The following is a 71,139-nucleotide window of genomic DNA, read 5'->3' on the forward strand; positions in this document are numbered from 1 at the left end:
TCTTAGTTCTGGTTTAGTTCTGGTTTAGTCCTGGTTTTAGTCTTGGTTTTAGTTCTGGTTTAAAATATATTCCCCTACAGATTACAGATTACATACCCCAAAATGTAGTTTGTAACGAAATCCATTAAGTTACTTTAGGTGAGTAATGTAATCTGAATACTTTGGATTACTTGATCTTGTCATGCTTTTTAAAACTACATGAACGTAGCAACCACACCCTGAAAATTCATGTTTGTTCTCTTCAAACTGGTTGAGCCCAAGTCTCCATGAACAGGATTTTTTTACTGTAGAGAAGCAAAGACTAGGATCTTATCATGAGATCTTTTGTTTGCTAAAAGACAATTAAAAGCCCAGTCTTTCCTTAACCGTATTAAAAATATTATTGATAGAGAAATGCTTTCTATATGAGATCACTGCTGCTTTAAATTATGTCCACCCTACTAGGTGCCATATTGTTTTTTTTTATAAAAAAAAAAAAAAATTACTTTCAGTACAAGTAAAAATCAGTCATGTTTGAGGTTTTTTACTCAAAATGATGCAGAATCAGATTAATAGCAAAGACGATTATTAATGACCTCGTTCATTGTGTGACTGACGCCACCAACATTAACAAGACATAGTATGATTTTTTAATAATAAATAGTAAAATAATGTAATAATACTGTTTTGTGATATATACAGTGGATGATTATGAAGACATCACAAGTTGTTTGAAAAAAATCAGTGATATGTATTACAAGTAAAAATTTTTTGAATGTGTCGAATATCCAATATCAAACCAATTCAACTGCTGTCAGGAATGAGAGGCATAAATTGACATCTGTTTAGGTAAAATATACAAAAGATGCTTAAAAATGACCAAAACACAGAGAAAATATGACCAGGGATGAGCAATCATTTTTTTCCATGATGCCACATGAGGGGGGGGGGGGGGGGGTATTTGTGCAAGCCTCCAGCTGATTGGTGGAAGCCGTAACACCTGGCCAATCCTGGGCCTACACCTGGAGCACCAGCCCCTGCCACTAATGGCAGCTGTTCTGACTGTGGACTGCCTGTCACCTTTGTAGTGTCTCTTGTGGTGTACTGTTAACTTGTTTGAGACACTATTAGTCCTTGTGACTAAGACTGGTTTTGTTTTTCTGTTATCATTTTGTATATTTTGTTTTTATTAGCCTTTCCTACTCTGTTTAGAGCCTCCTTTTGTTAATTATTGTAAATATTCCCCTTTTTCTTAGCTTTACCTTAGCAATTCTTTTAAATAAATCACAATTTTATTTTTACCACTTTACCATCTTGGTTCTTCTGCATAATATGAATTGTATTTCTTTTAAAAAAAAAAAAAAAAGCAGTAAATGGCATTGTTTTTGACAAGCTGGTATGACTAAGCAATGAAAAAGTGAGGTTGGCTTTTAAAAAAAAATTAAAAGCAATGCAGTTTTAGTCCATGCATGCGAAAAAATTATAAAATATGTTTAGTTTGTACATTCCAAATGAGCTTACATGGGCTGGTCAGAGTTAACCAAAAGGACTTAAGTGGCTTGGGAGCTGTACAATGCCCAGGTCTGGACTATAAGTAAGTAAATAAGTTCTTTATTTATATAGCGCTTTTCACAAACATACGTCACAAAGGCGCTTTACAGAGCATTATTCATTCACGCTGTACTCTGTGGTGGTAAGCAAATATTGTTGCCACAGCTGAGGCAGACTGATAAAGGCGCGGCCGCCAATCAGCACCATTGGTCTCTCTGACCACCACCATCACTCACACTCACACCACTTTCATACGCAGCAATGAGGGTGAAGTGCCTTGCCTAAAGACATAACAGTTTTTGCAACTGGCACCCTACTCAACTGACTCACATGTTAGTCATGAATGGACCGAGTGCAAATCAGTTTTTCTAAATTACGCACCCATTTCACAATTTTCTTATTTCCAGCTGCCCCAAACCAGAGTGAAGCTGTTGTTTCCTCATCAAAAATATACCTGGGGTTGTGTTTTGTTATTAAAAGGCTTATATTACACAAAATTGACTCTTGTGAGCTTTAAGACATGTTATAATGTCGTTTCCTCATCAAAAACATACCTGGAGTTGTGTTTTCTTTCATTCACACATATTAAACCTGCATATTTGGGCAGAGTTTTCCACTCAAACTGAAAACACTTGTGAGGCATCTTGTGATGTCATGAGGTATCATGTGGTGTTCTAAAAAGTGTTTTAAACTCCATACACATTCACTAGAATAATTTGGATAATTTCAGCCCTGGAATTTAATCTATACTGCATAAAAGGTAAAATGTAGGTATTAACTTGAAAACTACGGCTTCATGACATCACAAGGTGGAATAGAGCATTTTGAGCTTTGAACAATGTATTAACACCACTTTTTTTATTATTATTATTCAGGACAATAGAATATAACGTTAAAAAATACAACAATCAACATTTAACAATTACAATAATCAGCATAATCAGCATAACACCCACAACAAATACAAAACAACAACAACAACAACAAAAAGCCCCCATTTTCCCCCCGACCACACACACTAACACAAATCTGGCCTAATTAAACAAAAGTAATATGGTAGTGCAACATAAACACACCTGCTAGGCCACCCTACATTGACACACTGGGGCCTCTCTTCTTTTTTTTTTCCTTTTCCTTTTTCCCTCTCCCATTTTTAAATAAAAAAAAAGAAAGAATTTTTTTTCCCCCTATTTAAACTAATAGTATTTTCACCATAATCATTTTCTCTCATCATTTTTGTAATTTATTACAAACTCAAATCATGATGTTAAAGGCATTTTTTTCATCTTTCTTCTTAACACCACTTTTTAAACAAACATTGTAAATTGTAATCTGTTTTTACTGACATATTAAATGCATGTATGTTGAAATATTTCGGAGTAAAATTAGAGAAGTTTAGACCTAGATAGTTAATTAATATTTGTATATATGGGATTGTATTTGACCTTTTGTAGAAAAAGGGTTAGTTAGTGAGCTATTTGTTTCTTTGTCCTACTTCTACACCTTATTTACCGCAGCTGAGCTTTCAGTACCATTGTCATTCTTGAAGCGATACTACAACAACAGAGCACTGGTCACAAGCTGTATTGGTCAGACAGGTGAGACAGGTGCAATGGTCAGACAGGTGCACTTATCATACAGCCTCATGTATCACGTCTCCTTGAACACAGCCCTGCATTATTTTATCAACACTTAGTTCAGGAATACGGTAAACATTTTGTCCATGAGAGTAAAAATTCCCCAAATAAAACAAGGACTCATTTTTTATTTATTTTTTTTAAATATATATAGTCTTGTTTAGATTATATTATAAGATATTGTACTCATATTTAATTACACATTACAATTCCCCCATTTGTCCTCATCTAAAACAAGAATTCATATAGATTTTATTCAGATCTTACATTAGAAAGCCAACATTCATGTTTAATTCCACTGTCTCACTTTTTAATAAACTGTTTTAATTCACCTTTATCTTGACTTAAATTTGTAGAGAGGCATCACACTTTAATTCTTAATATTTAGTCTATGTGACAACGAGGATATGATTAACTTTTCTTTTGTATTTTGAGTTCTGGCCAATAGAAAATGTGCAGCACAACTCAAGACAAGACAAGAAAGTACAAGATGGAATAACTGAGCTAGCCATATTTAGAAACAGTGCCATTATATTTCCAGAGATTGCATGTCAAAATTTTAAGTTTTATTGTCTTAGATTCCATTCCATTTTTAATCAGAATGATTTCATGATGTTTCAGTGTACACAAATTAATGAGGAGTATACTTGTATTATTTTTACTAGCACCCACTGCACCTTTCACTTGCTTTCTGCATAACTCAGTAAGGTTTTTGTAGGTCTTGGTCTTCCCTTTGCAGCCAGAATGTAGACATACGTTACCCTTATGTCTCCAAGCTGCAACATAATATATGCAGGCATTCTTCTTAAACCAGACCACCAAAGTAAGTGAGAGGTTGACCAGGTGTTCATGGAGCTGTTCCCAGGGAGACTGTGATAACCTCAGCTGTAATTCAGTAGTCCCGTGGGAGTGGGACAGAAGAATAGATAAGACCTTAAAAAGAGAACACTCATTATATGCAATTTAGAAGTGTGGTCTGTTTAAAAAGCTTTCTGTGCTTTCTATTTCAGGGTAATTTGAAGAAAACTGTGATGTAGCTCCGGTAAAATGTGCTTGCACTGGCCAAAAAATAACCAAATTAAGTTGTAAACGTGGGAGAAGCAGGCTGCGTCCTCTCTTCCTTATATGGGCATGCTGCGTGCTCCAGGGGGCGGGGTTAACACGTGTACGTCAACACGCTGCCTCCGAACCCGGAAGTGTATCAAAAAATGTAATGTGTTTTTGGTTTAGCTGAAGTTTATCGTGTTTTCGCGTCGTAACATACTATTCATATTTATTGCAACATTATAAAAAATATCTATAACAAAAAAGAAAATGAGCGAAGAGGAAAAGGTAAGCTATAAAGTTTACGTTTTGTCCAGATTAGTGTGTGATCTGTGTTTTTTCTCTTCATCATAGGATCCTGCAGCCTTGAAGGAAACAGGGAACGCACATTTCAAGTCAGGAAACTTAGATGCAGCACTTTCTTGTTACACCAAAGCCTTAAAACTGAGTAAAAACGATGCAGACTGTGCTGTTTTGTATCGTAATCGCTGTGCCTGTTATCTGAAGCTAGAGGAGTACAGCAAGGCAGAGGCGGATGCTACTAAAGGTGAGTTATAACAGTGAACTAAAGCTCTACAACACCATCACTGCAACATTTATCCAACTTATGCATATGTTTTACTTATTATTTTACTTTTCCAGCGCTTGATACTGACCCAGCTGATGTAAAAGCCAGGTTTAGGAGAGCTCAGGCTTATCAGAAACTTGGTCGACTGGATCAAGCCTTTGTGGACACGCAGAGATGTGCACAGCTGGAACCCAAAAACAAAGCTTTCCAGGATCTACTCCGACAATTAGGGGCACAGATCCAGCAAAAGGTAATACCAAAAATAACCAATTTGTTTATTAAAGGTGCACTAAGTAACTTTTCTAGTGTTTTTTTTTTTTTTTTTCTTTTTTTTTGTCTGCTCAGTCTGGAATGTTTCACTGTAAGGCATTTAACTTATTTTTTACGTGTATATATATATATATATATATATATATATATATATATATACACACACACACATATATATAAAACTTTATTTACAGACTCAGGGTCCATAGTATACACAGAAGGACACACACCTACAATCATATATAAACCTACCAGCACACACACACACTCACATACACACAGACACAAAAAAAAAAAAAAAAAAACTACAGTTACGTAAGATCCGGTACAATTAAAATATATATAGTTGGCTCTTCCAACATTTCCAGATTTCAGAGTAATATTGGGTGTCACTTTCCTTAATATCAGTCAAGCATGTTATAATTTCATTTTTTGATTCATTTAACGTACACATAAATGTATACATGAGGTTCCTCATTAGAGCCTGGAATGTGGGAATATTTGCATTAACAAACAAAGCACTAGTACTTTCTCACCTTGGAGTCTTTAGCAGTATTCTGAGAGCATCATTATATGCAACCTTCATTATTATGCTCCCATGGGACTATTATAACTTATATTATTTAACTTATCTGGCTTGCCTTTATTACATTCGCATTGCTTAAAAATAATTTGAAAAACCTGTATTCTTACTTAAGGGTGCATGGATGATTACGAATATGATTATAAAAACAGGGGAAGCTCTTTACATTTTCATTCATCATATTCTATTATTTAAGAAACTGTGAACTGCCTTCAGTTACATTTGTATAGATATGTAAGTGTAATTACACAATAATCCTGCTTTGGAAGTCAGAAGGAGTAAAGAGTAAACTTATTTTCAGTAATCCTTAATTTCACAATTTAGCAGTTTTTCTAAATCTCAGTTATTAGACTAGAGTTAGACAAACTTTATTGATCTACAAGGGAAATTATTTGGACACAGTAGCTCCCACATCACAATATAATATAATAACAAAGAGTAAAAAAATTAATTATAATAATGCATTCATTCATTCAAGTAAATAGGTAGGAAGAGACAGGGGTCAAATAAGGAAACATTTATCTTAAAATTATATAAAAAATCCAAATTAATAGAATTCATTTGATTAACTGCTCAGCCCTAGGGCAAAGCAATAACATCTCCATGGACACAAGTTGGTTGCCCCTTCACTATTAAGGTTGCATAGTGTACCTTTATATTTGGACAACAATATAACCCCAGTCTTTTGTTCTGTACCAGTCTGCACAGCTGAACTCCACAGATGCCCGAGTACAGCAGATGTTCACTCTTCTGATGGATGACTCTGCAAAAGAGTCTGATCGGCAGAAGGTACTATTTATGCAAAAGCCTCTTTGATATTTTAACATTTACACAATGACCACTAAATATTTTCTTTTCCTCTCTAAACTCCAGGCTGCTCAGAATCTCGTGGTGCTGTCCAGAGAAGATGCAGGAGCTGAGCAAATCTTTCGTAACGATGGGGTGAAATTAATTGAAAAACTTCTAAAGGCAAAACAAGAAGATATTGTTCTGTCAGCTCTGAGGACACTTGTTGGACTGTGCACTGGTCACCAATCTAGAGTAAGCAGCTCAGAGCATTTTTTTAATATCTACAAATGGTTGTTTATGGCTTCGTTGTTCCATTTCTACAGTGATACTTTAGTCATTTGGTGTCATTTCACTTTTGTTTGATACTTAAACCTTACCGAATGCATTTAAAGAAGAAGTTTCAGTTGGATTGCCAAAAACATCTTCTGATTATTATTGTCAGGAATAGAGACATTTTATCATCTATCAACCTTAAATCTCCAGCAAAGCCCAATGTTTAGGTTGCGCCAACTAGCTGCCTCAAAAATATGCCTGAAGATTTATTTGAACACTTTAGTGCCAAGAGAATACTGCACAAAGCGTGACTACACAGTTTTGTTCATCACTTTGCAGTAAAACAAGGTTGTGGATGACTTTGTAGTAAATTTAAATGTCAGAATTTGGAAAAAAATAATCAAAACCGACCCTATATATCGGCCTAAAAATATCTGAAGAGTTGATATACCATAAGTTTCTCTGGAGTCTAAACCCGTATCAGTCGATCTCTAATCAGGATACTTAAAAACAAAAATCAAGATATAATTTTTTTCCTGTCTGAACTTCATTTGGATTTGTTTTAATGTTTACAGACGATGGCGATAGTGAATGAGCTAGGCATGCAGCAGCTCTGTGCAGTAATGGGATCTGGAACCTCCACTGTTTCTCTCGCTGCCTGCCATCTGCTGCAGGTCATGTTTGAGGCTCTGACTGAGGGAATGAAGAGAGACATCAGAGGCAAAGAAGAGGCCATACTGCCTGGTGGGTGCATACAACAGTTTTATTAATAGTGCAGACTGTGGTGGCTGAATAATAAAAGTGGTATTAAAATGATACTGTTTGCTTTTTGTTTTGTCATAAATAGATGGCAATAACTTAATTTAATTTTTAAACGGCCCATTACACTGTTTTCTGCTCTATGTTATAATACTAATACATCAGATTTACTGTATATAGCGCTTTTTGGACACTCAAAGACGCTTTAAAAAACATATAGGAAGCAAATAATGTTGTTTCTGCTCCAAAAACATACCTGTTGTTTCATTCACACTTTCTTAACACATAAATCTTGCATATTTAGGCTTTTTAGATTTTAGGTTTTTCTCTGAAACAGAAAATATTCCACTTTGCGATGTTGTGTGGTAATAAAGGAAGTGCTCCACTCCATACACCTTCACTAGAATCATTTGGATCATTTAAGCCTTGGAATTTTCCATTTCTACTAAACGAAAGCTACAAGTTAGCTGTTAACACGCTTCATTACTCGTAACAGAGTGAATAAAGCAAAACACAACTCCAGGTTTTTGATGAGGTAGCAGCATTATGACATGGCTAAAATCTCCCAAGAGTCAATTTTGCGTAATATAAAACCTTTAATCAGTCAGGTTTTATTAGTAGACTCAGAGTGGGGAGTATTTATTCCAAAGATTTATCCAGTACAATTATTTAAAATAAGGATTGTTTGTGCCACCATAGTCTATAGTCCAGTATTCACACAGATTTCTTCCTTTGAATTGTTTGAATACTTTACCAAATATTTTATCCTGTATCTTTCCTCCAGAACCTTCTAAAGAGCTTCGTTCAATGCTGCGTCATCTGTTGGACATGATGCCAGCTGTAAATGTGTCTGGGCCTGGCAGAGACAACGCCATCAACCTCCTGGTGAAGCAGGTGCCACGGAAGTCTTTAAAAAACCCAGACAACTCACTCACATTATGGGTGATAGATCAAGGTAAATGAAAAACTTTAGTAATTGCACCTCACTATATATAGATTTTTTTTCTGATTTTGTTACACTTAAAGGTGCACTTTGTAATTTTTTGATGGGAGTCGGCCACCTGCTTGTCTCCTTGGGGATGTTAGTGCTTTGCCTGGAATGTTCCACGGTACAGCAGTAAACTGATATATTTCCAATCCAATTAACTTTATTTATAGAGCACATTTTATAAACATGACAGTTTCGAAAGTGCAGCACAGACAAATTAATACAATAAAATACAGTAAATCATAAAAAAAAAACAATAACTAAAAAGTGTTAAAATGCTTATTTCCATGGAGACACGCAAGTGACACCATGAGGCTAGGTTACTCAGTTTAGATCTATGGAGAGGGGACCCCACTCACAATTAATTTAAGCAGTTTAAACACCTGTAATTGAATAAATTTAATGCCATATTCCAGGCAAAGCAATAACATCTCAATGTACACAAACAGGTCGCAGCCCCTACATCCAAAAAACTTACACAGGGCACCTTTTAAAGAGTAACTGAAATGTTTTGGAACATGTTTTTTCAGGACTGAAAAAGATTTTGGAAGTTGCTGGAACTGTTGCAGAGCTTTCGAAAGGGCCCCCTCTGACGGATAACTCCCACATGAGCTGCTCTGTCCTGCTTTCCAAACTGTATGACGACCTGAAGAGTGACAAAGAACGGGAGAACTTCAACAAACTATGTGAAGAATATGTCCAGTGAGTAAAATATAGAAGCACCTGTAACCAGTGGTGGAAGGAAACACAGAGAAAGTAATAAAGTACTGTACTTAACAAAATTTTAGGTATCTGTACTTTACTTGAGTAGATTTTAAAGTGGATATTTTTTACTTTTACTTCACTACATTTGAGAGCAGGTATCTGTACTTTCTACTCCACTACATTTTTAACTGGATTGAAAAGTAAAAGTGTTTTTTATCATAGTTTGAGACCTGCTGGAAAGGCAGGCAAGGTTTGAACAAACAAAAATATACAAATAAAAACAGAAAAATTGATTGATTGATTGATTGACAAAATTCTGCCCAAATCTTGATCCAAATCACAAAATTTAAAGCTTTATTAAATCTCAAAATATGTGTAAAATACTTTTAGTTTTTACTCTTTAGGAACAAGAGGTACTTTTACTTTGGTAGATGTTTTCATGTGATACTTTTACTTTTACTTAAGTGTCTGTTTGCTCCGGTATCAGTACTTACTTATCTGTACCAAAATTTAGTGCGGTATTTTTTCCACGACTGATTGTTACAAAAGTTCACTGCACTCATTCGTCTTAACATCTGAAATTGTTCTTTCTAATAGGCAACACTTTAATCTGTCTGTGCTGGATGCCAAGCTGCGTGCCATCCAGACAGTCTCAGTCCTGCTTCAAGGGCCAAGTGAGGTCGGCAACAGAACCCTGGAGATGTCAGGGATGATGGATGCTGTTATAGCTCTGTGTGCGTCCCAAGATGTGATTCACCAGCAGGTGGCAGTAGAAGCTCTCATCCACGCTGCAGGTAAAGCCAAAAGAGCCTCATTCATCACTGCCAATGGTGTGGCGCTGCTAAAGGACCTCTACAAGAAAAGTGAGAATGACAGGATACGTGTGCGAGCTCTGGTGGTGAGTGGTTCAGAAACTTTCAAAATTTCAAACTTTAAAAATGGTGAAATCTTTTAATCTCTGTCAAACTTTCAATTGTTCTCATAAAGGGTTTGTGCAAGCTTGGATCAGCTGGAGGGACAGATTTCAGCATGAAGCAGTTTGCAGAGGGATCCACGCTGAAGCTGGCAAAGCAGTGCAGAAAGTAAATATGATGAAAAAGAGTGTTGTTTCACTCCAGCTTGGTGTCTATTGATACTTTGCAGTGAATTTACGCTGGGGGTGTTCTACATGTGTCTCTATTAGCGGATTGTTCAACAGTTTCCATGGTAACACAATGCACACATTAGCAAAAACTGTTGCCAAAAGGGCGCTTTCACATTTCTAGTTTGATTATTTGGTCTGCACCAGGAAATAAAATTATGATGTAGCATAGACTTCAGTGTTGTTCACTTTCACCAAACCAAAATGCGCTCAATTCAGGAGTCCAAGCCGGCCCTTCCATGATGCATTTTCTTATTTCGTTTGGACCTGCTGTCTATGGTTTGGATCCAAGTTCTCGTTCACACCAGAGGGACTGCTCCCGAGGTTGGCATTTGGTGCAGAGTCAAGACCTTTTTTTTGAGGTCTCAGTCTGCTTGATATAGAGCGGAACCAAGTGCGATTGATGCTTACATACCAATGAAAATGAACCGAACTAAGAGCTTCTGGTTCGAATGGAACGTTTGGTGTGCACTGCTATCAGCGAGAAAGCACCCATAATATAGCCTAAAACCTTAAGAAAAAATCTCAAATTGATTAAACAACACATTTTCAGGAGCCTGTGGTCAAAACATATGTTTATGAGTTTGATTTCCAACAAAAAAGATGAGAGTGACTAATTGAAAATCTGCTAATCATCTTGTGACAGTAATTTTACGTGTGAAAGACTTGTTTAAGATTATCTCACCTATTGTAGTTCCAACCAAGTCAGCTCTTTCTGGTCAGATTGTGTTCAAACAAAACTCAGATTAAGTCTAATTTGAGTAACAGAGCTGTGTAGTGCTTGCAGTTGGCATCACACCCCCAGGGGAATGTTGATGACATCGGCTGCAAATATCAATTGAAAACTCTAATAAAATAAAACTATTCTCTGCAGGTGGCTGTGTAATGAAACTTTACCTCCTACATCCCGACGCTGGTCTGTCGAAGGCCTGGCTTATCTCACTTTTGATGCAGATGTGAAGGAAGAATTAGTTGAGGACAAGAGTGCCCTCCAGGCCATGTTTGAACTAGCAAAGGTAAGAATTTTAGCTACAGGCAATGATCAGTCTGACTAGTGGTATGCATGAAATTATCAACCCATGAATAGAGCTGGGAAGAAAACCTTGAGAATGTATTTAGTTACAGAAAATTGAATACCTGTTCTGAATACTTTGAATTAAGGCTGTGCAATTAATAGAATTTTGATCACAATTTTGATTTGTGTGTCAAACGATCTTCAAACTCATATAATCAAGTTTATTTTGGAATATTTATTATTAAAGTATATTTATTTTATTTTTTAAATATCGAGATTGTAGAATAGCTGGATATATAGTTTATTTTGGATATTGGATATTTATGTTTTTCTATGCCTTATTTCATGTTGAAAGTATATTTTATTCATTTTATGTTTTATACATCGCAAAACTGCTCTAAGGTACATATTTGTAGCCTATATTTATTTTCAATTTGAAAGTTTTCCGTAAATTATCAATAACAAAGTGCTTTTTGAGAGGGTGAAATTCTAAATAAATGCATCTTGTAGCTAAAATATAATTGTTTGAATAATCGTGATTTCAATATTGACCAAAATCATCAGATAAAGATTTTTTTTCCATAATCGAGCACCCCTACTTTGAATACTTTTACACTAAGCTGCATTATATTATAGTGAAACGAAACATGACATATAATTAGAAAATACATTTATTTATGTTGTACTGTTTGTTATAAATTCATTTATGTCGAATTAAAAACAGAAAAATCACACACATGCACTGTAAGAGCTATGTTTTCTTTTTATCTGAGTAATTATGTGCGGTCCAAAGCCAAACTTTCGTGATCAAGTACAACCAAATATTCCTTTGATTAAAAAAAAAGTAATTGCATCTTTACACCACCAAAAGAAAAAATAACTGTCTCAGAATTAATTTTCTCAGAATCAATATTCAGAATATGTATTTTCAGCACGTTACTGATGTTAAATGCCTCAGTAATAAGTTTTGTAGCTTTATTGCTTGTTTTAAAGGTGCATTGAGCAACTTTTCTGGTGGAGGGGCCATCAAATGCTTTTCTATATGGAGATGTTAGTGATATGTCTGGATATTCCACAGTATGGCATTAAACCTTTGTATGTTCACGGAGACCAAACTAGGTCAAGTTGCAGGTCAGATCTGTGGAGAGGCGACCCCACACAAAGTTCGAATGTCTGTTTTTCAAGGAATTTTTGAGCTATAAAACCACCTGTAATTGCATAAATGTTCCACCAGAAAAGTTACGCAATGCACCTTTAAGTTTTAAATAATTTTGCCAAAAGGAAATTTCTATTGCCGTAAGATATATTGTGTATGATTGCAGCATGCTCTGTTCTACTGCATTTGTAAACATTAAGGGTGCGTTCACACTTGAACTTGTTTGGACCTGATTTGAGCCGATTTAATTCTGATGTGGACTTGGCTTGGTCCTGGTTTAGTTCTGATCTAGTCCAGGTGTAGTTCTAGGTTTAGTCCAATTTTGGTCCCAGATTTAATGCTGTGTTTGTGTAGTGTGAAGTCATTATTAAGTCTATCCAGTCCAAATACACACATACATATTAAAACCCCAGTGTTTCCCATAGATTTTGAAAGGACCGTGGTGGCACTAATTATTTTTATTTTAATAATTTGGTCTCGATTTTAGGTATAAATGTCACTTATTGCCTATATTTAAACTTTTAACCATTCATTTTGACCAGTTTAGTCTCTTTTATTAGTTTATAATAATTCAGTGAGCAACAAAGTCTAATTTTGTTATGCCCATATTCTGTCTAGTCCAGTTTATTTATACTATGCAGGACTATTTTAAACTATAGGGGGCCACTATAGTCTCTTGTATCATTGTGAAACACTGAAAACCCTATCCAATTTATATAAATTATAACTTGCAACTACATGTAAACTAGCATGTTAATCACTCATGTTATCTGTTATCTCTCCAGTCTGAAGATAAGACGGTCCTGTTTGCAATTGGCTCCACTTTGGTTAACTGCACGAACAGCTACGACGTGGAGAAACCCGACCCTCAAATGGTGGAGCTGGCCAAGTACGCAAAGCAGCACGTACCTGAAGAACATCCTAAAGTAAAAAGAAAACATAATAATATTTAGAATCACAAAATATTAACCAAAAGTAGCAGTAATTTCACATTGTGCTGTTTTATTTATATACAAGGATGCGCCGTCTTTTGTGGAGAAGAGGCTGGTGCAGCTGCTTGACGCCGGGGTAATATCTGCATTGGTGTGTATGGTCAAAAATGAGAGTCCAGCGCTTACGGAGGCTTGCAGAGAATCCATTGCCAGGTATAAGCTGTTATTTAGGCCTGTCATTATAACAAATTTGGAAAAAGATACTGTATATTGCTACAGAGAAATACATAAATGTTCTATTGAATATTGAAACTAATTCATAATAATGCAAGATAATCCCAGTAAGCCATTTTTAATTAGGCAGGATCATTGAGTGGCTGAGCTGCAACAAATAAATAGCTAAATGAAGCAATAATTAGTCAAATAAGTTACTTTTTCAATCTTCTACAGCTCAGATCTTTTCATATTACAACAAGAATACCACAAAATCTCCCCACATTTACAAAGAAATGGTACACACGATAAATACTGAGCCCTAAAATGTACTGTTTAGGCCATAGATTGTATAAAGAAGTGGATTAAATTACTGTGACGTCACACCATAGACTCACAGCAGCAGTTGGAGAGAGAGGAATGATAATTTCTCAGTGTAAATTCAACTGGAAATAGATAACAAATAACATTTATACACAGTCTATTGTTTCGGTGATAAGTTGATGTAGTAATTATTGTGACAGGCCAACTATTATTACTTATATTTTCAGTATAATTTTATTTTAATCAGGTAATTAACTACGTATAACATTTCTTTTCACAGAGCGTTTTTGGCTTTGGTAGAACGTCAGGAGGACAGAGGCACCGTGGTGGCACAGGGTGGAGGAAAGGTAGAGACGTTGCTTTCACTTATTTGTCTACACTTTTATTATTTTATTATTATTTCACATTTGCTGTTTTTCAGGCTCTAATCCCTCTCGCCACTGACAACACAGACATGGGCAAAATAAAAGCAGCTCAAGCCTTGGCAAAAATAACTATTACGTCAAATCCAGAAATTGCCTTCCCCGGAGAAAGGGTAAGGACAACAAATGCGTAACTAATTCACAAAATTAATCTCCTAAAAGGGCCCATATTACTCTGTTTTCTATTTTACAATTTTGTTTTCTCATCAGTTAAAACACAAATCCTGCATATTTAGGCTGAGTTTGTGAGTTTGGGCTCTGTTCCACCTTGTGATGCCATTTGGCAATACAGGAAATGCTCCGCTGTGTTTTTAAACCCCATGCACATTCACTAGAATCATTTGCATAATTTCTTTTCTGGAATTGCCAATCCCCACTAAACAAAAGGTAAAAGGTAACTGTTGTCTTGAAAACTACCGCTTCATGACTTCAGAAGGTGGAACAGAGCATTTTGAGCTTTGGAGATGTAGACAGACTAATAATAAAGGGTTAGTCAAACATGTGTGAATGAAACAAAACACAACTACAGGTTTTTGTTGAGATAACAACATTCTAAAACATGGCTTAACGCTCAGAAGAGTCAATTTTGCGTAATATAGGACCTTTAACCCATTTAGTTGTGTTGTGATAGTTAAATTGTGATCTGTGTTTGCAGGTTTATGAAGTGGTGCGTCCTCTTGTCAGCCTTTTGAGCCTTGAATGCACCATGCTGCAAAACTTTGAGGCACTAATGGGACTAACCAACCTGGCCGGCATCAGTGAAAGACTAAGGTTGGCCACAAGGGGGAGATATGAGCCCACTTATTTCTACACTAAGTTTATGTAGCTGGCCCCATGCATATTTTATTGCCAAGTACAAAGTTATATGTGATTTAGCCTGTAATTTTATGCTTTTAAAACATGTGTAATTAAATAACTGTTAAGTACTTGTTACTGTTTTAATAAATAATAAAATGTGGTCTTTAGGCAAAAGATTATTAAAGAAAAGGCAATACCAAAAATTGAAGGCTACATGTTTGAGGAGCATGATCTTGTCAGAGCAGCTGCCACTGAATGTATGTGTAATCTTGTACTGAGTGAAGAGGTAAGAAATATAATGACAATCTAATGTAAATTTTGTATATTGTGTGTATGCGTGTATGTATTAATTGTATATTTGTCTTTTATTTCTCTTTTAGGTACAGAAGTTATACCTGGCAACAGGAAATGATCGTCTGAAGCTGCTGGTGTTGTACAGTGGAGAGGAGGATGAGAGACTTCGAAGAGCAGCTTCAGGGACACTGGCCATGCTGACCGCTGAGCAGCCCGAGCTCTGTGCACGCATCCCAGAAACTGTAAGAACTGCACCTCATCTTATTAAAGTTATTTATTTAAGCAACAGCAATAAAATATCTGAACTGGGGTGCATTGCCTTTTTAGAGAGAAACAAAAATGTATTGAGCTTTGCCCCTCTGCGCCTTCTGAAGATAATTGGCTAAAATTAGTTTAGTGCTTCTTATTTATTTTGTCCTGCAAACCCAATTTATGACTGAATCATAGAGGATATTCTTCTTTTATTAATACTTCGCAGTGACACCATGTTGAGGGTGTCCCAGAGGTGGGGGCTTGCAAGTCGTGACTTGGACTCGAGTCAGACTTGAGTGACTATTTTTTAGGATTTTAGACTTAACTTGATAAAATTGAGTAAGACTTGAGATTTGACTTGGACTTGAAGGTCAATGGCTCGGGACTTGACTCGGACTTGAGGCCTGTGACTTGAGAAGACTTATGAAGCACTTTTAAATCTGAATTCTTTTTGTTCTGACCATAATGAATGAAAACTAACATCTTGTCAAGACATTTAAAAAGGAAAAATTAACTAAATCATTTCTGCAACTCTTGTACACTCCATAGACTCGTATATAAATATACTATGACTTTTTAAGTACAATTTAGTTTAAAATTCATATAAATTGAAAAAAATCTAAGCACTTTGGTTTAAAGACTTGAAAAGACTTGAAGCTTAATGCAGATAACTTGGACTTGACTTGGACTTGTCTGTATTTGACTTGGGACTTGACTCAGACTTGAAGTGAAAGACTTGAGGCTTACTTGAGACTTGCAAAACAACGACTTGGTCCCACCTCTGGGGTGTCCTACTTGCATCTCTACGGTGTTCAGCATTCCACTATAGAGACAATGCACATATTAGCAACAATACCAAATTACGTTTTTAGATTGTGTGAAAACTCAAGAAAAAATATGTACAATACAAGAATTCATTGTCCTGTTTAGCCTCAGACAGAGCAGTGCTTCCAGTTAGCGTCACACCCTGAGGGACTGTTAATTTCAGTATCAGATTCCATGACCAGTTATTGTCGTAACAACACAAAAGTAAAAATTGGTGTTAGGTGATAAATTGTTATTTTAGTTCTCAGATGTTACCTGATAATAATGAAATTAAATGTTCTCTCTTCCTGTTTCTTTTCCTTTCCAGACGACTCACTGGCTGGAGATCCTCCAGGCTTTGCTCCTCTGTGAAATTGTAGATCTGCGACATCGAGCTGTGGTTGTTGTTCAGAATATGATGCTCGCGGACAAGAGTTTGGCTGAAAAACTGATGGAGAGTGAGGCTTTAGAAATCCTCACAGTCTTAGCCAAGGGAGAAGAAGGTGGAAACAGCCAAGTCTCTAAAATTGCCCAAAACTGTCTGGACAAAGCTATAGAGTACGGTATAATCAAGAACAGAGAGAAAGAATAAGTACGGTATATTTCAGCACTGTATAAATGGTGACCAAATGTATGAAAGGTGCACTATGTAACTTTTTTGTTGGGAGGTCCATTACCTGCTTGTTTGTATGGACATGTCATTGCTCTGCTTGAAATGTTCCACAGTATGACATTAAACAGCTCTGCCTTATATTTATTCAATTACAGGTGGTTTTATAGCTCAAAAATACCTAGAAAAACACATTCTGACTGGCTTGGTTTGGTCTCCATGAAGATAGAAAGGTTTAATGCCACACTTTGAAACATTCCAAACAAAGCAATAACATCTTCATGGAGAAAAACATTTGACGAACCCTCCACCAGAAAAGTTACCCAATGCATCTTTAAGTATTATCCTTGACCAATAAGCATTTCACTAATCCACCAACATTTTTAGTATCTGTCATCCAAGCTAAAATCTTTGGACATTTTATGACTCCAACAAATGCATAGCGTAGAGACTGATTTATCTCGGTTTGTCACTGTTTCTTATGCACTACAACTGTACCTCAAAGTGTGTATTATTTTTCATGTTTTAAATACAGCTTTGTTTTACACTGTCATCATTCCTTTATATATATTTCCACATAAAGTATTTTAATAAAATACAAAATGAGTGAATTGCATTAGGCTACCTTTTTACTCTTAATAGTACGTGTTCAGTAATTCATTTTCTGCAAAGCCAAATTCTTAAAAATGATTAATGGTCCTATATTACACAAAATTGACTCTTGTGAGCGTTGAGACGTGTTATAATTCTGTTACCTGATCCAAAACCTTCCTACTTGGAGTTGTGTTTTGTTTCATTCATCACATGCTTGAGTAATGTGGTATTATAAGCCTATCAACATCCCCAAATGTCAAAACGCTCTATTCCACCTTGTGATGTCATGTAGTGGTAGTTTTCAACTTAACATGATGGTACCTTTTAACTTTTATTCAATAGAAATGGGCAATTCCAGAGCTGAAATCATCCAAATGATTCTAATAAAGGTGTATGGAGTTTAAAAACACAGTGGAGCTCAGCCTAAATATGCAAGATTTGAGTGATAAAGGTGTGAATGAAACAAAGCATAACTCCAGATATAATTTTGATGAAGAAACAACAATATGACAAAGATTAAAAACAACAACAACAATAACAGTGTAATATAGATAAAGATCAAACTGATGAATGTCAAAATTCTACACTGGGACACACCGGGGTTGGTATAAATTAAATTGTGAAAAGAGCACGTAAGATTGTGCATTCTCGTGTCAGTCATAATCTGAGGGTCTTCTGTTGTTGCATTTTTATTTATTTATTTTTCTTTATGGTCATTGCAGGCTGTATTTTTGGCAAAACAAATGACAATTTATGCTCCTATTTACTGGTGACAGGTATCAGATTAGTCAAAAATTCATTGTGATTGTCTTGTTTTAGTCCTGGTTTAGACCTGATGTAGTCTTTCTTGGTTTAATCTTAGTTTAGTTCTGGTTTAGATTAAAAAATATATATATATAAATTTAAAAAAATAGGGACACCTGGGACATTTGTATAATTGTATAAAATTGGGACTGGTTTTGTATAAATCTGCTGGGACAGGGGACACAAAACAGACTGTCCCGGGTAAATAGGGACGTCTGGTCACCCTAAACATAAATATAGCAAGCTGCCAGTTGCATAGATTTAAAAAAAAAAAAAAAAACTGAAAACCGTGAATATCGTCCAATCTGGCAACCTCCGTAGACGATTTTTGGATCACGTGACAGAGCAAAACAGCGCGAGAGGTAGAAGGTGCAAACTCGTGCAAGAAGCCAGATAGTTTGGGGTCACAACAGGACCTCATTTAACCTTTACAGCATTTAATTATTCTTTTTATTATTATTATTTTCAATGCGTTGGTTCGGCTTTGGCTTCAACGGATTTGCACAGATCGTTGCGCATGAACAGAGTGCTATAGACAAAACTGATGCTGTAAACGAGCTGAAAATCATCTGCCCCACGTTAATAAATACAAGTGTGAAGAAATGCGTTTGTGGACGTAATGCATCATCGGAATTACAGCAAATCCGAGCAAGCTGGAGTCGAAGATTGTCTCTACTAGAGGGTAAAACTTCCTTGGGTTGTTACTAAGTTATGTCTGAGTTATTGCCTTTCATGTAGTAATGGGACTTTCGGCTCTTTCATGGGATCCGAATCTTTTGCATTCATTCATTTCAAAGAGCCGCTCAAAAGATTGGTTCTTTTTTACTATACTATACGGCTGTACTCTTTTACTGTACTATAATCAGAAAGAGAAATGACCAAGGCTAAGAAAGTGAGAGTGGGAGTGTTTTTACCTATTGAAATTATGCATAATCAAAATAATTGTGGTTACAAAAATACTAAAAATGTAAAAACTAACTGTTGTTATGAAGCTAGATCTGTTTTTGGGCAACATGAGTGACCGCTTTTTGCACTACTCTGCTTCTGTTCTGATTTTTGTGTTGGTTCAGGGTTAATATGTAAAAAAATAAAAAGAAAGAAAGAAAATATAATGCATAAAAACTAGAAAGAAAGGGATTTGGTGTTTTAAAAAATGAGATCTGATTTCAAAAATTCATGTTAAAGATGCAATGTATAACTTTTCTTATAGAGCAGACATGTCAAACTCAGGCCCGGGGACCAAATTTGGCCCACATTATAATTATATTTGGCCCGCGAGATCATATCAAATATGTATTAGAGCTGGCCCGCCAGCTACAAATAGGTTATAGAGACATTATGTATTTACAGTTTGGTTATTATTCAATAATTCAATGTTTACGCACAACCATTATTAAACATTTATTTTAATATGTAAAGGTTTAACATTACATATCTCGAAAGAAGAGAAAACATGCAGATGCTGATGAATTTTTTCAATAAATATTTGTGATAAGTATATGTTTGGCCCACGGTCCCAGTTTTTAATTTTGGCCCTCTGTGAATCTGAGTTTGACACCCCTGCTGTAGAGGATCCCTCAAATCCTTTTCTCCATGGTGATGTTATTGCTTTGTCTGTAATGTTTCACAGTACGTGATTAAAAATTTCTGTCTTCATGGAGACCAAATCGGACCAAGTTACAGGTCAGATCTGTGGAAAGGTGACCAGAATGCCTGTTTTTCTAGGTATTTTTTGAGCTATAACCCCTCTGTAATTGAATAAATGTAAAGTAGAGCTGTCTAATGTCATACTGTGGAACATTCCAGGCAGAGCAATGACATATCCGTAGAAACAAGCAGGTGACAAACTCAAAACCAAAAAGTCTTTCACATCACTCTTTTCATTGTTGTTTTCCAGATGATAGTGGTGTCTTTCTGGATGGGTTCAGAGGACTCGGCAGCTCCAATAAGTGCTGTGGTTTTGTTGAGCAGAGCCGTGGATGCAAAGATGCTACAAACAACGAGTCCCAGTTTACGCTCGCTTTCCAGGACAGAGTTGAGGTGTGGGATTTTGAGAAGAACGAGAATGGTCCAGTGTGGAGCATGGATGTGAGACCTTCTTTAGAAACACCTGGTAAGTGGCTATTCACAGGTATACTCAATGAATGTACTGTGTATTTGGCATATTTGTAGCTGGTGCAGAAGGTAGGAATAGTAGTAATAGGTTTATTTGGTTTGTTAGAATCAGAAACATATCCAGAGTTCAAATTAAACACAAAATGATTACGCACAATCGACTGTTGTGAGCTGTAAGCCATGTTTAAGCCATGTTATAATGTTGTTACCTCCTCAAAAACAGAACTCGAGTTGTGTTATGTTTCATTTATACATGTTTGAGTAACTTTTTATTAATAGTCCTTCTACATCTCCAACGCTCCAAATGCTTTGTTCTACTTTGTCTAAGGTGACCATATTTACCCAGGACAGTCCCAGTTTTGAGCCCTGTGTCCCCTGTCCCAGCAGATATATCCGAAACTCATGATTTGTCCCAGTTTTATACAAGAAATGTCCCAGGTATCCCTATTTTTAACCAATCTAATCCCTGTCAACAGTAAAGAGAGGCATAAATTGTCATTTGCTTAGGTAAAATACAAAAAAGCTGCTGAAAAATGACCAAAACTCAAAGAAAATGTGACTATACTGACTCACATTAGTGCTGAGTGCATAACAATTGTCCTTAATTATGCACTCATTTCACAATTTTATTCAAACCAGGGATGTCCCAGTTTTTTATTTTGAAAATCTGGTCACCCTAACTTTGTAATAGCTTTTTTAATTTTCATGTTAACAGCAAGCCTTTAAAGCCTTTAAAGTCAAAACGAACCTGTACTCTTAACAAATACGCAGTATGCAAAACAAGGGCCTCAGATTGTTTCATTTACACATCCAGATTTTATTTTTGATTATGTTAACTTGTGTAATTACATTTCCAGACTCTTGTACGAAGCTCCCTTTAGTCCCAGGAGGTTACATCGCCCTAAAGCCACCGTTCTATCGCCCCATATCTCCACATCTTCAAGCCAAGAGCCTCGCCGTGGGCCCAGAGCACGTGATTCTTCTGAGTGCCACTGGAGCTGTGTACACATGGGGACAGGGCAGGTACATTCCCTCTGTCATTCTATTGATACTTTGCAGTGACATCAAGCTGGGGGTGTATTTCTGTGTATTTCTATGGCATAAAGTTCATCAGTTACCATGGCGACACAATGCACACATTAGCAATAACTACCAAAAACGTTTTTAGTTTGTCTGAAAACTCAAGAAAAAATACATAATGAATCTAAACAGCCTGTAATCAATGCAAATGTTCATGGTCTTGTTTAGGTGATTTTCAACAAAAATGTGAGAGTACGGTGACCAGACGTCTGTATTTACCCAGTGTTAGAGAATTTAAGTAATTTATCTTCCACGTACGGTTAACATTGACTCACAAAAGCTATATTTACAACATGATCTTCCCTTGGCATATCATCTGCATACCATTATCTAATTTGTGGCATAGCTGTCTAACCGGTGTCTACTGGCATTTATAGTCTCACCACACTTGCTTTATAAACCTCCTCCTTTGGAAGCAGAGTCCAGGGACTTGAACACTCAAATAGCATACCATGTTCACTTTTGAAATCATACTATGTTGAATTTTCAAGTCCCCCGCTGGCCGTATTATTGATGGTAAATAAACTTCTCCTGCTTAAGACATCCAGTTGGTCTCCAGCCTTTTACTTCCACCCTTTCTTGCACAAGCTGAAAACTCTGACAACACCCGGGACGGTCCCAGTTTTGAGTCCTGTTTCCACTGTCCCAGTTGATTTATCCAAAACCAGTGATTTGTCCCAGTTTTATACAAGAAATCTCCCAGGTGTCCCTTTTTTAAATCAATTTGGTACATGCCAACAGAAAAGAGTGGCATAAATTATCATTTCTTTAGGTAAAATACAAAAAAGCTGCTTAAAAATGACCAAAACACAAAGAAAATATATCTATACTGACTTATATCTTAGTCATCAATGGGCTGAATGCAGAACAATTCTCCTTAATTACACACTCGTTTCACAGTTTTATTATTACCAACCACCAAAAAACCAGGAATGTCCCAGTATTTTATTTTAAATTCTGGTCATCCTGTGTTAGAGGGACTTATTTAACAGCACAAAACAGCTGACTTGTTGTAGTTCCAGCAAAAGGTAGTTCTTTATGGTCAGGTTGTGTTAAATTAAAGCTCAGATTAAAGTCTAACTTGAGTAACAGAGCCTCAAACAGGGCATCACACCACCAGTGAATGTTGATGACATGAGCTGCAAAGTATCAATAGGTTATCCGAGTAGCAGGATGATATGTGATAGTGTCTTTGTGTTTGTGCGTGTGTGTTTGTGTGTGCTTGTGTGTTACAGTCATGGTCAGCTGGGCCATGGCAGTCTTACTTCAGAGGAGGAGCCCAGAGCAGTGGAGGCTCTCTGGGGAGTGCCTATGAAAAGTGTAGCTGCTGGAGGGTGGCACTGTTGTTGTATCAGCGGTAAGTTGTTGACATGGAGTTTATATGGAGTTATATTTTATGTCAGCTATTCATCAATCTGTTTTATGTCTATCTTTTATTTAGCTACTCACGATCTTTATGTGTGGGGCTGGAATGAGATTGGACAACTTGGACTTCCTTCGCGGGGTGTGAGAAAAGTTCAGCAGCAAAACAGCCATGAAAAAGGTAGACAATTTTAAACAAAGCACACACTATACTGTAAATATCTTGAATAGAGAAAGGCAGATTTATACATCGGTTGGCCAATATATTGAGCCAATATTTGCCCTTTTTTGCATATCACAGGGTTCCCATGGTCATGGAAATCCTGGGAAAGTCATGAAAATTAAAAATGTCATTTTTCAGGCTTGGAAAAGTCATGGAATTTTGTAAATTCACCAAAAGTTTTGGAAAAGTCATGAAATTTTAATATCTCTTTCACGCAACAATAGCGTTCTGTTAAGTTCTCATTAGGCTATTATGATTATTTCTGAAAGTATGCGCCTTTTGTTTAAAAGAGACGTCAATAAATGCACTGACAGTATTTTCAATGTTAAAAAACTATAATCCCAAATCATAAGGTGAATGGAAAGGGTTAACATTTTATATTTAGCCCTAAAAATAATTCTACACATGAAGGTGCCGTAAAGTCATGGAAAATTCACTTTAGGTCATGAAAAAATCATGAATATGTTTTGAAATTTTGTCAGTGAAAAAGAGTCTTATCAGCTATTGACCATAAATCTCCAGCAGCGGCCGCTATTTTGTTTGGTCCAACCAGCTGCCTAAATAAGCATGAAAAATATCTGCATAAATCTTTGTCTAAACACTTTAGTCCAAAGAAAGTACTGTGAAAATATGAATACACTGGACTCTGAACATTTTGTAGTAAAAGAAGGCTGTGAATGAGTTGAGTACTAAATTTTTATTCGATAATAATGACTTACATTGCAGATTCTCTTTCCTTTTTCGTTTTCATGAGTACATTCACTTCTGATTTATTTATAATACATTACACAACTTCTGCATTTTTAAAATGCCATTGATTCTCGGTGAATTTTAACATGATTATAATAAAGGCTGTAGCAATATTCTTATTCTTAAATAATCTTATTTTTGAAGCACTGTTAAAGGTGCACTGTGTAACTTTCAGGCAGAGGTTCCATTACCTGTTGGCATTCAAAGAAATTGCATAGTTTTGCTTTGGGACATTGTGGCATTTAACGTATCCATCTTGCTTTTATTCATTTGCAGGTGATTTTATTTGTCCAAAATAATAATAATTTAAAAAAAACTTCTCAGATTTGACCTGTAATTTGGCTCCATGAAGACAGATAATCTTAATGCTATACTGTGGAACATTCCAGGCAAATAATAACAGTCCATGGAGACAAGCAAGTGACTGGCCCTTTACCAGGAAAGTTACACAGTGCACCTTTAAGATCAAGATTTTGAGTTAATGTGATTAAGTTAAACCTGTCATTTTGAATAGAAATACTGCGTTCTGTCAAAGAAAACAATCATTTAATCATTCAGTGACAGACAAGATTTGAATAACCACCACAATTTGCAATTTACAGCTTTACAATCTCCAGATACTAACATAAAACCAGGAGATGAACCAACGCAGACAGAGGACGACAAAGAGGTGTTCATATCTATCCAGGCTTTCCCCGCTCTGCTCGACCTGAACCCTCAGTGTGACGTGGAGGCTGTGAGCTGCGGCTCCAGACACACGGCTGCAGTTACAGGTGAGATCTCTTTACGTAATAACAAGGAAAATAATTAATAGTACCAAAAATAAATAAGAGTACTAACAATTTGTCTCATTCTAGCTGAGGGGGACCTTTATACTTGGGGTTGGGGTAAGTTTCTAATACTGCAAGGAAAATTGGTGACACTTTAGTTTAGTGACCACATATTAATAGTTAAATGTGTAATAAGTGCTTAATTAATAATCTTTGTTAGTATTTATAAAATATGTATTTTTGTGTAAGGTGGTATTTTGCAATTACTAAGCCATTAAAGAACCTATGTTATGCAAAATTCTCTTTGAGCTTTTAGTAGTGTTGTAGTCAAGACCGCACTAATCAAGGCCAAGACCAGACCGAGACCACAGCATCCCGAGATCGACACAAAATCAAGACTTTTAAAGATTAAGACCGAGACAAGACCAAGACTACAGCCCATTGAGACCAAATCAGGACCATCTTTGTCATTTTCTACATTTATTTGTATTTCACAGGTTTTTTTTGGCACATATATATCAATGCTTTTATAAATCTATCTCCATTTGATCTGATTAATGTTCATTCAAGCTTAAAATAAGCCAAGCAAACTGTACTGCACTGAAACGCTCTGTGCCCCTTTTTTGTACTCTCACCCACAGTTTGCGAACCCCTTCTTTAATCCCACTTCCACGGGCACTTTACAGAAAACAACTTCAAAGTGAATCAAGTGGGTTTTTTCAAGTTCATAACATTTAAAGTTACATAATCTTACAGGTTTTGCAGTGATATTTAGCAGCCTCTGCACATTTACCGGCCCTAATGAAATATGATCGCACTCGAGACAAGACCGCGACCAAGTGCCTTCGAGACTGAGACAAGCCCGAGTCCAAATGCACTCGAGTCAAAGACGAGACCAAGACCATAAAAAAGCGGACTCCAGGTTGGTCTCAAGACCAAGACCAGTCTCGAGTGCTACAATGCTACCTTTTAGTCATATTAGTTATAATGCTGTTACTTCATCAAAAATATATCTGGAGTTGTGTTTTCTTTCATTCACACGTTTGAGTAATCCTGTATTATTAGTTCTCTGCTCCACCTTGTGATGTCATGAAGTGGCAGTTTTCAAGTTAACAACTAACTTTACCTTTGCAGTTTCCGAGCTGAAATTATCCAAATTAATTCCAGTGAAGGTGCATGGAATTTAAAAACACAGTGGAACACTTCCTGTATTACCACATGACATCATAAGGTGGAACAGAGTGTTTTCTTCTTTGGAGATAAGTTAAGTTTGAGATAAGCTTTTGTGTGTTAAACGTGTGAAACAAAACACACCTCCAGACATGTTTTTGATGAGAAAACATTATAACGTAGATCAGAAAATAGCGTGGGTCTATGGGTGTATTTTTTACACTAAAATCTTCATTATCATTAATAAGTGTTTGATAAATACCAACTACAAGTTAAGTAACAGATAATTAGCATATCAGTTAACACTTACTTAGCGAATATGTGGTTCCTAAACTAAAAGTGTCACCGCAATTTTTTATATTTACAAAAAGTAATGTTTCTTCTTCATGTATTTTCACAGGAGAGTACGGACAACTCGGACACAAGAACCTTTTAAGTTCAGATGAGCCTCAGTGTATAGAGTTTTTTAAAGATCACCACCTGCGTGTTATTGATGTAGTCTGTGGAGCGTGGAACACATTTGCAGCTGTGGTTAAGCAGGAAGAACCACAGAAGTGCCCCTTATGATAATAAACCAGGACTTTGCACGGCATACAAGGAAGTAGCAGTTTGTACGTGTCATGTACTTTGTGTTTTTATAAGGTTCTCTTTAAATCATTCATGATACATAGATTTAAAAGACATGTTTATTTTTTTAATAGAAATATCATAAAATACAAAAGTTTTAAAATGTGTATTGCAGCATTAAGGGTAAAAGATCCACAGTATTTAGTATATAATTTAAGACACATTATATGAAATCACTAATATATAATTTTTCTAACATTTTTGTTGAAGTTCAGGAGATGCTTTCACAGGACAATCTTGAAAGAACTGTGGAGAAGAATATTTGTCTTAAATTAACTGGGTGTGTACTAAATGATTACCATCCAATTCCCATGTTTATATTACCTGACAAAATCTGGCGATCTTGAAATGACATGCTGAAATTCTGAGAGGTTCACTGTTCCATCTTTGTCGATGTCAGACTCTTCAAGAATCTGAAACGTACAAGGAAAATTATGATTCACGATAACGTAAAAGGGCTTTAATAGTGTAGAATGTGTGTCACTAAACTTACATTGGTGATTAGCTGTTTCATTTCTTCTGGTGTTAGTCTCGTATCATCGGTTTCTCCGGTCAGGCAGTTTACCAGCTTCTGTAGGTCATCAGAGTCTAGGGTCCCATCATCGTCAAAGTCTGGAAAAATAGCAGATGTTTCTCATGTGTTTACTCAGACTCTATGGTACCAGAATCGAATCACATTAGAGATATTACAGATATGATTAGATTGGACTTGATTATCTAGAAGGAAATATGTTTTTTTCATGGCCAATTGTTTAGAACACAGAGCAACTAATGGCCAATAAGCTCTGCCGATATTTTTGGGCTGATTTAGATCATTTCCCCTAAATTATGTTATTTAAATTTACTGCAAACTCCTCCCAAGCCATTCGGTACCACAAACCTAAAAGAGAAGTCACATTTTCTGCAGCTATCTCTTCATATTAGAGTTTTAATATTAAGCTTTGTGTGTATTAATAGGACAGCCGATTGACCAAAACTAAATATTGACCTATGCTGGAGATTTAAGGCTGATACGGTAAAAAAATCCCAAAATATTTGTATAATATTTAATACAAGTACATGTATGTCACATATGCCTCTAGTAATGACAAAAGCACCGATTACAGATAAATATAGCAAATTTTGTACATGTTTACAGTCAGTAAAATTATAATTTGGGTTACCATTTTGTTTTTAGACTATGGGGGCAATAATACACCATATTCTACAGTATCAAAGAGTAACACTGGTTGAGTTTCTTGTGTTTTTAAGGGCTTTCATAGGATATAGTTCAATAATTAACTCACCAAAAATACGGAATGCATAGTGGGATTTGATTTCCATTGTGGCTGAATCACTGAAGGCACTCAGAAGATCCAAAAAGTCTTCAAATGTAAGGCTTCCATCTTTGTGTTCAGAGGTGGAAAAGACATGACAAATTCGTTTCCTGAAAGGGTTGGACTGTGACAAGAACAAAGGTCACATATTAGGACTAGTGTGAAATTACAAGCATTAAGACAGTGACAAGACAATGTTGTTACTTCCTCAGAAATATACCTGGAGTTGCGTATTTTGAGTTTGTGTTTATTATTAGTCTGTTTACGTCTCCAAACTTCAAAATGCTTAAAATTCCACCTTGTGATGCCATGAAGCTGTAGTTTTTGAGTTAACAGCCACATTTTACTTGTTAGTTCAGTAGAAATGGGCAATTCCAGGGCTGAAATTATCCAAATGATTCTATTGAAGGTGTATGGAGTTTAAAACCACTGTATTTTCTGTTTGAGAGGAAAAACTCAGACTAAATATGCAGATTTTGTGTGTTAAACATGTGAATGAAACAAAATACAACTCCAGGTATGTTTGTGATGAGGAAACAACATTATAAAAGATCAGAAAATAGTGTAATATGGGCACTTTAATAGCATATAACATTACCTTGAGTTCTGGGAGAGTCAGAATCCTGTCCATGGGTATTCTGATGTTGGGAACGTCTTTCTCATCTCTGTTTAGCAGCTCTGTGAATCGTTTGTGAGCACTAAACAAAACAAAAACTGAGGGTTAGACCGAATTTATTCACACAAATCCAAAAATTACGTGTATGAAAACGTACAGTAGGATTTCTTGCTTTGTGAGAAACGTCAGCTCCTGAAGAAGAGAAAAACAACGCATTATCGTCATTAATATTTCATTGTTTCCATCGTATACACAAATTGAAGGTAACCGAACGAGTTGGAAAGTTTATCGTATAGACATACACTTTAAATAGGTAATAGTTTCTTCATGTTCATGTTAGTTAATGTTATTTCACACTAGCTAAGGTGTCATAACTTGTGCAACTACGCCAGCTACTTCATACGGCTCCAAAGCTCAAAAACACGGCGTTTCGGACACTTACCTGGTATTCTGACAAAAGATCCTTCCCGAGCTGACTTGCCGTTGTGCCCATTGTGAAATAATGACTTTTAAAGGTAGTTTACTTTGTTGGTTGTCGTCCTGAACTTCTCGGGAGGACAAATCTATATGAGCCCAACTCAACGAAGTGAAGCTTTTCTTACTTCCGGTGTCAGATACTCGGTTATTGGCCAGGTGCCCCCCCTCCCGCGCGGTCACGTGGTTTACTGGTGTTAAGTCTTTTGTTGGCATGACAAATTTGACAGTTAACAATGACAAAAAAAAACAACAATACATAAAATATATTTAATAGACCAAAAAAACTAAAACTGGTGTTTAAATGTAGCGTAAAAGCTCATACCATACAAGAGGCAGTAGTTGTGGCCATATCAGCTTGTCAAAGCCTGATCCTGTCAGATGGGACACAGCTGGGAAAATCCGGTGCCACAGTGGGGTGCCAGTCACAAAAACTGTCGTTGTGTCCTTAGGCAAGGCACTTCACCCACATTGCCTAATATGAAAGTGTTGTGTGTGTGACAGACAGTGGTGGTGTGAGGCACAGATTGTGGTGATGGCACAGATTGGCAGTTTCACTTTCAACAGCTTGCCCCAGGGAAAATGTGGCTGCAGTAGTAGTTTACCACCACTGAGTGTGGAGTGAATGAATAATGCTCTGTAAAGTGTCTTAGAGTGTCTGGAAAAGCACTATTGCAAACGGATGCATTATTATTATTAGTTAATGGCTGTTTTCTTAATGATTGCACCTATATAAAGATTCCATTAGAACTACTTATGTTATTGTGCTTCATGTAGGTCATGTCAGGTGAGAAAAGAATACACTGGCATTAAACAAAGTTTAATAAAACCAGCAAATCAAATTTGTTTACAAAATGACATTATTGGTGTTATTAATTCTATAATATATTATCTTATTATGCCTATAAAAGTTTGCAAAGGAAACATAAGATTATTCTTAAACATTAAAACCATTATTATCATCATCAGCACATTGTTTCTTTTGAACATTTATGCTCCTGCATTTGTCTCCCAGTCTGTAGGATCTGCAACAGAGAGGAACAAAACATAAGCATGCATTTAAATGAAAGGTAAATGTCAGGTAGGATGAGGCTACACATAATGCATTTCTACTAGAGCTTAGCTACCTGTTAATTTGACTCCCTCCTTTGTCTCCGCTGGTACTCCAATCCCAAACTCATTTTCTGCAGTGATTCTGAAGAAGTAGATTCCGCCCTCTTCCAGGTCTGACACTCGGTACGACAGCCTGTGGCATTTGTCCGTGAGCCTGGTCCATCCCATTCTGCTGATGTCCCTTATGTCCACAAAATAATTCTTTACTGGTGCCCCTCCTTCATTCTCTGGTATGTCCCATGCGACAGTACAGGAATTCTTGGTCACATCCTTCACTGCTATGCGAGTTGGAGGCCCTGGTGAATCTAAAACTCTCACACTCAAAGTCAATGAGGCACTTCCAGCGAGATTTTGGAGTTTGACTGTGTACTTGCCCGAATCATCTCGTGTGGCTCGATCGACTGTTAATGATGTGACTGTACTTGTAGTGTTAATCAATCCACGCACTCTTAAGTCTACGTCTGCTTTTTCCCAAGTTACAGTCGGAAAAGGTTTACCAGAATACGGCACAGTCAAAGTGAAGGATGCACCATCTTTAACCAGCAGAGTTTTGCGCATTTCAGGTCCTACGTCAAACTTGGGTTCCTCCACTCTCTCCATTGCTACTTGAGGGTCTGATTCTTGACTGGGCTCACTGACGCCAATCCTGTTTATGGACCTTACGACAAAAACATATTCTGCACCACTGCTGAGTCCTGTTACAGTCAGTTCTGTTTTATCAGTGTTGTAAATCCCAGTGGACCATTCTTCTTCAGATGTTTTCCTGAATTCAACTCTGTACCCAGTGACTGCTGCACCTCCATCAAAGAGAGGTTTATTCCATGAGAGAGAAATAGAGGACTTTGTGGAATCAACAATAACAGGTTTTGCAGGTGGGGAAGGTAGAAACATAGGATCTTCTGCCATAGTTAAAGGGCACGGGTCGCTTGGTTCACTTAGCCCAGCGGTGTTTTCTGCAAAAACTCTGAATTCATACTCACATCCTTCATGCAGGCAAGTAGCTTTGACTCGAAGATCATAAACAGGCTTTTTATTCACACGCACCCATCGCACGCCTAGTTTCTCTCTCTTTTCAATGATATAGCCACTAATACGGCTCCCACCGTCCGTCTCGGGTCTCTTCCAGCACACAGTCATAGTATCTGCACTTGCGCTTGTGACTTCAACATCAGTAGGAGCAGAGGGGACTGTGTAAGGATCAAGGGCTTTTACAGGGTCGCTCTCCAATGTCTCACCTTCTCCATATTTATTCACAGCTTTAACTCTAAACAAGTACTCATTGCCTTTAACTAGCTTTGTTATTTTGCAGGTAGTCGCCATCATGTCATCATAAACAAGGGTCCAAGATACACGACTAGTTTCACACTTCTCAACGATGTAGTGCATTATTTCAGCGCCTCCATCTTCCATAGGGGGTTCCCAGGACAATGTGCATTTCTCGGCTGAAATACCAGAAACTTTCAGAGGTCCCGCAGGTGGGCCTGGCCGATCTAGAACTTTACATGTGATTGTCCTTGTTGTGGTACTACCGACATTTTGTAAGTTAAGAGTATACTGTCCAGAGTCTTTGCGTACGCATTCTCTGATAACTAAAGATGTATGTGTCTTGGATATATGTATCTCAACTCTTCCTTTAGAACCAATAATTCTGCCATTTTTTAACCAAGATACTGTGGGGTTGGGGCGACCAGAGATATCCGCGTCTATTTTTAAGAGATCCCCGGATTTGACGACCACCACCTGTCTAAATTTATCATCCATGACAATTTTAGGTGGCTCCACATCATGCTGTATGGTAATAGGCCCAGTGTTTTCAGAGGGAGCACTGAGGAGATCTGCGGCGTTTCTTGCAATGACCCTAAAATCATATTGTTCCCCTTCCGTAAGGCCAGTGACATCCAGGAAAGTGTCCAGGAGGTTGGTAAAATTACACTTCAGCCAGCAACCATCAGGCAACTCTTTTCGCTCTACAATGTATCCGGTAATTTTAGCTCCTCCGTCATATTCTGGTTTGTCCCAAGAGAGAGAGACTGAATCATTAGTTATATTAGTAACAGTGAAGTTTCGTGGGGGTTCGCACTGGTCTCGGGCTGTAACAGGATCAGATGGTTTACTGTATGGGCCTATGCCAGCCATATTCTCAGCACAGACTCGGAACTCATATACAAGACCTTCTTCGACATTTGTCACTTTAAACTGGGTTTCATTAACTAGATTTCTGTTTAACTTTGTCCACAGAATACTGCTCTGGTCTTTGCATTCGATATGATAGCCTATAATGGCATCTCCACCATCTGTTTCTGGCTTTCTCCATGCAATCAATATTGCAGACTTTGAGGCACTGACAACATTAATGTCAATCGGAGGACCAGGTGGATTGAAAGGATACTGTGCGACTACTGAATCAGTCTCCATGTATGAACTTTTACCATAGCGATTCTCTGCTGCAACACGGAACTGATATTCGATTCCTTGAGTAAGCCGGGAAATCTTAATAGATGTTCTTGCTACTGTGGCGGACACACTTTGCCAAAAGGTGCTCCCAGTATCTCTTTTTTCAACAACATAATTACTGACTTGGCATCCACCGTTGTAAGTTGGGGGTTGCCACGATAAAGTAACAAAGTCAACACTCACTTCTTCTATCTTAACGTCACAAGGGGGTGCAGGTCTTTCGAAAACATTGACAAAGATTTCAGCAGAAGTAGTGCCGACTGGATTGCTAACAAAAACTTCATAAGTTCCAACATCTAATTTTGTTGCGTCTTTGATAGTTATTTGAGAGGATCCGTCAGTCGTCTGCACATTTACTCTGCTGGTCTCTCTCAACTCAACGCCTTCTTTTCTCCATTCGACTGTAGGTTGTGGAGCAGCCCTGAATGGGACCTCAATCTTCAAATCATTCCCTGCTCTGACACTGTATGAGTTACACAGTAGATTTATGACTGGCTTTGCACTGTTGTCTTTCACAGTGACTGGAGCTGGTAATGACTTAGGTTCACTTCTTCCCTTTTCATTTGCAGCGCTCACTCTGAAATAATACTCCTTTCCTTTTATCAGTCCCTCAACGGTTGTTTCAAGAGCCCTACTTTCTGAGCATGTTGTCCACGAATCCTCATCTTCTGTTTGCATTTCAACAATATAAGACAATATTTTACTTCCTCCATCATGGTCAGGTTTATCCCAAGTTAATTTTGCGCTATTGGCAGCGACATCCACAAGACAGATTTTTCCAGGAGGTGGGGGGACCTCAGCAACTTTGACTGGTTCAGGGGTTTCTGCCGGTTGCCCAGTGCCAAACTCATTTACAGCTAAAACACGGAAGTAATAGAAACATCCCTCCTGTAGGTTTTCAATCTTGTAGGAGTTCCTTACACAGTCTCCACATACGCTCGCAAAAGCCTTTCTAGCCTCTTCTCTCTTCTCCACGATATAATGAGTAATCTTCGACCCACCATCAATAAGAGGTGGCTCCCATGAGATAGACACAGAATCTCTCCTCACATCCCTCACTTGCAGTTGCGTCGGTGCACTGGGGGAGTCGAGTATTCTGACATTGATGAAAGCTGATTTGGAGCCTGCACAGTTTTCAGCGATCAACACATACTTCCCAGTGTGATTTCTGTTGACGTTCTCAATCATTAGCTCAGTGTAAGTAGGGGTTACCTCAATTTGGGCACGCTCACTGAGAGAACCACCTTCCTTGGACCACTTCACTTCAGGCTCTGGATTTCCTCTGATGTTGACGCAAAGACGGAGAGCAGAGCAGGATCGGACACTGACAATCTTTCTCAGAGCTGGGTCTAATTCAATTTCAGGTGGCTCGACCTTTTCAGTAGCCACAACTGATTCTTGGAGTTCTGCAAAGTCCCCTGAACCAGCCGCATTAACAGCACACACTCTGAAATTGTACTCTCCATTTTCTCTCAGTCTCCTAACAGTGAAGTTTGTATCTTCAATTGAGTTTGGTGTGCAAGTAGTCCACTCCTCTTCTCCAGCTTCTTTCATTTCAACTACAAACCCAGTAATGGCAGATCCACCATCATAAATCGGTTTTGACCAGGTTAGAGACACTGTACTCCTAGAATGACCAGGGCTTTTGAGATTTGTCGGAGGTCCAGGAGGGTAGGTAGCATCACATATTTTGATATAGTCACTGGGTTCACTTGGAGTACCTACACCAGCGGCATTCTCTGCACAAACTCTGAACTGGTAGTAATGTCCCTCTGTGAGTCCCGTGCATCGGAAACGTAGGTCATTAAGTCTTCTTTTGTTGCATTTTGTCCATCTGACGCCATCTTTGTCCCGTTTTTCAAGTATATAACCGTCAATTTCTGAACCTCCATCGCTCCCAGGTCTTTCCCAGGTTAGAACAACAGAATCCCCAGTTACAGCACTAGCAGTAGGAGTGGAGGGAGCGCTTGGTACAGTGTAAGGATTCTGTGCGATAAATGGGTCAGTTTCGAGGAAGTCGCCAACACCATATTTATTCACAGCTGCAATTCTGAATATATACTCTTTACCAGGTACCAGCTTATTCACTTTGTAAGTTACACCTTCAACTTGAGAGTCAACTCCTGTCCAGGTCACACGGCTGGTCTCTCTTTTCTCAATTACATAGTGCGTTACGGTAGCGCCTCCATCGTTTACTGGAGGATTCCAATGCAGATTGCACTTCTCTGCGCTAACAACTTTGACGTTTATGGAGCCATCTGGAGGCCCTGGTTTGTCCAGTACTTTAATATTGATAGGAATGGTTTTTGTACCTCCGATGTTACTAAGATTCAACATATAGTGCCCACCGTCTGCGCGTATACAATCCCGAACTGTCAGACTTGTGTGCGTAAGCGTAGTTTTGATTTCCATTCTGGTTGTTGCTTTGTCAATTTCCTTGCCTTCTTTCAGCCACGCAACTTCAGGTAGTGGTTTTCCAAAGTAGTCAGCTTCAATAGTGAATGTATCTCCAGCAGGGAAAATAGTGGTAGTTTTTAATTTAGGGTCTATGATAGCTGTGGGTGCTTCGTGCTTCGATGACGTCCTGAGCCATTATAGTGATGGTTTGAGATGGTGCGCTCCAAACACCAGCTGCATTTTTAGCAGTTACTCTGAACTCATAGCTCTGACCTCCTGTTAAGTCTGAAATTGTAAATTCAGTTTCAATAACATTGGTAAAGTTTGCCTTCATCCACCTACCATCAGGGAGCTCCTTCTTCTCAACAACATACCCAGTGATCGTGCTGCCACCATCATAATTCGGTTTGGCCCATTTCAGAGTTATATGCTCCCTTGTTACAACTACAGCTTCCGGTTTACCTGGTGGGTCACATCTGTCCCTTGCAACAAAACTCTCAGATGTTTTGCTCGGTGGGCTCAGTCCGGCAATGTTCTCTGCGTAAACCCTGAATTCGTACTCAATGCCTTCCTCAAGTCCTGTCGTTTTGAAGCGAGTGTCAGTAAGGATCAGCTTGTTTAGTTTAGTCCATAGAATACTGTTTTTTTCTTTGCGTTCGATGTGATAGCCAGTGATGGGGCTGCCTCCATCTTTAGCTGGTGGCTCCCATTCGACCACCATGTTGTATTTGGTGACACTGGAAGCGTAAGGGGTTCCTGGGGCAGAGGGGACGCTGAAAGGGAATTGCGCCATTACAATAGGAGATGTAATTGAAGTACTTTTTCCATATCTGTTTTCGGCAAATATTCTGAACTGGTATTCGCTGCCCGTTTTCAGCTTTGTGGCTTTGTGGTTCGAACTGTTGTTGCAGATACTGTTTGCCAATCCATACTCGTAGTTTCACGTTTTTCCACAACATAATTGTCAAGCTGGCATCCTCCTGTGTACTCTGGTGCCCCCCATGACATTACAACATAGTCTGAGCTCACTTCATCAATCTTCACTGGTCCCACTGGAGGGTCGGGCTTTTCCAGAACAACTAAACTGATTTCCCCAGTTTGTTTTCCAGCGCTGTTACTGACTTCAATTGAATACTGTCCGGAGTGTTCCCTGGCAGCGTGTCGTATATGAAGAAGTGTCATTGTAGGCTTGTTTACGATCATGAGCCTAGATGTTTCTTTGACGGCCTGATCACCCTTTCGCCATTCAATCTTTGGTGCAGGTTGCCCGGCTACAGGGATTTCTATTTTAATGTCTTCTCCATTCTTGACTGTAAATGTGTTGAATAAAATTTGGAGAGATGGTTTGGTGGCATTTTCTTGAGCGCCAGATTGACCTGGTAAAAGACAGATGTGAAGAAACAGCATTAGGATATTTAAAGGGCCCATATTACAAACTTTTCTGATCTATGTTGATGATGCTGTTCTCTCATTACACATACCTGGAATTGTGTTTTGTTTCATTCACACATGTTTAAAACACAAACCCTGCATATTTTGGAGTTCTTCTCTCAAACAGATAACACTCTGTTCCATCTTTTAATGTAATTTGGTAATACAGGAAGTGCTCCATTGTGTTTTTAAACTCCATACACCATCAGTAGATACATTGGATACACTTTGGAGATGTAGACAGACTAATAATAACGGATTACACAAACATGAGTGAATGAAACAAAACACAACAACTGGATATGTATTTGGTGAGGTAACAACTTTATAACATGACTTAAAGCTCACAAGAACCCAATATGTGTAATACAGGACATTTAAGGACGATATGTAAAACAACTACTGAATTGTAATGATTTTGTTTTTATGTTTGTTTTAGCACAATGGATAATATATGTCTGCTTACTTTGTTGACAGCTCTCATTGTCGCATCCTAAAATAAATTATCCTGTCTGACCTTCACCGTAAGAGTCATGTTTTAATTTCAGCTTTGAAGTTTTATAATCATGACAACATCAAACAAGATCGTTGACAATGCAGACACTGACTCAGCAATGTACAATAGTTTGTGAACATGCCATCCCTGTTATTGCAAAGCACTTTAATAACTAACGATCATATCACTGTGCAAAACATTTAATCTTGTGGTTATTTTAAATAATTCATCACTTGCCAATGAATATGACATTTTTACTAAATTGGAGCAAGGTAAAGTTAAAGGTCCTATATTAAATAAAATTGGCTCCTGTGAGCTTTAGTCCATGTTAGGATGTTATTACCTCATCAAAAACATACCCAGAGGTGTGTTTGTTTGTTTTTGTTTTTTTTATTCACACATGTTTGAGTAATATTTTATTATTAGTCTGTTTACTTACTAACAACTTACTTTACTTAACCTTAAAATGCTCTGTTCCACCTTGTGATGTCATGAAGCGGTTTCAAGTTAACAGCTGGCTTTTACCCTTAGTCCAAAAGAGATATAATACTATAGGGCTGAAATTATCCAGATGATTCTAGTGAAGGTGTAAAAACACAGTAGAGCACTTCATGTATTACCACATGACATCACAAGGTGGAGTGTTTTCTGTTTGAGAGAGAAGAACTCTAAATATGCTGGGCTTGTGTGATAACCAAGTGTGAATGAAACAAAACACAACTCCAGGCATGTTTTTGAAAAGGTAATGACATTATAATAACATAGATCAGTCATAGAACTATAATAAAATCTATGAGATCAGTACACTACTCAAAAACACTGAATTTACACATTGTCATTTTAATGCATTTAGGTCAACTGCTTTGTCCAAGTCATAAAATCTCTCAGCACATAGTAAAAAAAAAAAAAAAAAAAATTGAAGAAGGATTACACAAACATCTCATGTTTTGGAGTCTTTGTAAACCTAGTTCAGATAACATTCATTATTAAATTTTACAGTTACTTATTAGCTAATATACTTGTAAAACCATAATTAAACTGTCGAGGTTTTATCTTAGTGTCACAGCCGATATATATATATATATATATATATATATATATATTACCACAGGGATACCCATAATTAGGCCCTAAAAGTAGGCCATTTCAACAGGCCTAAATCTAAATAGAACAATGAGACATACCTTGGGCTGAGGATTTGGAGGATGACTGTGAATCCTTTGAGGCACCAGCAGCTGTCTTTCCTGCCTTAAAAAAAATAGAAACCAAAACATCAAAATAGTGAAAATCTGGTCCTATCAATGACCCCCTAATGTGGCACTTATAAATAAAAGTAAAACTGTTGGCAGGTTTAAACCCCAAACATTACTCAGCAGGGCTATATCCAATCTTACAAGCAGACTATTCTCTGACAGAAAAATGCAAACTGAAGGTAATTTAACATAAGGTAATATATTGAAGACAGTTATTCTTACCTGATTGCCTTTTTCTTCCATTATTCCTCACTTTTCACTCACTTCTCCTGCGTAAAAGTAACTGCGTAAGTTAGTTTGTGGCTATCCCAAACTTTGTGACACAGATTTGTCCCACTGCTGTATCCCCAAAGGCATGCAGGGACAGAAATAACAGTGACACCTGATTGGTCAGCTCTAGATACTCATGACAGCTGCTTATTGCAATATAGCACAGAGCTATAGTCTGATTAAAACATGAAAGAATATCTAAACAGTGTAGACTTATAGTAGGCAATATATAGGCCTCGATACTGAAGCAGGCTATGGTTAAAAAAATAATAAGAAGAATTAAATTAAATAAATGTCTCATTGTTTTATATTGGAATACTTTTTTTAAATTATAATTTATTTGTATTTGTTGATTTTTTTTTTACCCTATTGTATGTAAAATGTCGTTGTAATTTGCTAAAAACTAACAAACACCTGTTATTAATTAATGCATTAATTAAATTGCGCATCTTATTTTACGCTGAAATCTGTCGTTTTATTCTGAAAAACACGAACCCGGAAACACAACATGACCGGCAGGTGAAAGGACCACGTTGGTTGAGTCATGAATCTATTAGGGTTGAGTTTACTCGATATTTACAATTTAAACACATTAGATCATATATTTTCTCTTATATTTACGTGATATTGTATTTCTGCGAACACTTTGGCGTTTATGGGATAACGTTTAGTTTGTGAAAGGTGAGCGTTTATGTGCTTAGTCACAAGTCAAAATGTGAAAATGTGACACTGAGCCAGGCAGCTCAAGTGTAACTACTCAGTCATTACTTTTAACAGCACTTCTAATATATATCTCATAAAATCGGTGTAGTCTTTCAAAATCAAAAACTGGGACGCTTGGTTTTGTGGTGGTTGGTAATAATAAAATTGTGAAACGAGTGCGTAATTAATGAAAAATGTTCATTCATAACTTATTCACAACTAACATGGGTCAGTATAGTCACATTTTCTTTGTGTTTTGGTCATTTTTAAGCAGCTTTTCTGTATTTTACCGAAACAAATGACATTTTATGCTCCTCTTTACTGTTAGCAGGGGTCAGATTGGTCAAAAATAGGGACACCTGGGACATTTCTTGTATAAAACTGGGACAATTCACTGGTTGTGGATAAATCTGCAGGGACAGGGGACACAGGGCTAAAAACTGGGACTGCTGTGCGTAAATAGGGACATTTGGTCACCCTAACTATATTGGATTTTGTCTAGTTTAAGATCTAAATGCAATCTGATGTTGTGTTGTGAGCTATGTTATTCATGGCATAAACAAAGCCTCTGTATCTCCATTTTGAATAACATTGTGCTTGTTTCTTTTAGGTTTAAAAGTACTGAAAATCCAGTACGAAACAATACTAAAACTAACTAGAACTAACTAGAACTAGATACTATTTGAGCAGCTTGAGATACTAAAACAAAGTCACATCAACAAGACAGAATTGAACCTTTCCTGAATATCTTTAGATTAGGGTGACCAGATTTTAAAAATAATCTGTGACACCCCTGGTTTGTGGTGGTTAGTAATAATAAAACTGTGAAACAGGTGCTTAATTAAGGAAAATTGTTCTGCGCAGCCCATTCATGATTAATATGGGTCAGTATAATCACATTTTATTTATGTTTTGGTCATTTTAAGCAGCTTTTCTGTATTTTACCAAAACAAATAACAATGTATGCCTCTCTTTACTGTTCACAGGTATCAGATTGGTCAAAAATAGGGACACCTGGGGCATTTCTTGTATAAAACTGGGACAAATTATTAGGTTTGGCTAAATCTGCTGGGACAGGGGACACAGGGCTCAAAACTGGGACTGGGGCCCGGGTAAATAGGGACATCTGGTCACCCTACTTTAGAATGATGTTGAACTGTATGAGAACTAGTATATACACTTATGGACCACTTATGGACCACAATTAAGTTAACTTAAAATATTAGGAAATAGACAGGACGGGCCTCCTTCCCATCTCCTGACAGTCTTTTCAGTAAGATTGGATTTAAATAGAGTCTTCTTAAAATCTCAGAGCCCCAGTTTGGGCACTCCTGGTCTAAATAGTGTTTTTATTTTCATTGTGGTATCATAATCTGTATTGAGTATCAAGTCGAGAATTTTTAGAATCGTGACAACACTAATTCCCCTGTCTTTGCATTCTATCTTGTTGTCAAAATAAAACTAATTTTGCTTGTTCATTAGCAGGTCCAGACATGGCACTCCAGTTTATCTACAGCCATGAAGATTTCCTCACCGATGTGCAACGAAGCAATGACAAAACCACAAAGACGTCAGCACCATTTGACGCTGTCATTCAAGATGGATGGACAGAGAGAATGGAGAAGGGCCTTTTCCGGTACAAATTGAACGATCTGCAAACCCACATCCTACCTGGCAACTATGGCTATGTGGCTCAGCTGAATATACAGAGAGGTATAGAGCGACGCAAGCCTCAAGAGATTCTCAGCATTCAACAGGAGTTCAATCACAAGCAGTTCAATTTCAACAAAATCAACCCAGACGAAATTATATGTGAAATGACAAAATGTGAAAACTCGAGGGATGGTCTGAATGATACTACTACTAGAAAAATGATAGTACTAGTTAACGTTAGCCCTCTAGAGTTTGGCCACTGTCTATTTGTCCCTGATCCTTTACAATGTTATCCCCAAGTCCTCACAAAGTTTGCCATTGAGATTGGTATAGAAAGCGTTTTTCCTGAGTTCTGATCCTGGATTTCGAGTTGGTTTTAACAGTCTTGGTGGATTCGCTTCCGTCAACCACCTCCACTTACACGGATATTACCTTGACCACGAACTAGCCCTTGAGTCCATTTCTATAGAGACACTTCTTCCTGAAAAACACTTCCATCGCTTAATTAACTACCATGCTGGTTTTGTTTTTTACACTGAAGTGAAGTCTATAGACAAAGTAGCAGAAAACATTTGCAGAGTAACAGACTTTCTTGTAAATCACAAACATCGCTCATAATGTGTTTCTCACCAGAGGATGTCCACCACATAATGACAAACTCAGTGAAATGGAAAACAGTTCAAGGAAAGGTGTTCGCATTTTTGTGTGGCCCAGAAAATCCTGCTTCGGTGCAAAGGAGGAGTCAGCTCTTAATGTGGCCCTGTGTGAGCTGGCGGGTCATTTACCGTTCAAAAACAAGATGGACTTTGAGAAGGCAACAGAAGAAGGGGTCACTGAAATCATCAACAAATATCTTCTTCCTAAAGACGAGTTTGTCACTTTGGAGCAGCATCTTATAGAACATTTGAGCAAGTCATAATGTAATCTAGTACAGCATAGATAGGCTACGTATTGTATTGTTAAATGACCAAAATATTATACTGGCCCATATGAAAAGTACATTCAATTCTATATTACGCTATTTTCTGATCTACACGACCGGTCAAAAGTTTTAGAACACCACACTTTTTCCATTTTTTGAATGTTTACTGTTGACCAAAACATATTCTAAACTTTTGATTCATGAAAGTATCCACCTTTGGCAGATATAACAGTTGAACACACTCGTGGCTCGTGCTTTTTTTACAATAGAAATCAAATATTCTTCAGTGAGTTCTTCCCAAGTCTGTTGCAGAAGTTCCCATAAATGTGTGGCACTTGTAGGTTGCTTGGCTTTCACTCTTCTGTCCAGTTCATCTCAAACCAGATTGATGGGGTTTAAGCCTGGAGACTGTACTGGATACTCCATGTTTTCAAGCTTACCATCTTTTTCCTGAGGCAGTTTTGGCAGAGCTTAGACTTGTGTTTTGTTATCTTCTCTTTTTTTTAACCCTGGCTGTTCAGTATTTACCTTTGTACCAGTTCAAGCTCTTCATTGGACTTGCATGAATTGAATTGAAATAAATAACTGGAAAAATTAGGGTGTTCTAAAATTTTTGACTGGTAATGTATGTTATAATGATGTTTCTTCATCAAAAACTGGAGTTGTGTTTTGTTTCTAACCTGCATATTTAAAATTAGTTCTTCTCTCAAATCGAAAACACTCTGTTCCACTTTGTGATGTGATAATAGAGGAAGTGCATCGTCACTGTGATTTTAAACTCCATACACCTTCACTAGAATACTTTGGATAATTACCAGTCTCTACTAAACTAAAGGTAAAAGGTATCTGTTAATTTGAACAATCGCTTCATGATATCAAGCATTTTGAGCTTTGAAGATGTAGACAAAATATGTGAATAAAACAAAACACAACTACAGGTGTGTTTTTGATGGAAGCACAAATGCAAGGAACATCAAATCAAACGGAAAAAAAAATAAAAATGTACAAATTGGTTACAAGTGTTCATTTTTACAAGTGCATAGAATAATAGCTATTACACTTGCCTTAATTTATCTTGTGCCCTTCACATTTGAATGCCAAAGTAAATATTCATTAAACAAGTAATTTAAGACACAAGCTTGAGTAACGTTTCTAAACAAATCTTGGTATTGCTGTCTCAAACAATTTGCTGGACATTTCTCAACTTTTTTCTAAGTATACAAAGCAGTGATGTGCGTAAGTCTGCTAATTGCTGTAAACAGTTTTTCACAAGCATCATTGAGCCACCAGGGAAATTACACAATACAGAAACTCATTAGTAATAAAAACAATCTTGAAATTGAAAAATAAAACTATTGATATTGTAATATAAAATTAAGATAAGCGAATAAGTGAAGATAAAAAATACACAATTGGCAGCCATAATAAAAAAGTAAATGATCTAGAACAGAGCTGTCCAAACTTATCTCACCAAAGAAATATTGAACTATTATCATAGCAGAGGGCCCAATACAGTAAGTCATTCAGACAGGTGCATTTTACAAAGTTTTTAACAGAGCCACTGCAGAGTTAATAAATCTCTGAACATTAATTTCAGGTCTGTATCTCAATACAGTGTGATGCTTTTAAGGTTATAGTGGTAGAATTACTTACAATTATAGAAAAAAATGCGATCGTTATTAGTGAAGTTGTTCTTTTTACACAAATCACAACCACATTAATATTTTAAAGGGACTAAACCCAGGACAATGACCAGCCAAGGTCAACATCAGGTCTAAACTGGGCTCAGTCAGGACCAAATCAGGACCAAATCAGGACACAAGTGAGCACACCCTCCCTCTTCAACAGCACAGGTTTCAGTGGCACATTATCTGGTAGACTGACGTCACCAGGGCAATAACTTGGGCACGGCGGGTGAGTACCTGTTCAGTCTTTTTAATGAAGCTCCACTGGGAGTCATTGTACCAGTACAAAATGCTTTTATGTCCACCTGCTGAACTCACAAACAATCTGGTGTGCTATTTACTCAACACAGCTTTGATGTAGACCAGTTATATTTTGTTTTATGCCCCACAAGGTTTGGACAAGATAAAAAATACTCACGTCATTTGATCAGTATCAACTTCGACTCAAGTTAGAATGGTTTAGAGTTATAGTTATAAACCATACTTGCATGTAGTTTTATGTGTTTTTCTCTTGAAGTTCCATGTTTTAAAACTTCTTCCTATTCCTTTTGAGCATCATGGACTCCATAGCATATTCCTATTTATCACATTTGATCTCTTTATATAATCATTACTGTGAACTGATGCACCATTATGTGCTTTTTAACTGATGTTCAAACAAATATTTATATAATAATTCATTAAATAATTCAGGACTGGATTAGAAAATGTGTACATAGTGTGGATGTTTGAATATAAGTATTAAGTAACTGTTCCACATGAATATTCCTGTACTGTATATTATTTCATCAGATGATGGAAGCTCCAGCAGAAAGGTTACACCCCTTTAACATGAGTGGGCTGTGACTGACTGAAGACATGTGGGGAATTTGAAGGTGGCATGAAGTCACCTGAACTCTATTTATTTACTGTTTAGTGTCTCCTGGTACGATCAGTCATCTGTCGTCAGAACAATGGAACAGTTCACTTGCATGTGTCCAGAACTCAAGTCTGAATCAACAAAATGATTACTTAAACCTTGTGCACCTGCTTAAATGTACACCAGAAAAGAATACCACAAAGATTTTTGTCCAACTTTTTAATATCAATGTCTTCATTTACTTCCGCCCTAATCATACATACCAAAAAATGTATATTTTGAAATTTTAACCCCTTAAATGCCATTTTTGACAGCAAACGTATCAAATTATGTGTAAATTATGTTTTTCTATATCTTTCAAGGAATTTTAATTAGTTTGTGTTGGGATTATCAGAAGCTGGGGACTCCTCTAGAACACAACCATATCATTTTAACCTCAAATATCTCTGTCTTGGGTCTTCAGTGTGGACTAATATGTACAAATGTCTTTCTATTGATATAACCTTGTAATGGAAGATACACAGCAAAAGAATAATAATCAAAAAGAGGCTAAAATAAAACATTTTGAAGGGTTTTTAACATCAAAGAATGAAAAATACATCATAAAGTAAAAATATACTGGCAAAGTTATAGTTATATAGTAAAAAAAAAAAGCATTTTGAATGGAAGTCAATGGGACAAACATGTACCTAAGGACCACGGGTGTGATTATTTCGATTCCTGACTGTTCAATTAATGTGGTTTTGAAAGAAATTAAAAACACATCACAAAATACACATCTGGTCAATTCTGGTGCTATTTGGTGCAATATAGCCAAAGTTATGCAAAAAAGAAAAGCTGAGATGTATAAAAATGTACCAGGAGGGTTAAAGGTGTATTGTGTAACTTTTCTGGTAGAAGGTCCGTCAGATGCTTTTCTCCATGGAGATTTTATTGATTTGTCTGGAATGTTTCACAGAATGGGATTAAACTTTTCTATCTTCATGGAGCCCAAACCAGACCAAATTATGGATCATATCTGTGAAGAGGCAATTTTTGTCATTTTTGAACAATAAAACCAACGCCTGTAATTGAATAAATGTAAAGTAGAGCTCTTTAATGTCATACTGTGGAACTTTCCAGTCAGAGCAATGACATATCCATAGAAACCCCACAAAATTTACATAGTGCACCTTTAATAAACAAAAGTATTTTACCAAACAGAATAATCATGTGTTTTATTCGCACAGGAAAGCCAAGAATATTTCAAGTGACATTGAGAATGACTTCTACTTCAGATATCCAAGTAAGTTTCACCTTTTTATTTTATTTGTTTATTTTTATCATTGCATTAGTACATTTTAATAGTTTAACCAGTATTTTACTTACACCATTTGAAAGTTGCTCTGCCTGATTGGTCTTTTAAAACACACAATTACCACTTATATATCATTTACAAAGTGCTTCACAACAAAGTAACTAACAAACTACAGACACTATCTTCAAATTATGGTCGACTTAATGTCTGAAAAGTAAACCTAAAATTAATAAAACATAAATAAAGACCTACCTTCTTCAATTACAACCAGTGTTTTGACTTTCATTCCACTTTTGGATTCCGGCTCATTCAGGATTTTCTTTTTCTTTTTTTTTTTTTTGGTTTGAAATGTCATGCTTTGGTTTGTGTTTTGTATATATGATGCCCTCTGAACAAACACGTGGGAGAGTACATGCCGGTAAAGACTGCACACATCGCACACACATGTATTTCTGTTTTCCAACGCTTCAGGCGAAACACGTGGAGCTCCGTGAACGACGTTAAAAACTAGGATTGCCATTGTTCTGTGTCATGTGATACACTTTACATTGTCTGTTAATCTCTACTGTCAATAGTACTAAATGTAACAAAACATATAAGCATGTCTTTCTAACCAATCATAACTACTGACAAAGGTTTTGCTCTTATATTTACAATGGAAAATGAGGAGATATGCAATGTTTGTGTTTAGGGTGGATGTAATTGTATGTGTTTTAAAAATATATTTATACATTTCAAAAGGTTTTTAGTAAGTAATGACTTAGAACTTAAAGCACTGTATAATTTTCCTGATGGAGATCCTTCTCAGTGGTGAAGTTTTCTATCTTTTACAAGTCAGATCTGTGGAAAGGCAATTGTTTTTGTTTTTGTATAAGCCTGCGTGACCCGTTTTGTGGCACAAAACTGTGTAATTCTGTTATTTTGTTTCTTAGTTTAGGGTATATTCTGTATATATTTTAGTCTGTTTTGTTAATTTACTTGCTACATCCCTATTAATTAAACATTATTTCATTTATTCCATTTTACATCTTGGGTATTTTGTTACTTCCCTGTCCCCAATGAGCTGGGTCGTAACAGAAACCCCGCTGACAGTCAGAATACCTGCGTTTCTAGTTATTTTTGAGCTATAAAACCACCTGTAATTGAATAAATGTAAGGTAGAGCTGTTTATTGTCATACTTTCCAGACATAGTGCACTTTTAATAAGTCATATTAGATTGTACAGCTCAAAAGCCCTGGAGTCCTTGAGAGACACATTCCACTTTTATATATTGTCTTTGGGGGTGTGTCACTGGGAGGACCATCACCACCCTTCCCCTTAAGCTCATCCTCAGCTGTAAGCAGAATTAATAGAGCTGTTAAGACTGTTAAAGCTGCTTCTTCCTTCTCATATTGTCCTGGAACTTGAACATATCTTGAAAAAATCTTTTAAAAAATGGGTTGCGTGCAGAGCTTTAGGGAGCTGTGTGACGGCCCTAAAAATACAAATGTGAGAATTAGTTTTCCAGCTGTTTGCTTCGTGTGGCAAATAGCAATGATTATTCTGTTTGGTGTTTTTATCCGGTACGATGAGGAGTCGGACCCACACTGGGTAGAGCACAAGAAAGCCCATAATATTTCAAGTGACATTGAGAATGACTTCTACTTCAGATATCCAAGTAAGTTTCGCCTTTTATTTTCAGTTTACCTTTTGCTTTTTGATATAAATGAGGAGGAAGAATGCATGTTTTTATTATATTTGTATGATTTTGTCATATTTAGTATGTCAGATTTTTTATCCTACATTTTTTTCCCCTCCTTTTTTTTCAATTCTTATTTTCTATTTACTCCTTCAAGACAGTTTTAAGATTTGCATATGTAAACATCTTGTTTTTTGGTTATGGACATACATAAAAACATATAGTTATATATAGTACCTACTTTTCAGAGTGGTAACGAATTCAAACTGTTGCAATAGTTACAGACAATCCAAAAGACCTATTTTAATTTTCCTCTTTTTTTTTTTTTCAAGATGCAATTCGATATTAGCTTTGTGATTGACTATTTGTTCATAATGTTTCCTTTATTCTGACTCTTTTTTTTATACTATTACATTGTTGTGAATCCTGTATTTATGACGATCTAATTACCTAAGTTGCTGACAAAGCTCTTAAGATACATTGCTTCTCCCATGGGACACTTCAGGCATCATTTCCACTCCATCTACAATTAAGCAAAACAAACACCATTTTTAATTACACAATTTTGCAAGTTCTGCTAAAGATTAACCGTCCTTCAGTATGTGGCATGGGTGGGGTTACATTGTACTGCACAGTAGAGGTACATCTTTTGGTGTCAATGACCATGTTATCAAGAAGCCATCTCCGTTATGGTGTAGGGTGTCCAATGATAAATGTTATTCCTGACATTGTTGTGTGTGGAACGGTGTGTATGAGCTCGAGGTCTTTTATCCTCTCAGTACAATAGATAGGAATGTGTGTGTGTGTATTGTCATGACATATGGAGGAACAAAGGCAGCAGTTGCTATACAGCGTGTTGCATAACAAATAGGACAGATGTCAAAAAGTGTTATTATATTACACATTTTAGATTGTTTTTTGTACTGTTTTCAGTCCACGTTTTTTAAGGATGAGGAAAAATTAAGGTCATTGCTCTTAGGAATGTAACAATAACTGAAATATCTTAATATCGTATCGTCTCATGGGCTGTCACAATGTATCGAATTACAACTTTCTTTGTTTAAATGCATGGTTTTATAGTAACAACAGCTTATAAACATTGGGAACTCCATATTCCATGATTCATTTCAGTGCAAATAACATGAAGAAATATGTTTTTACTTAAATTCTTGGGATTATGACAGAAATAATTCACACCAAAATCTTGTCAAGGTATTTTAAAAGCAAAAAAGTGTCCTATCTACAATTATAATAGCCTCTTCAAAATATCACAATAAATACCATGAGATGCATATCGTGATAATATCGTACTGAGAGATTTGGATATCATTACAACCCTACTTGCTATGTTAATTAAATACAAAAAAATCCGATCTTTTTAATGTTAAAAGCACCCAAAATGTTGTCTTTACAGTTCTCTGAAATCCATTACAGGTTTTCGCCATGTTATAATGTTGGTTCCTCCTCAAAAACTGACCTGGAGTTGTGGTTTCACTCACACATGTTTAAGTAATCCTTTATTATTAGTGTCTACTACATTTACAAAGCTTAAAATGCTCTGTTCCACCTTGTGATGTCATGTAGTGGTAGTTTTCAAGTTAACGCTTACCTTTTAGCTTTTTGTTTAGTAGAGATTGGCAATTGCAAGGCTGAAATCATCCAAATGATTCTAAAAGTGAAGGTGTGTGGAGTTTAAAAACACAGCGGAGCACTTCTTGTATCACCACATGACATCACAAGTTGGATTGAAGCATTTTAAGCTTTGTAGAAGTTGTAGACACACTAATAATAAAGGATTACTTAAACATGTGTGAGTGAAACCACAACTTGAGGTCAGTTTTTGAGTGGGAAACAACATTATAACATGACTAAAACCTGTAATGGATTTCAGTTTAAGAGAAGAACTCAGCCTAAATATGCAGAATTTGTGTGTTAAAAGTGTGAGAATGAAACAAAACACAACTCCAGGTAGGTTTGGAGATGAGGAAACACTATAACACAGATCAGAATATAGCTAATATAGAATCTTTAATATAGTGACAGACAACAGCTCACGTAATTAAAGTGATTTACCTATTTATTCTTTTAAAAAATGACAAAAAGTGAACACAGTCTACACATAATTTCATGCATATTCAATTTAATGTTTTGTTTTTATTTGAAATGACATGCCCACTGAAAAATATTCTAATAAGCCATATAATAACTGTATCTTGATTTGAGCTTGTGTCATCTGAACACATCTTTGGCACCAAGCAGGCAGGAGTACATGTGGGCAGTAAAAAAACAGTCCTTGAGATCTGTTTTGCCCTGATTCTTATCTCCCTTTTGGTAAATGATCTGAAAAATAAGTACATAAATAAATGAAATCAAGCTTAAGGAAGTGCTCCGCTGTGTTTTTAAACTCGATACACCTTCATTAGAATCATTTGGATGGTTTCAGACCCAGAATCGCTGATGTCTACTGAACAAAAGCTAAAAGGGAGCTGATAATTTGACTTAAAGCTCACAAGAGTCCGACCACTTTAATCAAATGCCCTCCCACATTTGTTCCTCCAGGTTTCCAGGATGTCCACGTGATGATCTTCGTTGGATTCGGTTTCTTGATGACGTTCCTGAAGAGATACAGTTTTGGTGCCGTGGGGTTTAACTTCCTGATCGCGGCTTTCGGACTCCAGTGGGCGCTTCTGATGCAGGGCTGGTTCCACTCCTTGGACTACACCGATGGAAAAATCAAAATAGGAGTCGAAAAGTGGGTGTCTCATTTTCTTTTGTGCTTAAAATTGTATAGTGGTGGTATTCTTTACAATCACAGATCAGGTGCAGCACATTATGTAACTTTTCATTCATACATTACCTAGAACGATGAAACTAACCACTGGCTTGTATTGTATTCCTACTTGGGAAAAAAAACTCTATCTACCTGCATATTTTCCCAAATCAAAATTGCACAGAGGTGGAGAAACCAGTCAGACATCTACTGTTCCGTTGTTGACTGTAAAAAGTGTCTTGAGACAGTTTGTAGAGTAAATAAAGAGTCATGCCTCCATGAAAGTAGCCAATGAAGCGCTGCCAAGTCAGTCTTTTTATGGGAATGTTGACTCCTGCTGTGACGTAAGACAACAAGACATGGAAAAGTTGATTCTGGAAATTTCTCTGTACTAAAGGGGCCCATATTATGGTATTTTCAAAAGTATGTCATAATGTTTCCTCATCAAAAACATACCAGGCGTTGTGTTTTGTTGCATTTACGCAATGTTTAACGCAAAAATCCTGCATATTTAGGCTGAGTTCTTATCTCAAACTGAAAACACTTTCTTCCACCTTGTGATGTCATGTGGTAATACAGGAAAAGATCTGCTGCATTTTTAAACTCTACACACGTTCACTAGAGTCATTTGGATAATTTCAGCCCTGGAACTGGCGATCTCTACTGAAAACCAGTAGACCAGATAAACCAGGATTACTCAAATATGTGTGAATGAAACAAAACACAACTCCAGATGAGGTGACATTAAAACATGGCTAAAGTGTCACGCAAGTCAATTTTGTGTAATATAGGACCTTTAACTTCAGTGTCTCTTTCTGTAGTTTGATCAACGCAGACTTTTGTGTGGCTGGGTGTCTGATCGCCTATGGAGCCGTGCTGGGTAAAGTCAGTCCAGTCCAGCTCATGGTCCTCACTCTGTTTGGAATCACCCTGTTTGCTGTGGAAGAATACATCATCCTCAGTCTCATTCATGTCAGTAAGAACTGCATTTCTGGTCTATTTTTCTGCACAGTACATGACATTTCTCTGTTTAATGCAGTTCCATACTCAAAAACAGTCCCCTCCCAAAGTATTAAAGTACCTGCTTAAAAATATACTTAAAGAGTAAAAAGTCTAAGAATTTTGTACAGATTTTGAGGCTTAAAATGTATTGATTTTGATAAAGATTTGCACTAAGTTTTATTCAGCAGAAACAATTGAATCAGTCTTCCTTTGCTTGCTGTTTTTTATATTTGTTTATGTTTGCTCAAACTACAAATGTTAAAAAAATAAACCCTCAGGCTTTTCAGCAGGTTTCACACAAGAGTAAAAATACTTTTACTTTTCAGTCTGGTTCAAGAAAGTAGTGAAGTAAAAGCATCCAGTTTAAAATGTACTTAAGTGAAGTAACTTACTACTTTCACTTTCTTACGTTCTAATACTGTGTAAACAAAAACTTACAATATTCTTAATTTTTTTAGGCCAGAGACGCTGGCGGCTCCATGGTCATCCACACTTTTGGAGGTTATTATGGACTCTCCGTCTCATGGATGCTTTACCGACCGAACCTGGACCAGAGCAGCCGTCTGCAGGGCTCCGTCTACCACTCTGATGTTTTTGCCATGATTGGTATGTTTTATTCACACAGACACAAGTGATAATTTAATTAATCAAGTCTTACATTTAAAAAGACTTCAAAACTGTATTTCAGGTACCCTTTTCTTGTGGATGTTCTGGCCGAGCTTCAACTCAGCCATCACTGACCATGGGGACGGTCAACACAGAGCAGCTATCAACACATATTTAGCTTTAGCCTCAACTGTACTCACAACTATGGCCATCTCCAGTCTCTTCCAAAAGCATGGAAAATTAGACATGGTAAGAATAAAGAAGCCAAACCATTTACAGTCAAAGGTCCTATAGTACACAAAATTTATGAGTTTTAAGCCATGTTATAATGCCGCTACCTCGTCAAAAACCATACCTGGATTTGTGTTTTGTTTCAGTCACCCATGTTTGAGTAATCCTTTATTAGTTTGTCAACATCTCCTTTCACGTTAACAGCTCCTTTTACCTTTTGTTCAGTAAAGATGGGCAATTCCAGAGCTGAAATCATCCAAATAATTTTAGTCAAGGTGTATGGAGTTTTAAAACCCAAAAGGATGCAGGATATGTGTGTTGAAGTGTGTGAATAAAAAAAAAAAACAAAACATAAATTCAGGTATATTTATGATGAGGAAACAACATTATAACACAAATCAGAAAATTGCGTAATATGGGCCCTTAAAAAAAAAAAAAAAAACAAAAAAAACGGGTTCATTGAGATCTCATATTTTTCAGGTTCACATCCAGAACTCGACTCTCGCTGGAGGCGTCGCTGTGGGGACGGCGGCTGAGTTCATGCTGATGCCCTACGGCTCCCTCATCGTCGGGTTCTGCTGTGGAATCATCTCGACACTGGGCTACATCTACCTCACTGTAAGCCCCTCACTTCAGCCTCAAGACGTTTTATTCAATGAGTTATCTTTGAAGGAGTGAGGTGGACGATGAGAGGATGAGGAGAGTAAAAGGAACAATGAGAGGATGAGGAGAGTGAAGGGAACGATGAGAAGATGAGAAAAGTGAAGGGGACGTTGAGAGGATGAGGAGAGAAGGGGACGATGACAGGATGAGGAAAGTAAAAGGAACAATGAGAGGATGAGGAGAGTAAAAGGAACAATGAGAGGATGAGGAAAGTAAAAGGAACAATGAGAGGATGAGGAGAGTGAAATGGATGATGAGAGGATGAGGAGAGAGAAGGAGACGATGAGAGGATGAGGTGAGTGAAGAGAGAATATGGGACAATGAGAGGATGAGGAGAGTTAAGGGGACAATGAGAGGATGAGGGGACGATGAGAGGATGAGAAGAGTGAAGAGAGTAAAGGGGACGATGAGAGGATGAAAAAAGTGAAGCGGACGAAGAGAGGAGGAAGGGATGATGAGAGGATGAGGAAAGTGAAGGGATGATGAGAGGATGAGAAGAGTGAAGAGAGTGAAGGGAACATTGAGAATATGAGGAGAGTGGTGGGGACGATGAGAGGATGAGGAGAGTGAAGAGACAATGAGATGATGAGGTTAATGAAGAGGATGATGTGAGGATGAGGAGAGTGAAGGGAATGATGAGAGGATGAGGAGAGTTAAGTGGATGATGAAAAGATGAGAGAAGCAAAAGGATCAGGTAAACTCTGGAGAAGTGGTGAGGTCAACAGGAGCAAAGTTTTAGAATTCACTCTAGCTCTATTTCTATTCTTTTCTTAGCATCATATATGTTTTATTTAGCCTTTCATGGAGAAGCATCTTAAAATCCAAGACACATGTGGAATCCATAATCTCCATGCCATGCCTGGACTCATTGGGGGAATTGTAGGAGCCATCACAGCTGCAGCCGCATCTGAGTCTGTCTACGGTCACGAAGGGTGAGACAGATCTTAAATTGACTCTTGTGAGCTTTAAGCGACGTTAGAATGTTGTTACCTCATCAAAAACATATGTGGAGTTGTGTTTTGTTCATTTTGTTTCACATGTTTGAGTAACCTGTAATCCATCCACTTCTCCAAACATCAAACTGCTCTGTTGCACCTTGTGATGTCAGCTACCTTTTACCTTTTGTTCAGTAGAGATTGGAAATTTCAGGGCTTAAATTATCTAAATGATTGTAGTGAAGGTGTATGGAGTTTAAAAACACAGTGGAGCACTTCCTGTATTACCACATGACATCACAAGGTGGAACAGAGAGAAGAACTCAGCCTAAATAAGCAGAAGTTGCATGCTTAACATGTATGAATGAAACAAAACACAACTCCAGGTCTGTTTTTGTTGTAAAAGGTTTGTAGTTTCGAAATTAAGTGAAAGAAAAGGCATTATTTCTTCTTTCTTATTTCTTTTTTGTCACAGACTGATTAACACCTTTGACTTTGAGGGTGCCTACAAAAACATGCCGCCCACTAAACAGGGAGGGCATCAGGCGGCGGGCATCTGTGTGGCTGTCTGCTTTGGTATCGGAGGAGGAATCATTGTTGGTAAGCTCCATTAGGTTTCTCTTAACCAAAACTAGAGTATAAAGAAGTGGACTAAGGGAGTGTGACGTAATCCACAGTGCTCAGCTCCAGTCAAATGAAGCTCACAAGGCGAATTTGGAGTTCAGTTCCATATTAGGAAGAGGAATTTATTATTAATTATGGACAAAATTGCAAAATAAAACCACCAGGATCATGCAGATTTTTAAGATCAAAATGACAAGGCTCACCCCAGCAGTTACAGATAGAGGGGTGTAAAGTCAACTGGAGCCAGAGGCGAAGGAGCTGGAAACACCCACATGATCACTTAGTATTTGGAACACAGCAGCAAGCGGGTTAGCTATGTCCATTTATATATCCAGTTTATTGCCAAAACATAGAAATAAGAATGAAAGAATAACCGAGGTTAACAACTTTGTGGTCAGTAAATGAAATGAATATGTTTTCAGGGTGTATTCTACGTTTACCCATCTGGGGAGATCCTGCTGATGACAACTGCTTTGATGACGAGCCGTACTGGGAGGTAGGAGGCTCTAGTCTGGTCTTTTCTTAAATGTCCTATATTACACAAAATTTACTCTTGTGAGCTTTAAGCTCTGTTATAAAGTTGTTACCTCCTCAAAAACAGACCTGGAGTTCTGTTTTGTTTCATTCACACATGTTTGAGTAAAACTTTATTATTAGTCTGTCTACATCCAAAGCTCAAAATGCTCTGTTCCACCTTTTGATGTCATGAAGTGGTAGTTTTCAAGTCAACAGCTACCTTTTACCTTTTGTTTAGTAGAGATTGGCAAGTCCACTAGCCAGGCTGGCGCCACCTAGTGCCTCCGCTCAATTTCATTTCTCTCCAGTGACTAGGTCAGGAATTAGAATACACGAGACGGTTTGCACGAACCCCGGAAGTGTGAGTCCGTGCACCAGCCAATCAGCGAAGAGTCATATATTCTGTGTTGGCAACAATTCCCGAGATCGTGGATTAAAAGCTGGAATAAAGAGAATGTTTTGTGAATTTTATCAAGGGGAAAGACGTTGTTGCCCTTCTTCCTATGGGATTTGGGAAAAGCTTATTATACCATTTAGCCCCGTTAGCGGCGCATTACATACATCCCGACTAAATAGCAGCGATTGGATAAATAAAAAAAAGTACCCACCTATTGTCGAGCGAATGAATCCTAATGCTGTGAGGTCAGACGGTTTCCACGAAGTGAAATCGGCTGATGAATCAGGCTGTAAATCCACAGCTGAAATGGTCCAAATGATTCTAGTGAGGGTGCATGGAATTTAAAAACACAGTGGAGCACTTCCTGTATTACCACAACATCACAAGGTGGAACAGTGTGTTTTCAGTTTGAGAGAAGAACTCACCCTAAATACGCAGGGTTTGTGTGTTAAACATGTGTGAATGAACCAAAACACAACTCCAGGGCTGTTTGTGACGAGGAAACCACATTATAACACAGAACAGAAAATCAGAAAACTTCAAGCTTATCTTATTCCATGATATCATTTTTATTTCTGATCAGATTTTTTTTTGTTTCTTTTTTGTTTATACAGGTACCAGAAGATGAAGAAAGCATTCCACCTATCTTGCAGTACAACAACCACATGAGGAACAAAGATATGTGAGTATCCTTTAGCACATTTGACAAAAAAGTGTTTGTTAAAGGGCCCATAACAATGTTATATCATTTCCTCTTCAAAAAAAAGTTGTGTTTTGTTTCATTCATGCATGTTTAACACATATTTAGCTCCACTGTGTTTTTAAACTCCATACACTTTCACTAGAATCATTTGAATCTCTAGTGAACAAAATGTAAAAGTAGTTCGTAGCTTGAAAACTACCACTACATGACATCACAGGGTAGAAGAGAGCATTTTGAGCTTTGGAGATGTAGACAGACCAATAATAAAGGATTACTAAAATATGTGGAATGAAACAAAACTCAACTCCAGCTTTGTTTTTGATGAGGTAAAGACATTATAACATGGCTTAAAGCTCACAAGAGTCCATTTTGTGTAATACAGGACCTTTAATATATTCAAGTTGATTTAAAAACAACAACACAAATTATCTTACATTTTAAAAGTTAAGTCTAGAGGGTAGGAAGCCTTGTAAATCAGAGGGTGAAAGCTTTGAGCCAGTTTAAGATGGTAGTTAGAACAGTGTTGTGACATAACATTTCCTCAAGGTGGCAGCAGATCCTAAAGAGTTCATTCTCCAGTGATCTTTTGTTCCTTGACTCTGTTGGATGTAGAATATAGTGGAGTGGCCACATCTCAATTCTCTGTCCTTGCATCCTTTTCCTTGATTCCTCTCCTCGAAACACCACTTTTCAGCTGTCAATCAAATGTGTCATAATAAGCGGTGTCCCAAAGAAAACCACAGAATGAAGGACTAAACATGAGGGAGGTTTCAGGAGGCAGACGTCAGATAAAATAATCAAACTTTATTGGTCTCAGCGAGGAGTTTATATCCTTTCTCCTCCCCTTGTCTCCTCTTTGGGTGGGACTTCCTCGCCCATTTCCTGCAGAATCGAGAAGAGGAATCAAGGAGAAGGAGGCGAGGAAAGAAACGAGACGTGCAGTGCAGTCATTTGTCTCAGTTTCTGTTACATAAGGACAGTCCTGTTTGTTTATAGGGGTTTGGGTTAAACACTGTTCAATGTGACCCTGTACGTGCGGTGTCTTTGTTGAACTAAAAATAAGACAAAGAAAACATTATTAAGGTAGAAGATTTTAACTGTACCATAATGTAAACTTAGATTGAGATGAGCTTTAATGATCCATACGGGAAATTATTTGGACACAGCAGCTCACACATCACAATATATTATAATAAAAAAGGAAAAACAGCAAGAGACTGGTCTCAAATAAGGCATATTATATAAATATAAATGTACAAGTAAAAATTAAATATAGAAATATAGTAATACAACTATATCTCAGCTATATACAAGAGGTCGTAAGGGAAAACTGTACAACTTTATAATAATGAAAATGCATTTGCTGTACCTCTTCTTATTAATGATTTTTTATTATTTGTTTTTACAGAGTGGAGTCAAATTTTAGCATGGAACAGAACTGACACATTTCTTACCTAAATGTTGAAGTGAAAAAGTTAATTTCAGTATTTGCACAAAATTCTTAATCTTTTTTGATTGAAAAAACATGCTTTCTGAAGTTGTGTTTTAATCGTATGATTTTGGCTCAGACTGTTAAAACCATTTTTGCCTCTACAAATGTATATTGTATAAATAGAAATTATCATTTCAGTTGAGTAACACTTTATTATTATTGCTGTTATATTAGTCTGACCCTTTATTTTCATGTTTTTGCATTAATTGCTTTCTTTTTTTTAATGAAACGCTGAAAGAATTAAGAATTAATAGTATCTTAGGGGAGATGCAAGGTTTGCTGTAATAAGGATTTTTTTTTTATTATTGTCATTGTATTAAGGAATTTATAGTGGTGAGCGAAATGTGTAAATTTATTTATGAATATTAATTGTTATATGTGATTAAATACAAAAAGCAAAAAGCCTAATTGTGTATTTCTGTCTTATTTCTTATTTCCTTCTGAGATGAGGTCAAACCAGGGGTAAAAGTCACACCCCCATCCCCCTCAGAGACACTGTGGCCACTGTCAACAAAGAAGTCTCTAGTTCAGCCTTGTTCAGTAAAAGTGCACGATCATTGCTGAATAATAAGTAAAGCAGCAAGCGGCATCAAAGGCCGAGTTTTGCACTCGGACAATTTGTCTCTGTTATTTATTTAGTTCTGTCTTATTTGTGTTTGTCACTAAACACACAAAGTCAACACACATTGGAGACGCTCATGTGCCAACATAGATAAACATGGACATTTTCAGGTCTGGATATGGCATAACTTGTTTGATGGGGATGAGCTGAAAAGTCATTGTGCCAAAAGGCAAGTTCTTCAGTTAAACTAATAAGATGTTTTATTATTTTGAAATGTAAGAAAAAATTGAAATTTTGCCATTGGGATAATATTCCATTAACATATCCAAAAATACGGGAAAAAAACAAGCATTCTGACGTGTAACTGTGGTCTTCATGATGATAGAAAGGTTTAACTTAGAATTAGACTTGATTATTGATCCACAAGGGAAATTATTTGGACACCGCAGCTCACACATCACAATATAATATAATAACAAAGCAAAAAATATAAATGGTAATAATAAATTCTAAATAAGTAGCAAAAAAGACCAAGAGACATAATTATATAAATGTAATAATCTTAATAAAATATAAGATCACAGCTCTAGGTCTAGGAAGACAAGCAACAAGGATATGATAATTGACAGGACAGCTGTAGGGAGTATTATCTGTTATATAAGGGTGAGTTGTTGTATAGTTGTAGGGAGTATTATCTGTTACATAAGGGTGAGTTGTTGTACAGTTGTAGGCAATATTGTCTGTTACATAAGGATGAGTTGTACAGTTGTACGGAGTATAATGTGTGACATAAGGGTGAGTTGTTATACAGTACGGCGTATGGTATGAATGTAGTCCTGTATAATGCCCTACTCTGAAACATTCCAGACAAAGCAATAACATCTGCATGGTGAAAAGCACTTAATGGACCCTCCACCAGAAAAGTCGCGCAATGCACTTTTAACTTATGCTTTCCTTTTTATCTTTCTCTGAATCTAAAAGTACTTTATGGCGGGAGTCTGCTTGCTTCCCACAGATTGGTTTCTTGTAGGAATACCACTCCTCTCTCCTCTCTGCTCTCTCTCTCTTCTTCTGCTCTGGAACAAAAGCTGGCTTAGAGCTGTTTTCTTTTGTCATCAGTAACGTGTTTGAGTAAAGGAGGTAATGGTGCCACAAGTGCTCCAATTAAAGGAGAAGCTGCCCCGCTGAGAGGAGAGCCAGCCCAGGCCCCAGATCACCCCTTCCCATGGGCCCTCCCGCTTCCCACTGTACTCATGTTTATGCATCAGACACTTCAAGAGCCAACGCTTCACCCTTTTAAAGCAAATCAAACAGTTCTTAAAGGGCCCATATTACACCGTTTTCTGATCTACGTTATAATGTTCCTCATCACAAACATACCTGGAGTTGTGTCTTGTTTCATTCACACGTTTAACACACAAATCCAAATAGGCTGAATTCTCTCTCTTGCAATGCCATGTGGTTAAACAGGAAGTGCTCCACTGTGTTTTTAACCGCCATATGTCTTCACTGCAATCATTTGGATCATTTCTGCCCTGGAATTGCCAATCTATATAAAATAAAATGTAAAAAGTGGCTGAAAACTTCTGCTTCATAACATCACAAGGTGGAACAGAGCATTTTGAGCTTTGGAGATGTAGACAGTCGAATTATAAATAATTACTCAAAAATGTGTGAATGAAACAAAACACAAGTCCAGCTATGTTTTTGAGGAGGTAACAACATTATAACGTGGCTAAAACTGTATCCAGAGTTTTTTTACACACACTTTTTAATAGAGGAATTTAAGAAGGCCTATTATAATGTTAACGTCTTTCATGATCTGAGTAAAATCCCTCAGTCGTCCAAGTAGAATCCATGGCAAAAGGAGAAATTCAATTTGTCAACTGGACAAAAGCTGCTTCTTCAGTTCAAGAACTGAAAAAAACAGCTTGGATGAGCTGCTAAAAATATTCAACTGAATAAACTTTTGTCTAATTAACAAATTGAATTTCTCCTTTTGCCACGTCTTTCAATTATTAGATTCTTTTCATATCTTATCGCAAAGCCTTATCTTCTGAAAATTTGTTAGAAAAGTTAGAAATATTTTTTGTTATGTGTTTAAGATTATTGTTTTTTTTTTTGTTTTTTTTTTGAAAACACCTTAATTGGTTTCAGTCTTATTGTTTTGTCCCACACTGTTGCTTCATTTCATTTGGTATTGATGTAATGTACAAAAACACATATTTTCAAGGTCATATATTATATCTGAATTATACCTGAATTTATGTTTATTTATTTATTTGACAGGGACATTGTACAATAAAAATAAAGCATAGACCAGATTTAGCTACACACTCATTTTCATCTGTAGTGTAACATTTAAAATACAGCTAAAAACAAACAACAACAAACACTGACAACTCCTCACCAGCAGAGGGAGCAGCACATCAACGCTCCTAATACAGATTGAAATATTTACATAATATATACATTATTCTTACAGGCAGCAGATCACTAATGGCTACAGCCCTGACTCTCTTTGTTCATAAATAAATCTTTTAAACAGATGACTTAAGAGATGTATTGGGAGCAGTGATGGGAAGAATACTATGAAAATGTGTTTAGTTATACAATACAATACTTTTACATTGAGTTGAATTTAAATTATAGTGTAAAGGTGCAACATTGGATTAAAAAAACATTTAAAGCATTTCCTATCACTGAAAAATCACTCATGCACTCACCACAAGAGCAAAATGTTCTATTTTTCTCACTGATTTTGTGCAGTTTGAAACCTAAATTACATGATCAAACATCGTAATGTACTTCTCTGATTTTAGAAAAGTAACTGTACTCTGAAAACTACCAAATGAAAAAGTAACCAGCAGGTTACAGCACTACATTACAGTTCAGATCTGTGGAGAGTCGCCCCGATCACAGAAGGAATTATTGTATTTTTGAGCAATAAAAACACCTGTAATTAATAAATGCTAAATGGATATGTTTAATGTCATACTGTGGAACATTTCAGGCAAAGCAATAACATCTCCATGGAGACAAGCACATATCGAAAGCACCAGAAGCACTAGAAAAGTTGCGCAATGCACCTTTAAGTTATCATTCACAACATGGTATAGTATTATTACTGTGTCTTTTATTACTGATACTGACATTCAATTCATGGATTTATTTTGTAAGTTCAGTCTGAATCTTAAATTACATGATAAATAACATCATGTATTCCTCTGATTTTAGAAAAGTTACTGTATTTACCAAATAAAAAAGTAACTGTACTGAAATAGTGACTCAAAATTAGTATTCAAAGTATGTATTTTCTGTACATGTATTCAGTTACTTTACTTCCCAATACTCGTTAGGAGTTACAGCGCAAAAATCTTCAACTAGAACCAGCAAAACTTTAGACTTTGACAAACTTCACTGATCCAGGAGGGAAATAATTCGGACGAAGTAGCTCATACATCACAAAATAATATAATAACAAGAGATTAAACAATAAATAGTAATAATAAATTCAAAAAAGTAGTAAAAATAGCAAGAGATTGGAGTCAAATAAGGCATAATTAAATAAATGTAAATGTACGAGTGCAAATAAAATATAGAAATATAGTAATACAAATATATCTCAGCTTTAAACAAGAGGTCGTAAGGAGAAACAGTGCAAAAATGAAAAGTGATTGACATGACAAAGGGTTATCTGTTACATAAGAGGGAGTTTTTTGATTGATTTGATTGTTTTATTTCAAGCATATGTCTCCTTTTTTTCAATTTGAGTATATATATTATAAGAAAATATACCCTGCTTGCTCAAAAAGGAATGAGAAGAAGTAAAAATACGTATTTACTCTCACCCCCTTTCAATATTTACAAATGTGATTGAATGTGGTATGCCAGCCTACCATTCCAGCATATATATTACTTTATTTTTTACTTTCTAATAACCAGATTTGGCATTTCTGTTTTTTTTTTTGTCCTGGCAACATGAAACTTGGCAGTGCACACATCTGTCCTGTTAGTACGACACCCTCCAAATTTGAGATCGGTCAGATGAGTGGTTCGAGAGTTATGCGTGGAAAAGACGAACAGAGACACAGACAGACGTTTCTTGAATTAATAGATTCATTAATAGATTATACAGACTTATTAGTGATTATAGAGAATTATAGAGACCTTACGCTTAATTGCTGTCACGTATACATATAGTACAGATACACATATAAGTAAATACACAATAAATACACACAACATGTCGTATGCAGTATAGTATGAATGTAGTCCTGTATCGCTCACTGTTTACGAGCTTATAGTTAAATGGGGACCCCAGTGAAGCAGAGTGAGAAGCCAAATTTGAAAAAAAAAGAAAAAAAAAAAAAGCTCAAGGAGGCAACAGGGCATGAATGAGGGTCTGAGGAGGCACAAAAACTTCCATTGGCGCTCAAACATGATGTTTGATTGACAGGTCCAGGAAAAGCGGAGGGTGGGAACGTGGGTGCCGCAGAATAGACATGACACAATGCAGCGTTCCATACAGGGGCCCGTGGGTGCTGCTCATTGATAAAACCATAAAGACCATGCCTCAAATAGCATGTTGTCTCTGCGTGCTGGAGATGTGGTTTCTTCAGATCAGTTTGTAATCTTCGGAGTATGGAAATCTGCAAAATGGGAATTGTTCTAAATGCGATGTGGGAGGTGAGGGCTGACTTTTTGGTCCGGTTTTGTTGCTTTTTTGTGTCCGTTTCTATTCGTCCAAAGTCCATATTATGGCAGTAACTGAAAGGGGAATGGGTAGTGAGTGTAGTATAGTATACAGGGGATTTCATTGGTCCTAGTTCAGTTCTTTAAAAGTGCAATAAAACTTTAACTGAAGGCAGCCCACTCCACAAAACAGTCCATGAACAACTGAAAAGCTTTCTGTTTGAACCCAATGCTCCCAGTAGATCCAGGGTCTCCAAAAGGTCATTATAAGAAGCCGAACACTAAATAGATAAACATATAATATAAATACATCTGTGTATTTTGGGAGTTTGCTTTTCTAATCAATTTTTATCCATTTCTACTTGAAAAAACTGGAAGAAAAAAAACAAACACACGATGTTATTGAACTCGAAAGAGCACTATAGGTAACATTTATGGTGAAGTGTCTGCTTATCTCCATGCAGCTGTTCCACAATACCGCGTTAAATTTATTTAGGCCTATTTCTATTTTCGTGGGGACAAGCAGGTGATGCTGCCAGGCCAAGTTACAGGTCAGATCTGAGGAGAGGCGACCCTGCTCTCAGTGACAATGCATGTTTTTTCACGATACGTTTGATCAATAAAAGCATGTGTAATGAAATTAATGCTATAGATGGGTTTAATTCCGTATTTTTAACACTCCAAACCGATCCGAAATCCTGTTTGGACATATATTGATGTAATAATACTATTTACTAGTCATAGTTAGCCCAAAAAATGTGACAATGTTTTAATTTTTATTTATACAAAGCTGTTCTGTAGTTACACGAGGGACAAGAACCCACTACATAACACATTCGGATCAGTTTTGTATTATTTTATTTTTGTTTAAAAGGAACTAATTGGGGTTTTCACTGGTACTGGTATTGAGGATTGACAGATACTTAAAGCTACAGTATCGGTATCGGAAATGAAAACGCTAGATCGGTGCATCCCTGAACATTATGGGACCCAATTTTACTTCAACAAATCTTTCCTTTTTGGTTATAATAATTTATTGTGTTATGAACTTGACCTAAATATCTCTTTTTATTTATGTTTTGTTTTTTTCCAGAATTCAAGGAAAACACCTAACATTTTAAATCCATGTTTCTGTCCCATTCCCAGCGCAGGTATCCCCCTCCACCTCGCGTTGCAAACTGTCCCCAGAGGCCCGCTTTAAGTGTCGTATTCAGACCACAGTGGCGAGGAACAGCAGATTAGCCATGATCCTATCCGTTCCCCGCTCGCCCCTTCATACGCTCTGTTACACCAGCATTTACCAAGAGGAGGGGACGCCATTCAGACCCGTGATATGAGTCCTACGCGTACGGACCTGAACAGAACTTACACCTCGTGCAAAGAAAAGACCCCTTTGGCACCCTCTAATTCTCGTTGCTATGGGGCTGCCAGGCTCGATTCTGCTCCCCCGTTGTGATGGGACAAAGCCTCTCAGTCAACCCGGGGACGGTTGCTAGGGGAGGCAGAATGTATGGGGAGGGACAGGGCCCGCCGTTGTCCGAGAAGAAATGTCTCTCTTAAGGCGGGTGAGGTGTGGTGATTGACAGGTGGCTACACGCTCCAGTGCAGTTTGCCAGCCCGGGAGGTCCCTTGGCCTTTCAGCTAATGTGTTTATATGCATAACTCTGTGTAAATGGCTATGGCCAGTTATGGTGGTTGGCAGGGAGGACGGTTGGGGGTTCAAAGCCAGTCTAGATAAAGTTTGTATCATGAGGCGGTCTATAATAGTAAAAGCACGGTTGTAGCCTATAGAGGGAGCTGGTTCTTTCTGTGGATGGCAGGTGGTCACCAATAATGAATGAATGTACGGTTGGAAAGTTGCCGGTAAATTTCAGACTGCAAGATTGTGGAGGTTTTCTGCTGCAGACAAAATACATCTTTGCTTAAAGGTCCTATACTATGCAAAACTGACTCTTGTGAGCTTTTAGCCATGTTATAATCTTGTTACCTCATCAAAAACACACCTGGAGTTGAGTTTTGTTTCATTCACACACGTTTGAGTAGTCTTATTATTATTCTCTTCACATCTCCAAAGCTCAAAATGTGCTGCTTCACCTTGTGATGTCTCAAAGAAGTAGTTTTTAAGTTTCAAGAGCTACTTTTTACATTTTGTATTCTAGAGATGTGAAATTCCAGGGCTGAAATTATCCAAATGATTCTAGTGAAGGTGTATGGAGTTTAAAAACACAGTGGAGCCCTTCCTGCATTACTTGATATTACAGGGCAGAACAGAGTGTCTTTACGAACCTCAAAAAATCCTGTTCTACTTGAAGCTGTCTTCTCATTGTAGCCTGCCTTCCATAACTTGTATCTGTCCTTTGTAAAAGATCTGTAAGTACAATAATTTGGTTAAAATAAGGTTTATAAAAAAGCTTCATACTTCAAAACAAATGATAATTAAAACAATATAGTGCTCTAGATTCTATCATCACACTTTATAGAATTTTGAGATAGCCTAATGTTAAACTAATGGAGATTTTAAACACTACGCGCTCATTCAAGAGTTCTTACACTAGTGAGATACATGTATTTACCAGTAATGATCCAGCAGCTTATAGGATCGTTCCATAGCTCTTTTGTTTACTTTTTATAGCCTATGTATGTATATATTGTATGTATCTTTATATACTTAGACAAACTTTACTGATACAGAAGGGAAATTACTTGTTTACAACAGCTCACATGTCACATTAATTTACAATAACAAAGAGAAAAAAAACAAAAAAAGTGGTAATAAAACTTCAAAATAAGTAGCAATTTAAAAAAAAAAAAAATTAGCGAGACTGAAGTCAAATAAGACAAAAATTAAATAAATGTATGTACATGTAAGTGTGATGTATGAACATTTGGCATATCTGACAGTAATATAGAGTTTTTTAATGCACAATCTGACTAGTGCATTTTTTCACATTTGATCTGGAGCTCTATGTTTTAGAAAGAATTTTTTTTTACTTTTTGGAATTTTCATAAATAGTTGTTTATTGCACATTAACTCGTGGTTTTACACTAGTATTGATTAAAAAAATTAAACATTTTTAAGAGAAGGTTCAATTTTGTCCATTTTTGACATTAATACAGTTTTAGTATTGGTTGACATCAGTAATTAAAAGCTCTCGACTATTATGAACCAAACTTGTTACGTGTTACCTACCCTAACAAAAAGGGTGATATATAGGCCACATAAATCCTCCTCTCCCACTGTTCACAGAAATACCAAACCATAGAATGTACAACCACCAAATAGATGTATAATGTGTTTTTTAAATTATTATATTTTTACTCAGATTGGTTTTAAGTTACCAGACTGAAGGACCTCTCAGTGTCTCACCTGATTTAGAGCAGAATTTTATTCTGAAAGTTGAGGCATTTACTTCAGGTCTTTTCACATTTCTCCACAGACATCCATCTCACAACATTCTCTCTAAAAATCAAAAAGATTATTATTAAACTTAAATGCATTTTAAATTATAAAAGATAATTGTAATGTATGTGATATGTGTATGTTATATGTACGACCTTTAAAGCATATGTGGCAAATCCTTGTTACTAAAATAAACAAAATAAGTAAAGCGCTTTGTGTTAGTATGAAAAGCACTCTGTAAATAAAGTTTGATTGATAAATATATTACCAAATAACTTAATTTTCATACAATAACAAAAAATAATAATATTTAGTCAAAGTGTATTTTTTATGCTTGCCTTTTATTTTATTATAGTTTATGTTTTATATTTATTTATTTTTTGTTAAACAGACACATATGTGAATTCAAGGCTTGTGAAATACTAGCAAATCTAATAAATTTTCATACAGATAACTAAAAACTTCCCAAAAATGAGCACTAAATGATGAAATGTCATGATAAAATATAAAGAAATTCAGTCAAAGTTCATACAATATAATTATTTTCTCTGTCAAACCTCAAATCATTAAAACTTCTAACCAAAACATTAAAAAAAAGGATATCTTCATTTCTATAACGATTTTGCATCATAAACCAAAGTTTAGAGTAGCTCAAAAGGCAATCAAATATATTCAGATGTAAATGTTTCAGATTTAAATATGGTACTCAGACATGTCTATTTTGTTTTCTCAGTCAATTACAGATTAGTATTACAATTTGCATATTTAAATCTGCAGTTTCAGACTATGGGAACCTCCACCCAGACTGTTCCTAGACAAACCCAGGCCCCATTTATACGACCGAGGGCCAGAGGTGCACGAGCTCAGACCAGGGACCCTTCACTGTCTCCTCGTCTGGGACCGTCTGGCTTCTCCTCTCCCAGACGGCGCTCCCCCATCCCCCCCTTTTTTCCCCTTGACCTTGACTCTGTGTCGGGGCGACCCTCCTCACAGTCTGGGGTCAAAGGTTAACACAGCAGCCACACATCAGACACGCTGTCGCTCCCCCGTGTTCAATGGTAAATCAGAGAAAATCAGCAGCCTGTTGGAATGTGTGAGGAACATTCCTGCAGAGAAGGACGAGAGGAAAGGAGGAGGAGGAAGAGGAGAGGATGGGGAGAAGGAGGAAGAGAAGTGGATGGAGAGAAGGGGAGGAAAGAGAGCAGGTGAAGATGGAGAGAAGGATGCGAGAATGGAGAGGAGAGGACGAGGAGGAGAGAAGAGAGGGAGGAGAGGATGAAAAGGAGGAGAATGGGAAACAAGGAGGAAGAGGAGAGGATAGAGAGAAGGAGAGGAGGACGAGGAGAGGATGGAGAGGAGAGACGAGAGGGAGGAAAGGATGAGAAGGAGGAGAACGAGGGAGAGGAGGGGAAGGAGAGAAGGAGGAGAGGATAGAGAGAAGGAGACGAGGAGGATGAGAAAAGATACGCTGGAGAGAAGAGAGAAGAAGATGATGAGAAGGAGGAGAGAAGGAGGAGAGGATGGAAAAGAGGATGGAAAAGAGATGACAAGGAGGAAAGGAAAGAATGCGAAAGAAGAAATGACAGAGGAGAGGATAGAGAGAAGGAGAGATGAAGGAAGGAAGAGAAGGAGAGGATGAGAAGGAGAAAATAAAGAAAAAGAGAGGGGGATAGAGAGGAGGAGGGACAGAAGGAGAAGAGGAGAAGAAATGTGCCTAACAATTCTTCAGAGAAGGAGGAGAGGATGGAGAGAAGGAGAGGACGAGAAGGAAGAGAGAACAAAAGGAGGATGTGAAGTAAGAGAGAATGGGGAGGAGGAGAGAAGACGAGAGGATGGAGAGAATGAGAGAAAGGGGATGGAGAGGAAAGGATGGAGAGAAGGAGAGGATGGGAATGAGAGAAAGGGGGATGGAGAGAAGATGGAGAGAAGGAGAGGATGGAGAGAAGGAATGAAAAAAGAGAGGATAAAGAGAGAAGGAGGATGGAGAAAATGAGGAGAGGATAGAGAGAAGAACGAAAAGGCTGGAGAAGAAGAGAGGATGGAGAGAATGAGAGAAAGGATGGAGAGGAGAAGATGGAAAGGAGAAGATGGAGAGAAGGAAAGAAAGAACAGAGAATAAAGAGAAGGAGAGGAAGAAGAGATGGAGGAGTAGATGGATGAAACGAGGAGAGGAAGAAGAGATGGAGGAGTAGATGGATGAAACGAGGAGAGGACGGAGAGAAGGAGGGAACGAGGAGAGAAGGAGCAGAGGGCGAGGGGATGAAGAAGAAATTATCCTTACATTCGTGTAGAGAAGGACAGGATGAGAGAAAGAAAGGAGGAGGAAAAGATGTAGAGAAAGAGAAGGAAGAGAGACAACTCCAGGTTTTAAAACATAGATCAGAAAATAGCGTAAATATGAACCTTTTAAATATGATACGCCATTAGAATGATGTAAAAGCCCAGCAATATTTCCTTCATCAGTCTATCGCACTTAAAACTGTGTTATCGTGACAGGCCTGACATCAGACTCCCAGCGGCCAATCACGTCGCAGCGAGGAGCAGGTCTGAGAGCAGGTCACATGGTACAGACGGCACCCCCACACCGAGCATGCGCCCCACTCGCCTTTCTCCATCTTCCTCCAGGCTCCACTCTATCATCTGGATGACATTTTAAAGAAAGCTTATATCAGTTTTGCTACAGGCCTTCTGCTACAGCTGGAAATATGCACATATAAGCTGACTTCTGCTTTATCCTTAATGTATGACCACGTCTCTGTTGTATTTTCAGGGGAGAGTGTTGTATTTGCAAATGTGGCTGTTTTGTTTTATGCTATAGAAAAATACATCACTGCTCAGTGTATTTTAAGGGGCCCATACACATGTTGATATTCCAGAGTCACTTGTATTTTTAGTTAATCTGCCACTGAACTAATAAGAATTAGCACTATCGGAGTAATGTTTATTATTATTATTATTATTATTATTATTATTATTATTATTAATAATAATAATAATAATAATAATCAAAATTATATGATACAAACCAACTGGCAATGTTAAAAAGAAACATAATTAAGCATGACAAATGTGAGGTCAGACAGGAACGATGTAAATTCAAAACATAAATTAATAAATTAAATGAGGTGCTAGGCGTCTAAGAGTTCATAGTGATAAGTTCTTTTATAATGATAGCGTTCTTGCTGTTCATAAAGGTGAATGATAAATGTAACGAAAAGGGGTTTGCATTTCAAAAATTTGTGGCAAAAGAAGAAATTCAATTTGTCAACTGGACAATAACATTTCGCAGCTTATGCAAGCTCCAGACCCAGGTGAACTCTGCCTTATATCTGCCCAGGGGGGAGCTAACTACACTGAAACTACTCTGAAACTAACACACCTATGTGTTTACAGTTTCTGTTACTTAGCAAGGCCTATTGAACTTGCGCTGAGTGTGAGGTCATATCAGCGTAATCATTCAGGGCCATAATGGGTGCTTTCACACCTCTGGGCCTGACCTGGCTACACCTATTGTTTTGTTTGTTTTGATTTAGGTTTGAGGATGGAGTTGTAAATAGGAGACAAATGATGTCTGAGGTCTCCATTTATGTTCAAGGAAGGATTCTTTCTTTATAACCATAGATTCTACCTGGACAACTGAGGAATTTTACAGACATTCCAAAAATTTGTTTTTGTGGATTAACATTTTTCCAAGTATAATAATAACCTTAAAAAATAGTTCATGTTTTTTATCCTTACATAGAAGTCCAAAGATGATGTCTGCGCGGCATTGATGAGACTTTGGCCTGACTGGAGGAGGTGGGCCAAAACACAACATGGTTGCTCATGTACGCACACATGCACGACTTCACTATAGAAGCCCTATGTGTGCACTGATGTTACTCATAACGAGGAAAACAGTGAATAAAATCTGCTCCAAAACACACAGCAAACCCACGCTTACCTTCAATGAGGACTGTGACAGAAGCTTAGCTGCCTCTCGTCTCCGGCTGTCATCACTGCTCTGTACTGTTTTTATATCCATAAACCCACAGAGGAGAACACAATATAAAAGGACACACATCATTCTCACTATTTAATAGATATTTCTGCTGCTAATAGACATTTTCTCCGCTAAAAGCGTTAGCACATGTAAACAAACAGCGTGATGATGATGTGGGTGCGGGCCTACGCAATTATGCTCGAACATGGCACAGTTCTTAAGTCTAAGTGTGAGTAGAGAACAACCAGAAGTGTACATCTTTCCATAAAGTAGTAGACCTTTTTCACAACAGCCGGAAGTGCCACGACGTAGGGTAAACGTAATTTCCAGTTAATGCTTTTCTATGGTAAAATATCTGTGGAGATGTTAAGACTATGGAAACTGGAGTATGACTTTGGGCTGTTCTCATGATGTATTTTCAGAGACCTTTACACGCTTGTATTTTTTATTTATTTCTTTTATGTCTTTATTGTATTTTGATTACTACTGCAGGTGGAAAATTAATTCTTATGAATTTAATATTAATATTTAATCAAAGTTATATTTTTGTAGATAAATTAACTATAGATAAGTGTAAAATACTTTACGCTTTCAAAGTTAGTTCACTACTTTGGGTGTTAGTTTTACACCCAAAGCACTGGACACATATAAGCTATGTTCAGACTGCAGCCTGAAGTGACCCAAATCAGATTTTTTTCACCCTTATGCAGCCAATATTTGATCTTTTAATAACAGTCTGAACGACACTGCAGATTTTTTCAAATGTGACCCAGGCCTCTTGGATATGTGCTCCTAAAATCAATACATATCCACTCTTCTGACATGCGACTTCAGACTGAACGGCCAGGTCGCATTCATCCCACCTACACATTATCAATGTAGACGAAGACGTGTTTCTACCTGCGAGAGTGGCACAAGTAGCTGCTCACAAATGTACACACACATTCTTCTCATATGAAAATTGTGTATGAACTCCATGTCAGTGAAGTAATGAAGCACATAGCAATCTCACCACCCTTAGCAGCGACTCCACACCCACACGTTTCTTTGTGTTGTGGGGCAGTGGCAGCTTATGCTGCCACTGCCCCACAAAACACTATGGTCAAAAAACTTGTCCTTCTTAATCTCCTCCTTAAAACAAATAAGCTGTACATGTTCTGGTCCTGGTACGACAGCAACTTTAATACCTATGGAGTAAGAAAGCTTTCAGAAATATTTCTGCGCAGATAATAGAAATCCATGCATATTTGGGAAATCTATGCATATTTGGCTGTAGTTGCACATAAAATAAATATTTGTAAACTCTCAAATGAGTCCAGTCGAACATAAAATATTTTGTGTG

General features: G+C 37.2%; 6 protein-coding genes and 1 long non-coding RNA gene across 8 annotated transcripts in view; 4 read left to right on the forward strand and 3 right to left on the reverse strand.

Moving 5' to 3' along the window:
* Window positions 1–4,357: 4,357 nt before the first annotated feature.
* On the forward strand, window positions 4,358–17,718 carry unc45a (unc-45 myosin chaperone A). Its single transcript, XM_020931095.2, has 19 exons — window positions 4,358–4,499; window positions 4,566–4,758; window positions 4,854–5,029; window positions 6,332–6,421; window positions 6,506–6,673; window positions 7,270–7,438; window positions 8,238–8,408; window positions 8,972–9,143; window positions 9,744–10,044; window positions 10,134–10,228; window positions 11,162–11,303; window positions 13,244–13,384; window positions 13,476–13,603; window positions 14,208–14,274; window positions 14,349–14,462; window positions 15,005–15,120; window positions 15,316–15,433; window positions 15,528–15,683; window positions 16,826–17,718. Exons 1-19 carry the CDS (start codon window positions 4,482–4,484, stop codon window positions 17,087–17,089), a joined length of 2,799 nt encoding a protein of 932 aa, XP_020786754.2. The 5' UTR covers window positions 4,358–4,481; the 3' UTR covers window positions 17,090–17,718.
* Window positions 17,719–18,856: 1,138 nt separating this feature from the next.
* Window positions 18,857–26,851, forward strand: LOC110165956 (RCC1 domain-containing protein 1). 2 transcript variants are annotated; one of them, XM_020931154.2, is made up of 8 exons: window positions 18,857–19,187; window positions 20,403–20,618; window positions 21,478–21,643; window positions 22,936–23,057; window positions 23,142–23,243; window positions 24,638–24,808; window positions 24,893–24,922; window positions 26,376–26,851. In XM_020931154.2, exons 1-8 carry the CDS (start codon window positions 18,974–18,976, stop codon window positions 26,540–26,542), a joined length of 1,188 nt encoding a protein of 395 aa, XP_020786813.2. In that variant the 5' UTR covers window positions 18,857–18,973; the 3' UTR covers window positions 26,543–26,851. The 2 variants fall into 2 exon arrangements, with proteins under 2 accessions (XP_020786813.2, XP_055011555.1); XM_055155580.1 differs by lacking the exon at window positions 24,893–24,922.
* LOC110165944 (calcium and integrin-binding protein 1) lies at window positions 26,644–29,153 on the reverse strand. Its single transcript, XM_020931144.2, has 7 exons — window positions 28,977–29,153; window positions 28,692–28,726; window positions 28,517–28,616; window positions 27,889–28,042; window positions 27,096–27,214; window positions 26,927–27,015; window positions 26,644–26,848 (listed from the first exon to the last, which is right to left on the reverse strand). The coding sequence occupies exons 1-7, from the start codon at window positions 29,025–29,027 to the stop codon at window positions 26,827–26,829; spliced, it is 570 nt and encodes a 189-aa protein (XP_020786803.1). The 5' UTR covers window positions 29,028–29,153; the 3' UTR covers window positions 26,644–26,826.
* A 659-nt stretch (window positions 29,154–29,812) lies between these two features.
* LOC110165883 (uncharacterized) lies at window positions 29,813–30,399 on the reverse strand. Its single transcript, XR_008632412.1, has 2 exons — window positions 30,136–30,399; window positions 29,813–30,033 (listed from the first exon to the last, which is right to left on the reverse strand). It is a non-coding gene; the product is annotated as an uncharacterized LOC110165883 (long non-coding RNA).
* Window positions 30,400–38,931: 8,532 nt separating this feature from the next.
* gdpgp1 (GDP-D-glucose phosphorylase 1) lies at window positions 38,932–44,553 on the forward strand. Its single transcript, XM_020931156.2, is given in 4 exon segments — window positions 38,932–39,103; window positions 40,610–41,118; window positions 41,120–41,380; window positions 41,382–44,553. Coding segments are annotated over 3 exon segments (1,077 nt in total). The 5' UTR covers window positions 38,932–39,103; window positions 40,610–40,617; the 3' UTR covers window positions 41,697–44,553.
* Window positions 44,554–46,698: 2,145 nt separating this feature from the next.
* On the forward strand, window positions 46,699–57,173 carry rhcgb (Rh family, C glycoprotein b). Its single transcript, XM_020931076.2, has 11 exons — window positions 46,699–47,198; window positions 49,779–49,971; window positions 50,811–50,961; window positions 51,450–51,597; window positions 51,680–51,846; window positions 52,309–52,446; window positions 53,287–53,423; window positions 53,902–54,026; window positions 54,473–54,546; window positions 55,578–55,645; window positions 57,075–57,173. The coding sequence occupies exons 1-11, from the start codon at window positions 46,976–46,978 to the stop codon at window positions 57,106–57,108; spliced, it is 1,458 nt and encodes a 485-aa protein (XP_020786735.2). The 5' UTR covers window positions 46,699–46,975; the 3' UTR covers window positions 57,109–57,173.
* Window positions 57,174–68,338: 11,165 nt separating this feature from the next.
* The window catches only part of LOC129409531 (homeodomain-interacting protein kinase 2-like), a 5,746-nt gene continuing 2,945 nt past the window's right edge, over window positions 68,339–71,139 (reverse strand). The window contains exons 2-3 of the mRNA XM_055155909.1: window positions 69,759–69,823; window positions 68,339–68,455 (exon numbers count right to left, since the gene is read on the reverse strand). Coding sequence (XP_055011884.1) covers window positions 68,339–68,455; window positions 69,759–69,823 — 182 coding nt within the window. The remainder of the gene's footprint in view (window positions 68,456–69,758; window positions 69,824–71,139) is intronic.

This window comes from Boleophthalmus pectinirostris, unplaced genomic scaffold (genome assembly GCF_026225935.1).
Source record: "Boleophthalmus pectinirostris isolate CB_2022bp ecotype Guang Dong unplaced genomic scaffold, ASM2622593v1 HiC_scaffold_2, whole genome shotgun sequence".
Lineage (NCBI taxonomy): Eukaryota > Metazoa > Chordata > Actinopteri > Gobiiformes > Gobiidae > Boleophthalmus > Boleophthalmus pectinirostris.

Excerpts from the sequence above, each read along its gene's own strand:
- LOC110165956 (XM_020931154.2), top strand. The coding sequence starts at position 18,974 with ATGCGTTGGTTCGGCTTTGGCTTCAACGGATTTGCACAGATCGTTGCG. Across the intron at positions 23,244-24,637 it reads GCAAAACAGCCATGAAAAAG|CTTTACAATCTCCAGATACT; the intron begins GTAGACAATTTT and ends TGCAATTTACAG. Across the intron at positions 24,809-24,892 it reads ACACACGGCTGCAGTTACAG|CTGAGGGGGACCTTTATACT; the intron begins GTGAGATCTCTT and ends GTCTCATTCTAG.
- LOC110165944 (XM_020931144.2), bottom strand. The coding sequence starts at position 29,027 with ATGGGCACAACGGCAAGTCAGCTCGGGAAGGATCTTTTGTCAGAATAC. Across the intron at positions 27,215-27,888 it reads CTATGCATTCCGTATTTTTG|ACTTTGACGATGATGGGACC; the intron begins GTGAGTTAATTA and ends CTATTTTTCCAG. Across the intron at positions 26,849-26,926 it reads AGATCGCCAGATTTTGTCAG|TTCTTTCAAGATTGTCCTGT; the intron begins GTAATATAAACA and ends TCTTCTCCACAG.
- rhcgb (XM_020931076.2), top strand. The coding sequence starts at position 46,976 with ATGGGTTGCGTGCAGAGCTTTAGGGAGCTGTGTGACGGCCCTAAAAAT. Across the intron at positions 54,547-55,577 it reads ATGACGAGCCGTACTGGGAG|GTACCAGAAGATGAAGAAAG; the intron begins GTAGGAGGCTCT and ends TTGTTTATACAG. Across the intron at positions 55,646-57,074 it reads CACATGAGGAACAAAGATAT|AGTGGAGTCAAATTTTAGCA; the intron begins GTGAGTATCCTT and ends TTGTTTTTACAG.
- unc45a (XM_020931095.2), top strand. Across the intron at positions 6,674-7,269 it reads GCACTGGTCACCAATCTAGA|ACGATGGCGATAGTGAATGA; the intron begins GTAAGCAGCTCA and ends TAATGTTTACAG. Across the intron at positions 7,439-8,237 it reads AGAAGAGGCCATACTGCCTG|AACCTTCTAAAGAGCTTCGT; the intron begins GTGGGTGCATAC and ends TCTTTCCTCCAG.